The 72,089-nt window shown below is 34.3% G+C and overlaps 7 protein-coding genes across 11 annotated transcripts; 4 read left to right on the plus strand and 3 right to left on the minus strand.

Annotated features, from left to right (window-relative positions):
* Nucleotides 1-3,459: 3,459 nt before the first annotated feature.
* LOC132316270 (uncharacterized) lies at nt 3,460-4,333 on the minus strand. The gene is made up of 2 exons (XM_059814778.1): nt 4,300-4,333; nt 3,460-3,803 (listed from the first exon to the last, which is right to left on the minus strand). The coding sequence occupies exons 1-2, from the start codon at nt 4,331-4,333 to the stop codon at nt 3,460-3,462; spliced, it is 378 nt and encodes a 125-aa protein (XP_059670761.1).
* Nucleotides 4,334-7,598: 3,265 nt separating this feature from the next.
* Nucleotides 7,599-13,014, plus strand: LOC132266425 (expansin-A13). The gene is made up of 2 exons (XM_059767293.1): nt 7,599-8,339; nt 12,419-13,014. Exons 1-2 carry the CDS (start codon nt 7,813-7,815, stop codon nt 12,729-12,731), a joined length of 840 nt encoding a protein of 279 aa, XP_059623276.1. The 5' UTR covers nt 7,599-7,812; the 3' UTR covers nt 12,732-13,014.
* A 4,003-nt stretch (nt 13,015-17,017) lies between these two features.
* LOC132266424 (protein ALTERED XYLOGLUCAN 9) lies at nt 17,018-18,914 on the minus strand. The gene has a single exon (XM_059767292.1). The coding sequence runs from the start codon at nt 18,492-18,494 to the stop codon at nt 17,397-17,399; it is 1,098 nt and encodes a 365-aa protein (XP_059623275.1). The 5' UTR covers nt 18,495-18,914; the 3' UTR covers nt 17,018-17,396.
* Nucleotides 18,915-20,007: 1,093 nt separating this feature from the next.
* Nucleotides 20,008-33,376, plus strand: LOC132266426 (autophagy protein 5). 3 transcript variants are annotated; one of them, XM_059767296.1, is made up of 8 exons: nt 20,009-20,197; nt 24,711-24,835; nt 26,097-26,163; nt 27,776-27,865; nt 29,153-29,240; nt 30,001-30,144; nt 32,466-32,594; nt 32,935-33,376. In XM_059767296.1, the coding sequence occupies exons 1-8, from the start codon at nt 20,087-20,089 to the stop codon at nt 33,249-33,251; spliced, it is 1,071 nt and encodes a 356-aa protein (XP_059623279.1). In that variant the 5' UTR covers nt 20,009-20,086; the 3' UTR covers nt 33,252-33,376. The 3 variants fall into 3 exon arrangements, with proteins under 3 accessions (XP_059623280.1, XP_059623279.1, XP_059623278.1); XM_059767295.1 differs by having other exon boundaries at nt 20,010-20,197; nt 32,926-33,376; XM_059767297.1 differs by lacking the exon at nt 24,711-24,835 and having other exon boundaries at nt 20,008-20,197; nt 32,926-33,376.
* A 1,291-nt stretch (nt 33,377-34,667) lies between these two features.
* LOC132267486 (probable glutathione S-transferase) lies at nt 34,668-36,218 on the plus strand. Its single transcript, XM_059768645.1, has 2 exons — nt 34,668-34,985; nt 35,549-36,218. Exons 1-2 carry the CDS (start codon nt 34,668-34,670, stop codon nt 35,891-35,893), a joined length of 663 nt encoding a protein of 220 aa, XP_059624628.1. The 3' UTR covers nt 35,894-36,218.
* Nucleotides 36,219-45,109: 8,891 nt separating this feature from the next.
* On the plus strand, nt 45,110-50,356 carry LOC132266427 (uncharacterized). 2 transcript variants are annotated; one of them, XR_009468617.1, is made up of 2 exons: nt 45,110-47,990; nt 50,127-50,356. XR_009468617.1 is itself a non-coding variant. In XM_059767298.1 (2 exons), exons 1-2 carry the CDS (start codon nt 46,720-46,722, stop codon nt 50,254-50,256), a joined length of 348 nt encoding a protein of 115 aa, XP_059623281.1. In that variant the 5' UTR covers nt 45,424-46,719; the 3' UTR covers nt 50,257-50,356. The 2 variants fall into 2 exon arrangements, 1 of the variants encoding a protein (XP_059623281.1); XM_059767298.1 differs by having other exon boundaries at nt 45,424-46,937.
* Nucleotides 50,357-56,904: 6,548 nt separating this feature from the next.
* LOC132266428 (uncharacterized) lies at nt 56,905-62,815 on the minus strand. 2 transcript variants are annotated; one of them, XM_059767299.1, is made up of 2 exons: nt 62,450-62,815; nt 56,905-58,373 (listed from the first exon to the last, which is right to left on the minus strand). In XM_059767299.1, exons 1-2 carry the CDS (start codon nt 62,594-62,596, stop codon nt 57,162-57,164), a joined length of 1,359 nt encoding a protein of 452 aa, XP_059623282.1. In that variant the 5' UTR covers nt 62,597-62,815; the 3' UTR covers nt 56,905-57,161. The 2 variants fall into 2 exon arrangements, with proteins under 2 accessions (XP_059623282.1, XP_059623283.1); XM_059767300.1 differs by having other exon boundaries at nt 56,905-58,367; nt 62,450-62,814.
* Between the last annotated feature and the right edge of the window lie 9,274 nt (nt 62,816-72,089).

The raw sequence follows: 72,089 nt of genomic DNA on the forward strand, positions 1-72,089 counted from the left end.
TTCTAGCTTAAGTGATGAGTTCTTTCAATGCTTAAACAAGCTTGAACTAACTCATTCTTTAGTAAAGACTCCACATGTCATATGTAATGAAGTTCATAGTCTATTGCTAATAAATATATGAATGATAATGATGATATGCATGATCCTATAAAGATGAGCTTCAAATAGATTCATAAATACTTTGACATTGAATCCTAAACACTCACCATCCTATCTACCCCTTTCTTCATGCTTTGTCCATGATCGTGTAGGCTTTTAGGTAGACTCGCTTTCTTCCTTTCTTTGAGTTGCTTTCTTGCTCATTGTAGTCCAAGTTATCTTTGGATGGACTTTGCATTTGGTTCCTTGCAACTTCAAGTTCCTTTGACTCCTTTACTTTCCATAGATGTGATCTTGAGTAATAGAATACTTGTAATGGTCTTTATGATCTTCATTGAGGTTCTTCTTTAAATGTGAATCATCTACAACACTCAATGTGAACATTAGTCCATAAACACCATTAATGGTTTGTTATCATCAAAACATCTAGATTGTCATTGGATGAAATCCTTAAGGTCAACACACACCGTAATGTGTGATTTACATGTTACTTTCTATTCAGGCTGAACTACACTATAGGCTAGTGAGCGTCCTATAATGTGTATCTATATCTATATGGACTATTTTAGTTATTGCCGAACTATCTAGGATGTATTAACGTATCGAGTTTATGTATGTATTGTACTAGGATGGAACTTGCATGTGGGCCTGACCCACTCTTATTTTTCAGGTGTTCGTCAGTACCAGGCTTAGAGCTTGATCGTGATGATGCAGATACAATTACTCACTCTTCTGACTACGTAGGACTTCCTTTCATATTATAGTTTGGATGTTGGTTCGGTAATTTATTTTTATTTGGGATTATTAAGGGTCCACTAGATAGATTCTCGAGTTATACGGATTGGAAGATTAAATTTTAGAGGATTTTTATATTTAGAATTCTTTTCAGCGTATTATTTTATTTTTAATTCTTTTGTACTCTTGCTTATTTACATATTAATTGTCTGATATCTCTCGGATCTGTGCTCGAACTTGATCACCCGTGGATCTAGAATCAAGTGGTATCACAATCTAGATAATGGGTTTTGAACTTTTGATTCTTACAGATTTTGTAGTTTACAGAGAGAGAGATAGATAGAGGTTCTGACTCAAATTAGATGAGTCGTAATGGTGGAATAAAAAATTGAAATGGTGCAGATGCGGATTAGAGGCATGGCTCTGATACCACGTTGAATATAAGAGAGTGACAGAGATATGTGTTGAATATATTCTGTATAATCAAGTATAAATAAATCATGTACAAGGAGAGGTATAAATAGGTGAGAGATCACCAACGGCTATACAATAATCATGGTAACAATTTATACAAAGGCTATAATATAATCTAACTATGATAACAATCTATACAACAACTATAATCTAATTATGTTAACAGATCTCAAATTCAATTCAAGCATTTGTTACCCAAATTCAATCCAAGAATTGCCTTCGATTCGATGTTGTTAAAGTTGATTTTGATGTGATTGTTTGGGCTCCGGCCGGTGTCGAATTTGACGGCGAGAATTGGGGCGAGATAGTGGTGTTGGAGGAAACATTGAGCACTCGCCGGAGAGATCACTGGCAGGTGCGGTAGATTTAGAGACGACGAAGGCGAGGCCAAATTTGGGACTGAAACTCATCTCCGATAAGGCTAAGAAAACGAAGAATGTGAAGAAGGAAGAGATGATGGTAAAATTATTTTCAGTTTAGTTTTATAGCCTTAATTGCTTTAGAACATGAATTTTCAGCCTTGTAATTTTTTTTTTTCAATGAGAGATAAATTGAGATATATCTCTGAGATTTTGGGACAATTTTGCCTGCAGATGATGGATCTCTATTACTAGGTCGTCGATGCAGCGACAGAGGAACAAGAGGAACATTTTGTGGTTAGCCACGTTAGTGTTTTGTACTTGTGTGGATTTTTTACTTGTGTCGGTTTTAAGTCGCTAGATATATGTCGTCAAAATTATTATTTTCCTATTAATAATCATCATTATTTATTATTTTGACTTTTTTTAGATTTGACATGTGTGTTCAAGGATATTCTTGAATTGAATTATACAGAATCAAATCAATCATGAAATTGTTAGTCCCAAATTGGGTTGAACGTACATATATTGGGTTCTCCCAAATTTAGTTTGAACCCTGATCCAAAACTTTTAATGAGGCAAAAATACAAATGGAGATTCCACTCAACACGAAATCTTTGACTTGGTATATATGGAACTTACCATAAAAGTACATGCAACAAGTATAGAAAGATAATTGTAAATATTTTCTATGGTCGTTCGACTTTACTACAATTCAAATAAAGACAAATTCTTTTAAATAATTATCTTTTGTTATTGGAAATTAATCATATTTTTGAGCAACTATTTCTCCATTTCATTCAAATTAAAAGTACCAACAAATGGACTTAACTTGCATCTCAAAGTAGTCAAGCAATTGAACAAAAAAATAGAAAGAAAGTCATGCGTTTAAACCCTTGGATTTTGTTTTGAAACAATCAACCTTGTGTTTAACCCCGCGCGCCCGCGAGAGTAATGGCTATTTCAAATCGATAAAAACCTTGGGTGAACCTAAGCCACGCCACTTGGTGAAGCACGCAACAGATGATCGTCTGCTTTGACGAAGGACAACAACAAATCCCAAGCTCTACGAGCACGTTGAGCAGCTAGCCAAGCCATTCCCTGAAGGTTAGAGAAAAGATGAGTTTCTCTCAAATTGAGGTTATGATCTTCAACAAGTGTGTTGTGAATTGAAATTTTCGAATTCCTTAATAAACACACCAAACAACTTACATAGTCGCATACATGCTCACATACACCCATACTTTTTTTTTTTGGCAAATTAGGGGAGGAGACTTGAGCACCCATACAAGTTTGGCGTAGTTAAAGCTTATATTCGAAAGAAATGAAGAGAAAAACTAGGCCATACAAGTTTGGTGTAGTTGGAGCTCATATTCGAAAGAACTGAAGAGAACAACTAGGCCAATTAGCCAAATGGATAGCACACAAAAGTAGATTTTCACAAAGGATGACATTTGCAATACCAAAGTAAAATTGAAATCCAATGAATGCATATCTAGATTGCATGAATAATCAAAGTAAAATCTAATATAACAAAAGCAAAAAAAAATTAAAAAAAAAGAAATAATTTATATTAGCAAGCCATATAATGTCAAAGGGACATCAAAAACTGCCCTAGCATGTCAACATAATAAATAATCACGTACAAATAATTAATTCAAACTATGATTCAAGTTCACAACTCATACCCTTATTAACATTTGCAAATACCAAATAAAATTGAAACACTAGTTTCAATTTAAAACCATAAGTGTGTCTGTCTGTACTTCTTATAGAGCGACCGCATAATTAATTAGTAGCTATAGGAACCATAATATGGATACTGCATTGCTGGCCTTCTCATTGGGTAGTGATCATGGTGTGTACCACCATAGCATCCATGGTGTTCAGGCAATGCTCTTCTGTATTGTTGGTGGTAGGGTTGCTCTATTGATCTATAACCATATGTTGGATCATATCCGTGGTCGTAGTAACCTCGGCCCGGTGGTCGTGGCGGCGGTGAACTTTTCATCTTCACCCATACCAGTTCTGCATGGCTCCCTGTCCTCCCTAATGCATGAAGAAGAACGTTCGGATCTACCTCCCCGGAAACCCTTGCCGTCCCTTCGTTGGCATCTATGGTGACAGAATACACTCCTACAAAACAATACAAGAGGAGATCATGTACAGGTAAAGTTCGGACTATGTCCTCGGTTACTATAGCCTCTAAAAAAAATCTTGGTGAAATGGATCATCTGACATGATATATAAGTTTAGGTTTCTCGCTAGTTAATGATAAATCTTCATTAGTACTACATGAACAATATTATTTCAGACAATATTGTTATATCCATTGATACATGCATATTGTAAAAAATGCAAATTAATATTGTATAGTAGCATCTTGAATTCATGTTATTTATCCAAATCATTATATTGTTCTTTCCATCATTGAAAATGTTAATTATGTTTTAATCTCTAAATGTCACTTTATTATATGTACATTTTCTATGTATTGTGTGAAAAATTGTGAATAAAAAATATAAAAATTCCCCACAGAACATTAACAATATTGTTAACAATATTAGTCCTAACTATATTGTTATATCAATACATAGAATATTGAAAAATAATCAAGATAAGGGAGATATACCGCAAATGGAACCCAAAACTTCCATCATCTTCATCTTACATGCGTCACAACTTGCATTCACTTTCAGAACACAAGTCTGCAAAATCACAAGCAAAGGAGATTATATATATATATATATACTTTTTAATAAATACAAGTGTTTATGCCTTTATGTGTGTGTATATAACTATATATATACACACACACACACGCACACAGAATTAATCAATGAGACAGAAATATTTGTAATCAGATATTCAAACCATGTGTGAAGACTGCTCCATTGAGAACGACTTTGATGTGCCGCGGGAGAAGACTTGAAAATATATAGATTGATCTTGTGTTAATGCACTGAAATGAAAGCTGAATATATGCTTTGCTTATAAAAAGAGTTCGAAAATTATTAAGTTATAGGAGGGTTCATGTTTATAGATGAAGAGAATGGAAACAAATCACAATCATAGATTTAAAAATTTTAAATTCAACTAACAAGTAAACTAAATAAAACCCCAAATCAAATTATTTTAGATAAAAGATTCAAAATCATACCAAATACAATTCATATATTTAATATTGGGTTACCATATTTTGAAGCATATTAATTTTAAACTCCGAGCGTCCTGAATTCGAATCCATCCCGTTTAAAAGACATGGGTGTCCAAAAAAAAAATACTGGGTTACCAAAATAGTGTCTTTAATAGAGATATATATATATAGATTTTTTTTTTTTTTTTTTTTTTTTTTTTTTTTTTTTAAATCAGAGAGATGTATATAGATCACATAGTCAGCATCCCATGATTCTTTTCAAGCATGAACATTCTTATATTGCTCCATTTAGTAGGAAAGAAAGAAAATAAATTTGGATGGAAAGAAGAGAAGAAGGAATGGATGAGATATTTACGGGAAGAGATAATGTCTTTCCTTCTTTTTATTCGGTTGGAAGGAAGAGAAGAGAATAACCTCACAATTTATTAGGTGGTTATGAGATAAGGAAACATAAAATTTTAAATTATTTTTACTATTATGTCCGGGAATATTTATAATATTGTAATTCATATAGGATAGTATTGTAATTTATAACTTGTATAATTTATGATAATATTTACTATAAAATTTCTATAATAGTCTACTTTTCTTCCTCCGCCCATTTTTTGACAGATAAAAATTTGTAAAGAAGAAAGATGACACATCCCTCCTATTTTCATTTCTTTCCTTGTACCATCTTTACCGAATAAAGAAAGTATGTTTATTCCTTTCTATTTTTCTTCCACATATCTTTCTTGCTTCCTATCAAACAAAGCTAATCTTGGATAATTAGGACATTATGACTTGTGTGCTGTTTGATAAAATTGACAAATTAAGTACTTCAAGTGATAATTAAAAAATAAATATTTTTTATTTTATTATATAAATTTTAAATTAAATACTATCCAAAATTATATAAGTTTAAAATTATAATATTATTGGATAAAATGATAAAAATAATTAAAATTTTATTTTTCCTTCTCTCTTAACTAACATAAGAAATTATATAAGGTTATTATCTTCTCTTTTATTTATCGAGCAAAAAAAATGAAATACACCATCTCTTTCCTAAATCTCATCCATTCATTATTCTCTTTCCTTCATCCAATTTTTTTCTTTCCTATCGAACAGAGCATTAGTGATAAGTGATATATCTGTCACTTAAAATTTTAACTCATTTTTAAGTGGCGTCTATCATTTTAAGTGATAATTAAATTGTCAATTTGATAAGTAATTTGTTCAACATAAGTGCTGAATTGAATTATGGAACAACCTCAAGGACTCAGATCTCAATTAAGAGATTAGCATTGTTCATACAAAATTGAAATTTCATTACCAACAAATTTGAAAATTTCAAGGTGTAAGTTTTTATAATTGGACTAGACATAATGCATCAGTATCAATGTATTGTTCCTTTATCCTCTGTATGTGAGGAGTGATGTTAATAGTATGACTGATAGTTAATAAAATATGGTACGTATTTTTTTTTTTGTATAAATACTTTTTTGATTAGAAATAATAAGTAAATATGGAGTGTCCTAGAAAAGTGGAAGACTTTAGAGTATCTAATAATTTGAAATTGGTAGAATGAAGAAGATTTCATAAAGTATAATCTAGATATTTAGATGGATAGTTTTAGAAACTAAATATTATCCCATTGATTGTAATGTATTCTAATTAGACACTTAGAAAGTATCAAGTATCTAAAAGTTCAATTTCTTAACATCTACTCCTCTTTTTCTTTCTTTTTTTAATTTTTTTTTCTTTATTATTATGAATTATTATATACAATTATATACCATAGAGGTGTATATTAGTTTTCCAGATCAAATTTTACTGGTAATTTGTGTACATTGTATACATCGCAGCCTCATAATAAAAACAACTTGCAATAACGAGTGTGAGAATTTCAAAAAAGGATGAATGTAACATGCCAGAAATTAATATGAGCTAATCATTCAGACACTGTCCACGAATATTGGGCTGGGCTATTGGGCTGGGTTGTATCCAGAAGTAAATGGTGAACCACGATTGCAGAAGCATTAGTACATTTGTCTTGCTAAATTGCAATTGAGCAAACCTTCCATGCTACACACGTATAAATATAAATCTTTCTATATATAAATATAATTCTCATATAGTATAGGGATTGAACTGAGTTAAGACTTATCATGAATTTTGTAGATTGATTTCAAATTCTAGAATGCAACAAGCATTTATTAAGACAATGCAATATCAAAATTTAACAACTAACTAATTCAAAATAAAAATGTTATTCTCAAAGTCCGTTTGGTGTCACTCTAAATTGTATAATTTTTTTTGCTTAATTCTGTATTATAAACAATCAGTAATAAAAAATTTGTTTTTAAATAACTGTTTTTTATAATTATCTCAAAACAATTTCCTGATTTCTCTTAATATGTGGCGATCTACGTAGATGGATGTGACGTGTGAGGTTGTGAATAGGTACTGAACCACCTACCGATTGCACAATTCCACCATAAAAAAATATAAATGTGAGGTGCTTATATGTACTGAAACTATTTCCTAACGATACGATATTTTTCGAGATATAATTAAAAAACAAAATCGTGTAGACTTAGACTCTAAGAATATAATATCACACAAATAGTATAAGCCACGAACCAAACCGGACAATGTCATACTACTAAGATGAAGTGAGGCATTACAAATGATATAAAAGTTGGAGGTCTAAAAACGAAAACCAGAGTGACTAACGCCCAATGATTGTTTTGACAATAGGAAAACAGTAGAAAATGACAAAATACAACCGTTATTGCGCATGACAGGCTATTTCAGTAATTTCATGCATCACAAAAGTAAAAGCAATGTAGAGTAATAAACAATCAAAAATTATTCCCACTTTAAACTACACTCAAAAAAGTAGTACACACTGAACAACCATCAACGATGCTTTTGTAACTTTCTGTTTATCACCTCCTTCCCCTGTTTCCCTCTCTCTGCACGTTTCTCTTTCTCTCTCTAAAAATGTCAGCTTATCTACAAAATCTATTACTGCTCCATATATTCGCTCTCACAGTAGCATCAACTATACTGATCAATGTCAGTGGCCACTACTCTTCTTCCTCCTTCTCCTCTTCATCCTCGCCGCCGGCGTCGCAGTCAAATGCTCCGTCATCGGAGTGGAGATCGGCGCGCGCGACGTACTACGCGTCGGCGGAGCCCCGGGATGCGGTGGGCGGCGCGTGCGGGTACGGCGACCTGGTGAAGAGCGGGTACGGGTTGGCGACGGCGGGGCTGAGCAGCGTCCTGTTCGAGAGGGGCCAGATCTGCGGCGCGTGCTTCCAGGTGAGGTGCGTGGAGGACCTCCGGTGGTGCATACCGGGAACCTCTATCATCGTCACCGCCACCAACTTCTGCGTCCCCAACTACGGTTTCACTGCCGACGGCGGCGGCCGCTGTAATCCCCCTAACAGCCACTTCGTCCTCCCGATCGAAGCATTCGAGAAGATTGCGATCTGGAAGGCTGGCAATATGCCTATACAGTATCGCAGGTATACACTCTTTCTCTCTCTATATCTCTTTCTCTCTCTATATATGTGTATATGTATATAGACACACATTTGTTAATCTTAGTGTATTACTGATTTTATGCTTGTCAATCTCAGTGTCTATTTCTTCAATCTCAGTGTCTATTTCTTCAGTTTGATTGTTTTTGTCTTCTCCACTTTGTTCTTTGCTTTGGTGCTAGCGTGTACCCCACCTCCATCTCTTTTTAATTTGGTCATTTGATTCATATACTAGGTGTTTGGTGTTCTTTGTGGACAAGAATATCCCTAACTTTTTGTTAAAAGACTGAAACTATGTACAACTATTGGAATGCAAGAATCCCTAGAATTTTTTTTATTATTTTTATTTAGTTTTGAAAAAAAAAAAAAAAAAAAAGGATTGTTAGGTTTATGTTTAGGTTAAAGAGTGACCCACTGAACCGAAATTGCACGGATCTCCTCTTACACACTGACCTTCCCTGTCGGTTAACGCCTCAAATATTAATAAGTGTCAATTTCGTTCCCAAAAAAATCTACATATAGGCAAAATAGTAATTTCTCATTAACTATGAGAAATTTCAAAGAAGCTAGACTTAACGACCCTCAAATGTTATCTACTTTTTCAACTGGTCGTGTTTTTACCTAGGGTCGTAAGTTTGTGACTCTGTACTTCCTCATTTTTTTGAAGTAGAAGGTCAATGTATCATCAAATTCGAGTTTTTCTTTGTCAGATTTAAAGGAAATTACAAAGAAAAAAAGTTTTTTTTTTTTTTTTTTTTTTTTTTTTTTTTTTTTAACGGAGGGTTGCAACTCAGTGTGACTCCTTCACAGTAGAAGGTTTATGGTTCAAGTTCAAATTCTTTTTAGGTGGTTGGGTATTTTTGGAGACAATGCACCCAAAAAAAAAAAAAAAAAAAAAAAGAAGAAAAGAAAAGAAAAGGAAAGGGTACCACACACACCAAGTCCATAACCACTAGGCGTCACATGTATAGATTCTTTGATGCTAACACACGCCTCATGATGACCCATGTTGCTGATGGGCACATGAGCATGACTTTCCTTCCATTGTTCAAACTTCAAAGGGGTAGGTATACAATTAAAGCCTATGAAGTACTTTGACAGCATTAAGTAGATGGAGTCTACCAGTCCAGCTTGTTGCATATCTTAAGCTGTCAAACATTAGCATATTGTGATAGTCCAGACTTTGACTCTCTGCATTCACTAATCTAATTTCTAACAATTCTTGCCCATATTGTGATAGTCCAGACTTTGACTCTCTGCATTCACTAATCTAATTTTTAACAATTTTTGCCTTGAAAAAAAAAAAAAAAAACATTAGCATATTGCTTTTAAAGTTTACCATATCGACATCTTTCTCCATTGGATTGGAGTGCCAGACTTTGACTCTCTACATTCACTAATCTAACTTCTAACACTTCTTGCCTTGAAAAAAAAAAAAAAAACATTAGCATATTGCTTTTAAAGTTTACCATATCAACATCTTTCTCCATTGGATTTAAGTAAACACTAGGATTGAATGGTGTACATGCTACGTATCAACTTGGGGTGTGGTTGATCAAGAAATGTTCCTTTAGGAAGTGCGAATGATTTATTGAAATATTCTCTCAGTTTGAAACTTCTTCTAAACCACTTTTAACGTCAATCTCATAGACAATGCTACCTCTGTTCATGTTTGAGGACAAATGCCTTTGTCCACCACCAATGTTGACGCAATCTGAAAATATCGGGAAAAGGTTTTATTCATGTTTTAAGTTGAAAATTTATTATTAGACAATAATTAAGAAATAAAATCGAATAAGGAAAAGAACAACCCCACCATCAAATTTCGAGGCATGATATGCATTCTGATTTTCGAGGAGTCTAAAGTTTGAGAGTTGTATGAGAACTTCTTTAGGTGGATATTAGGGCCGGTTGAATTCAAATGCCGTCTTGTTAACTTGAATTTCATTCATAGGATCCAAGAGGTGGGCTGTGTTGGAACGGCAAGCGGATTTGAAGGTCTTCAAAACAATAAAATAGTTTGTTGGGATGTTTGTGATGGACTGATGACCTCCAGAGTTAAGGGGTAGTTATGGTGTTGTGGTTTAGAAAGCTATTGTGGATGTGTTTTTATGATTTTCTAAATGGGTGATACAATACATGAACATATACCCCCTTAAATGGAAGGATTCACCGACTTGTTCAGCACTGTGATTAAGAAGAATGCTTATGTGGAAGAGTATGCTGAGTGGCCCAGTAAGATAATGTTTCAATTTGCTAGAATTTAAAGGAGTTGTAAAATCAGAAACGGGAAAACAAGTTTTGAGGTTTCCAGGACTGTTGTACACGATGAAACATTAAAATGGATGCAGGTGTCAAGGAGTAATTACATGTTTTGGACTACTCAACTATTTTAATCCTTATATCTGCCTTGTCAAGCATGTTCTGAAGTTTCTTTCTGTGTCAGAAGATGAATATTCAGGATGAATGCTTGATCAGGATTTTATTGATAGTTTCTTGCCTTATTGCAACTGTAAGGTAAGTTGGATCTGTCAATAACGTCCTTTACTGTGTAGTTGCTAAAGAGGTACAGGCATTAATACTCTCCTTTTGGATGTATACTAGATTATATATCTAGGGCAGTGAAATAGCATTTTATTGCGGGATCATTGCGGCATTTCTTCTAGGGTGCCTCTTTTCCTTGAGTGGGCATTTGGAAGGCACCACCTTGTATAAGCAACATTTGTGTTCTGGTAGAATACCCCATCCTTCATGGTCTGAATCCAAGAGACCTCACCAACTAAGCTGTTGTATATTGCAGTGTGATGCCTTGTTTGGTCCTCTTTAGTTGGTTGATTTTTTCAGGCTTTTATCGATTAACTAGATATATTTTTTCCATAATGTTCTAATTCGGTGGAAGAATAGGGTAGTGGGGGAATGCCATTATCAGGACAATGCAATTAATTGTCTCGGTTATTTTCTTCTGTTTGTGCGCATTGCTGCCTTTGATTTCATAATTTTTCATCCATTCTGGATGTTATACCGAAGGCTCATGTAGTCATGTCTAGAATTTGTCAGAGGCTCACTTTTCCACTCTCCTCTATCATTATTCCAGGTCAACCCTCATTTTGTCCAGGACTCAAAATACCTTTCCAGCGTGCCTAGCGAAAAACTTACATTAAAAACAATTTCCCACTTATTTTTTCTGGTTTAACTCAATATATGAGTTCCTTGATAAGCATATCTTCTCTGCTAATATAAGCTCTGCAGGTTTCCTCAAGACTTTTCCTCTCACAATCCTCTGATTAGATAATTCATTCCATCAACTTTCAAAACTATGACCATGGCAAGTAGCTGTCGTTATAAGCTCTATTTATGAAGGAGACTATTCTCCAGTAATTAGGCATTACCCAGTGTTACTTGTGTCAATGCAAGGTGCCGGGAAAGAAAAAAAAGCATGACATTCATTGATATATCAGAGGAATCTTTCCTATCAGACAACTTTTCTAGAGGAGGGAGGGGAGGATTTTTACCGGACACTCTACTCAATATTTCTGCCAAAGGGCCAAGACCAATTTAGCCCCAAGAAGCATGACATAAGCTTTCTAAAGCCATCGTTCTCAATTAACTAATCATACCTAGTATATATTATGCCTCTATTATGCAAAAAGAGAGAACAACTTAGAGTACTATTGACATAAATTTGAGTGCAACATTTCTGGTTTGTAATTGAGGAAGAAACCAATTTATTATGATGACAGATGACTGCATCCCCAATTCACCTGTCACCTTTAGAAATGAAAGTCTTCACTTAGATGCTCCTCCTTTGCCGACCCCATTTGTATGGCATAAAGGCAAGGATGATGAAGACGATGATGATGAATTGGATGCTCCCCCTGCATTTTTTTCCTAGATATGCGGCTCCTTAATATTTTATCCAAGTTAAATGAATTTCTAGACTAGGTTTATGTTTGCTAATGATCTACTTTTATTTTGTTCTATCCAATTGGCATTTGTGAGAGTACCGCACAAGTTCCAGTAACTCTATTTTTTATCTCATTCCACTTGCTTTTGATTTTGGACAGGATCAAATGCAGAAAGGAAGGAGGCATTCGGTTTACCATTAACGGTTCAACAATATTCATGTCGGTGCTGATCAGCAATGTTGCTGGTGCTGGAGACATAGTGGCAGTGAAGGTTAAGGGTTCGAAGACAGGTTGGCTTCCAATGGGTAGGAATTGGGGCCAAAACTGGCATTTAAATGCTGATTTGAAGAATCAACCTCTCTCATTCGAGGTCACTAGCAGCGATGGTGTCACACTTACATCTTACAGTGTTGCTCCCAAAAATTGGGATTTTGGGCAAACCTTTGAAGGCAAGCAATTTGAATCTTTATAAGCAACACCAAGAAAAAAAAAATGTTGATAGAAAAACTTTTTGTCAAAAAAATATATTTTTTATTGTGTTTAGAAAGCAGGTGTATGTGTTGATGGGTATTTTTGAAGGGATGAATAGATGTTAGGTTGCAAATGATTTGGTTGAACAATTTAAAATTCAATGGGAGAGCATACTTAAATTGTTTATTGACAAGTAAACAAAGCAACTAAATTGTAGCTTTAAATGATGTTCCCATGTTACAAACCCTTTTACTAATGAAACCCAAGTTATGAGCTGTTGTTAATCTTTCTTGTTCCAACTGAGATTATATATATATATATATATATATATAGGACATGAGGGCCCAGTATTTCAATATCCAGAGATGATAAGTATCATCATTATTAATTGGGTTGATATGTTTGTTACCACCAGGCACCAGTTCCTTTTATAGTTTGTGTGGTATTTTAGTCACTATCAAAGAGGTGTAAAAAGTATTCCATTGATCATCACTATTATTAGTAATATAATAGTGATGATCAATGGAATAAGTATGTTGATATTGTCAATGCATGCATTTTTATAGTGTGTGATGTACTGAAAATTTGAATTTTATGTATTGATGATTTATGTGGTGACTATATTTCCATATACTAATTTTCTACTTATTTTCTTGTATATTATGTCCAAGAAATTATTTATGTTTGACATCCATAAACCCTCATTTTTAATCTTCTTGCTAATTTATACACTTGGTGAATTTTCGATACATTTCAAGGTACCTTAATAGTTCAGTTCCACTTCATTGACAAGAACAAATCTGAGCCTTCAACCAATTTTGTGGAGATCATTGATGAGAACTACACAAATGAATTTACACTGTTTTTTTTCGTTCTTTTTGTGAATGTAAAATTTCTGATGGTATAACCTCCACTGCTCTCAAAGGAGAGAGGTGATGGACCATTAACCTAATGGTATACACTCTCCTCTTCAAAGGGGAGGTGAACCTAATGGTATACACTCTCCTCTTCAAAGGGGAGGTGAGAGGTTCGAGTCCCTAGTAGACAATTTGTGAAGTGTGTGCATTCTCTAATCTCATATTAAACTTTATTTCATTTACTAAAACAATTGACCGAGTATGGCAAAAGAAAAAAAAAAGAAAAAAGAAAAAAAGGGATTACTTAAAAAGAATGTTTTATTATTTTCATGGAAGAAAATTTATGTTTTACTTCTGTTTAACATGAGCACACACGTTATTATTTTCATGGAAGAAAATTTATGTTTTACTTCTGTTTAACATGAGCACACACGTAATTTAAAGATGATAGATTATGTTCGGGATTCGACTCATACGGTATAGATATTGTCTTTTCAAAACACGTTTACATAGTTGCAAATATTCCCTTGTGGGGAGGCAGTTTTCCCCCCCACTGATTGGGGAGGTCACAATAGAAGTCTCACCAATATGAACCAAAAAACCACTAGATTAAGATTCTAACCTACCTGTTCACAGAACATAAAAATAGTAGTTGACTAATGTCATTAAATATAGGTAGTTGATTAATGTCATTAAATATAGGTAGTTGATTCAATCATTAGACCCAAAGCAGAGAGATACTAGATTAAGGATTTCAACTAAACTGATTAGAGAACATAAAAATAGTACTTGTAGTTAATTAATGTCATTAAATTTAGGTAGTTGATTCAATCATAGAGCCCAACGCAGAGAGTTAAGAGTAGAAAACACGACATAAAATCAGAGGAAAATTTGTCAAATTCAGTCCCCTATTACCCTGGAGACTGGAACTCTCAACGGATAGTCAACCTCCCATGTCCAGGCTACCCACCATTCATGAATATATTACTTAAATCTATAGCTTTCAAATGGTAGAACATCAAACTCATGGATTTGAATTCCACTCCTAAACGACGACGTTTTGGTGCACAGGCACGGAACCCAACGTGGACCTCATGTTGGGGCTCCAAGTGACCCGCTTTGGACTCCGTGCTGTGCACCAAAACGGCGTAGTTTTGGTGCACAAGACCCCTCGAACAAGGAGGATCATCCTAGTCCAACATCAAAATCTATGCTTAGTATTCACTATCAGAAAATAATAAATCTACTAGACTCATATATTCACTACATAAAAATATATATCAATTAGAAGAGCAAAGCTTCTAATTGATATAGAGTTATGTAGAGGGAATATAAATCAATTAGAAAAGCATAACTCGACCGATCCTGTTCACGCAAGTTATGGCAAGGATGATGATGATTAATTTTAAAAGCAAAGTTTTATTATTATTTTTCCCAGAAATCATACCAAAAATTAAAGCAAAGCTTAATATGTCTCCTTTTATATCATTTTGTGACTTCAATGCATGCATGCCTTGTTGCAGGAAAAAAAGGATGCTGCAACAAGCTAAGCATACTTCAACAGTATATGCGACCAATAAGAAAAGCTAGAAAAGGCTTGGAAATCTAAAAATTCCAGCACTTAAATGCCCCAAGAAACATAAGCCTCAAAGCTAGCACCACATCAATTTCTCTACTATGATCTCCCAAATCTTCTCCATCAACATGTATATTCATCATATTCTCTCAGAATGTTCTGTCCATTTAGCCCACAACTGATTCACCATTCGACAACCCATCAAACCAGTCAAATTTACTTATCTCCTGTCTTTGGACAATTCAGAAAATTTTGATCTTATCCAATGCATTTAATGGATAAGACGACCTTGGCTAGACTCCTCGGTTAGACTATTAGGTTTAAGAATCATTATCCCTTGCCTTTAGCTTCTTAGAGTCCTTTCATCATATTTCCATTATCCATTCCTAAAATCATCAATTCTCCAACATTTGACTAAAATAATCATTACACTTCTTATTGTCTTAACCATTGCACCTGTTTAGGTTCCCCACAGGTCGAGCAGCGGTTCATATCTGCCTATTACCTTATACTCCCCTCCAGTCCCACCATGATTATCATCCATATTTTTTTTTTCCCTAAAATCATCATATCTTAACAAGCTTTTAACTGTCCACCATACTCTGATCCCAAATCACTCAGGAAAAAGTATCTAGCTTTTCATCATAAATCAACATGAAAAGAGCTACAAACTTCTACTTATCAAAAAAAAAAGAAAAAGAAAAAAGAGCTAAAAACTTCTTTCCAATCTCCTTCCTCTCTATCGTAAATATTTAATATAACACTCAAAACCAAAACTTACCTTGTGAAACCATCAACAACTAGTGAACAATCATATACTTATATGAGATATCTAAAGAAGAGAAAGCGCTTGGTGCTGTCCCTCTGTACCATCTTCTCAGGTGAAACTTCACAGAACAGGATGGTAAATTTAAAGACATTGAAATACCCCACATCTACCTTCGTGCAGAGCCGTATAGATGCATAAGAATGAATCTTGATATAACTTTCACATATATAAATCATTAAACAGAATTAAGCTGATCTGACTTCTTCAACAGTCTATTCGTCCATTATTATCATATATTTCGTAAAGCAACGCAACACATGGTAGGTCAGGTACTGAGTTATATATCAACAAATATCTGTTCATCTTTATAGCTCAGGGCTATTGTTATATACTACTTCCGCAAATATAGTACAGAAGCGCATGTTAGAAGCATAATCTAGGTTGAACCTGCCAAACACTTAAGAGTTAACAGCTTATGGCCTATCAACCTGAAACTAGCCCTATAGCTAAACTACTTTTTTTTTTTTTTTTACATGTTTTATATATAGTTTTTTTTTTTTTTTTTCTTTAAATCTTTCTTTCTTTCTTTCCTTCTTTTATTTATTTATTTAATATCGAGTTGTCAGGTCAGTTTGAAGATGAACCTCTAACATCTGAAGGATTTGGCTTCACAAATCGATTACAAACAGGATAAATGCAATGGACAGTTTTGAACCCATTTCAAAACCGACAAAATGCTGGTTAAATCAAAATTTTGAATCAATGCAAACGAGAGGACCAAAGAATATGCATGTACCCCTTATAATAGTATCTGATAAAAATAGACATTAACAGGTAAAATAATCTTTTATGTCTCTCAAAACAAACCTATTCCTGTGGAAACCAAGTGAACAAGTAGATGTCCTTATACTCTGAAAGGGACAACATCGAATTTCTTGAAAGAAAATGAAAACAAAAGAAAGTAAATACACATGCACGCGAGCGTATATCAGAAAGGATATGACCCATTTCCACTTAACAATATGGGCTGGAATTGCTCCACAATCTCTAAATCTAGTTCTATAAAAGCAACTCTATCAACCAAATTGGCATAATTCAACAAGATATCAATTGCTTCTATGAAACTGCAAAACATGTAGCAAAATATTCATACAGAACTTTTGTATCTGTTCACATCAAAATTGGATGCGAGACATGAACTATAGAATACAAGTGTTGTGAGCATTTGATATTCATACATATGAAAAAAGAAGGAAAAATTGAAACGTGAAATGTAACCACCACAACAAAAATTTCTCTACTGAGTTAATTTGTAGCCAAAGGGAGAACCTGGAAAAAATCATGTATATGAGATGGAAGTAATCTCTGGCAAGAATCAAAAGCAATTAATTTGTTGAGAACCCCTTTGTGTCCTCAAAGAAGTTTGGTGCCTCAGAGATCCCCAAAGGAACCAACACTATTCTGTCATAGTTTCTGATGAGATTCAATAAGCAATGCATTCAGCAAAATATGAACGGCAGCTTGATAAACAGCCTCGTCATAATGCATCCCATCTATTGTACACTGTGTACCACATTTCCGACTCAGAGAGTCAATATCCAGTAATAAAAGTGGGCCACCAGATTGGCGCAAGAGCTTACTTCTATAAAGCTCTTCGTCATAAGCAACTTGTATTGCATCTGTCATCTTCTCCCTCTTCTCCTCTGTATTCAACATGGAGTTTATAAGCATCGGCAGACCGAGCCAAAACAGGTGTGGGGATTGAATGGAAACAGATCCTGTCACTGGCCCATCGGTGTTGAACTCTGGAGAAATGGGTAGCCAAGGGACCACTGAGTCCCTCAACACTCGTAAAGAATCACCAAAATCCGACGAGCTTGTCACATGTAACATATGCCATAATCCAGCCCCCATCACCAAAACATCAGGGTAATTCTTACTTTGCTTATATTGAATCATCAAATCAGTTATATTCGATACATAGGGTGCCCATTTAAAATCCAATTTCATTCCAATTTCATCAACCACAATTTGATAATCACTGTGCCGCTTAAACAAACCACCCCGAATCAAATCCATCTCTTCCGATCTCAAAACCAAACTCAACAGAGAAACCACAACCAACCGCGCCTGTGAGTCCCCGGCCACAACCACCCACGACCCGTTAAGCAGATCGGACGCATCAGACCGGCCTAATTTCTGAAACCCACATGCCATGACAGGTGCAGATCTCGACCAACTCCACAATTCTTCATGATTCGACACATTACTCAAATTCTCAACACCCCTACTTGGTTTCAATTTGACATCGTATACAATATCATGGAGTAAAGAAATGCAAGAATCGCGATTCTCTAACACTACTACTGAAGATACAGATGATACAAAACTGGAAATGGATGGGAAATAAGGGGTGAGATGAACACCTACCGCGAGAGTGATGAACAGGGCTCCGCTGAAGAAGAGCATCTTGTTGCGGCTGAGGTGCCACCCGGCCATTCCCATCGGCACGAAGAGGACAACACAGGCCGCCAATGCACCGAATTGGACGGCCCCTAACATTTCTTGATAGGTGTTCTCAGATCGCAGAAACAAACCCACATGTGAATGATTGAGAATTGTAGGGTTAGAATTAGGGTTAGGGTTAAAATTTGTACCTTGATTCGAAAGGTGTTTTCTTTCTGCAACTCATGACATCGGAAAAGGGTGTAATGAATCAGTAGCAGTGGTGAAGATCGGGTTTTTAGGGTTTGGATTTGGCGATGAGTTGGTGGTTGGAATAGGAATTTATCGCTTGTGAATGAAGAGAGTGGTCCAAGTGATGGCTATGGTACAACAACAGAATAACCTGAAATGTGTGTGTGAGAGACAGAGAGAGATGTACCTGAAATGTGTGTGAGAGAGAGGGGAGAGGGGAGAGGGGAGAGGAGAGAGATGTTTGTAAGCGCTACAGAAGAAGACGGTGATCAATCGTGAGCTCACTGTAGCGGTGCAAAAGATAATATTAACATTTTGTTGGGTGGGGAATAAAAATTACTTAGAAGAAAGTGAAAAAAGAAAAAATAATTGTTAGGGTTTAAAATGAATATTTTTTTTTTGGCATTTAAAAGAAAAGAAATTGAAATTTTAAGCATAAAATAATTTTGATGGACGTTGGAATTTTTAGATAAAGAAATATGTACTATTATACTATTTTTTTTAAAAAAAAAACTATGCATAATATTTCATTTTCGAGATGTAATCATTGATATATAAAGAATATAAATGTAGGTTGAATTATGATGGTACAAAGTTTTTAATTAAGTAATAATTTTATGCGCATTTATGAGAAATTTTTATTAAAAAGTTAAATGATTATGAAAAATTATTGTCATCCAAAGTCCAAACCGTCAAAATTTTTGTTACTAAATGAAAAGAAAAGAAAAGAAAAAAAAAATGATATATATAATATATATATATACACAGAGTAGTGATACTCACAAGACAATACATTCTTTAATTGAATATTTTTTAATTGACTATTTATACCAAATATAATTAAGTGGAGGGCTCTATTATCGTATTTATTGCATAATTAACTAATCAAAAAAGTAAATCTAACAATTTATTCCAACTATTCCGTACAAATTTTTTTTTCCCTATCTATATACACACACAGTTGTCATATCATTTTCATATATTCACTTATTTGGATATTCTTAATATTTTAATTTTTATCCAACTTCCTAGATCCAAACCTGCTGTTAACAATTTAATAATTTAAAATTGAATAAGTGACTCAAAACTTTAATTAGGTCAATCATTACATATAATATTATAATCTAGTAAAAAACAAAGTGCTTTAGTTGGGATTTATAAAAATTATGCACAAATTTGAATTAAATTCTGAATTTGGTGATTAATGATTAGTTGGCTAATTTTATAAAATTAGATGAGGAAAATAATTTTAAATTATCGTAGGTTGAATACTTTTATTTATTTTTTCATTTACCAAAAAAAAACTTTCTATTTTATTTATTTATATTTCAAAAGAAGAATTAAAAAAAAAAAAAAAAAAAGTAGCGTGAAGTGTGGGGTTAACCTTTTAAGTGACATGAACAGTCGATGCCTCCCTCTACATCTCTTTCTCTCTCTAGAATCGAAGAGGAGGAGAGATGGATAGAGGAACGGAAGCGCAGAAGTACGTTTGGGAAGGATCGATTCCGCTGCAGATTCATCTCGACGAATCCGAAGTCACCACTCTACCTCCCCCTCAACCCGCTCTGGTACTCCAAATTCATCTTCACACAATCAATCCTCTTTCTGATCTACTTTACTGTTATTATTGTTTTTGTTTCTTCGATTTGAATTTATATGGAATTGAATGTGATTTTGAACTCTATTCTCATTATTTGTTTGAATTCTTTCTATACTCAGTTGTATTTTTTCAAGTTTTCAGGTCTATTTTCAATGTAGGGTAGTCAGTTTTGAGGTCTAATCGAGATTGAAGTCGGAAAAGAATCATCTACTTATAAGATCATATTTGTTTGAGCGAAATTCTTACTCGCAACTGTAAATTTGTAATAGCCTTCAAATAGCCTTCAAAGAGTTTTAACCGAAGCTGTGGGCTCTAAAATTGAATCCATGGTGCCTCTTGATCTCAAGATAAAGCTTCAAACCTTGAATTTAGTTCACCATTCGTCACCATTGCGATAGCAGAATAGAAGAATAATTATATCAAATGATAGGATTATTTAGCTTATGTACTAGGTTAATGTGGGAAAATTGGAACTTGGAATAATGCTACTACTATATACTATTAGTTTATGCGAGGCATGATTATAAAAAGCTTGTAGAGTCAAGGCTGTTGATGTAGGACTTCAAGAGGAGGAACTTAACTGAAATTCAGGCAATCAGGGCTGGAGTTCGAGGTTTTATGGTGGAGATGCAGAATATAAAATCAAAGAGAAAGGAATTGAACTAAAATCAGCCTACATTAGTCCTATATTTCACACCTAGAGCAGGTTTCACACTCTCGTATTAGTGAATCACTTACAAGGAAATTCCATTGGACAACTGTTATTCATTCCTTGATTCAACAAATATTACACCGCATTCCTTTATAGGAATTGTACTTGCGACTCAGAATTACATGGAGGTAGTCTCTAGTCCATAAGACCAAAACTCTTAACTCATGACTTTTTGACTTTCATTATAATGGTGCTAATAGAAAAGAGTTGCAACTTTCATCGTAATGGTGATAATAGAAAAGTCTCACAACTCTTCTAATTCTTAACTAATATAAATAAAAGGAAATAAAGACCTGGGTTGGTTGCATTATAATGCCCACCAAGCTCATAAATGGCGCAATGGGAGCAAAACCCTAATAATTCGAGGTTCCAAGTGGGCCCCACATCATCTAGCAGATGCCAAATCAAGGCATAGAACCTCCTTTCCACGCCTTTTATACACCTTTAAAGGTTGTTGCTACTCATCTCCATCAGCTGTAAAAGGAAAAATATAGGGATTGTAGATGACACAGGTTGGCTTTGTTTTAAAAGTAATCGGTTGCAGGAGATTCAGACACAAAAAAAGTGTTGTTTCTTTGGGCAGCAAGTATTTTTTTACTATTAAACAAAAGGCCAATACCAACAGGACAGTGGCCTAGCGGTATTAGGTTCCTGCTTTCCAAAGGGAGGTCAGAGGTTCAAGCCTCAGTGGAGACATATTTGTGTGAGTACCAACTAAGAAAAAAAAAAAAAAGAGAAAGAAAAAAAGGCCAATAATTAGGAGAACGGGTTAAGAATCTTAAGGCTGATTGGGGATTCGTTTGGTGGCGCTGAATGAAATAGTTGAAGTTGAACTAACGCTTTGACTATAACTCGAGATTGGTAATTTAGGATAAGAAGAGAAGAAAAAGAAAAATATTGGGATCTTACCTAGAGCCTCTTATGCTTCACATCCCAAGCACACCCTTAAATTTTCATGACTCATCTCCATTGCTAGTTTTTTCTTACTCTTGTTAGGACTATTACTTAAATATAGGTAATTTTGACTCTTTTACTAATAAGATTACCTAGATCTGCTAAAGATTACATATAAAGATCAAATAAAATAACTTGACCTGAAAATAGACCCATGGACCACTGCTGTCCTTGTCAAACAAATTTGGAATTACAAAAATTCTTTTTGACTACTAAACTTTAAAAGCTTCATTTGGATAAACAAGATGGAAAAAAGAAAGAAAATATAAGATAACAAGGTTACGCCTCTTTGCATTTGGTGGTGTTTATGGCTTGAAAGAAATAGGAGGTCCTTTGAAGGAAAGGAGATTCCTATGGGGGAGTCAAAATTCTCTATTATTAGCACTCTTTTTTGTTGGGTTATTGAGAGATATTGTTAATCCATGGAAGAGATAGTTGATTTTTTGGACTCCCTGAGAGTTTAGAGGCCCTATTAGGCCTTGTGTATTTTCTGAGGGATGCGTTCCCCTTTTGAACGCTTCTTTATACAATCTTTACTTGTTAAAAAAAAAAAAAGGAAAAAAAAAGAAGGATAACAATAACTTGTATTCATGTTTGGATAAATTATGAAGGAAAAGAAGGGAAAGGATAACAACAACCTGTTTTATTATTTGGAAAAGGTAAAGAAGAGAAAAGAAAAGAAACTATTTTATTAATTTTACTATCATACCCTTTTGTTTTTTGTTTTACTTACTTCTCTCTCTACCTTTTTGTATTTATATTACAAAATAAAACACATATCCAATAACAACTGTTCACAAACTTCTGGCTGATCAACATCTTCCATGAACAACCTATATATATATATATATATATATTTAAGGTTTCCGTGATAGCATAAGGTAAATATATAGTCAGTGTCCTGTTAGTGATTTAGTAACATTCTGAACCTTATAACTTGACATTTGACTGAACTGACTAATGAATTGAGGTGTTCATCAACTTGGTTGCATGCTATGTTACATGGACTTGGGTACGTGTGTTGGGCAGGGGTATGTATCCATGCGTCAGATGTGTCAAATCTCCAAACACAAGGATACATGGACCCGGCTAAATTTTCATTTTGTTTAATTATTTTATTTTATTTTCTAGAGTAAAGTAATGTTTTATGTAACATAGTGTTCAATATTGGCATTTAACTCATTTTAAAGTAACAATAATACTAAATTAAATGATTAGATATGTTTTTTAAGTACATGTCCAACCAAAAGTGCCAGACACATTTTTCATACCCATGTCCGAGCAGTATGTGTCCGACATGGTTACTTCACTACTTTTGAAGAGTGCTCCATGTAACATAGGTTGCATGCTATTTAGGTATCTTTGTTGAGAAGATGAGTGAGATTTAATATTGCTCAGGCAAAGTATTAATTAGGAGAGAATGCCCACAAATTGAAACTGAGATTGGTGATGTGGGGATGACTAATATTGGAGTGTGGGGTATCATTGTGTACATGTGCCGCTGCCATATTCATTTGTTTTATAGCAGCGATCACCTGCGGACTCTGGGTGGGTTTGGTGAAGATAGATGCTGGTAAGGGTTAAATACTTGCATCATTTAGTTGAATATCAGGTCGTGTATTACAACAGTAGCTGTGGAAGGGAAGCCGGAGCAGTGATTGTGTGACTTAAAAAAAAAAAAAAGAAAAAAAAAAGAAGAAAGAAAATCACCAGAAAAGAAATGGAGGATGCCTAAAATGGAGTGATGTGGGACCTGGAGAAGAGAACTCTGGGAGTGATGTGCTGCACTTGTGAAAAATGAAAGGGGCTGTGAAGAAAAGAATATCGATATAATTCCCTAGGGGACTCAAATGTCTTTTATTTTTCCTTCTTAAAAATTTTAAGGATAGTTTCAGTAGTTTAAAATTTTCATTGAAGTGCCTATCCTTTCTCTCCAAATACTGCCTCCCACTTTTGGAAGGATAGCAAAAATTCAATATGAGGGGTTAAGCTAACCTCCAAATCTCTCCTTTTCCTTTGTTTTCTTTCCCCAATGGTAAACCAAACATGAAAATAGTTATCCCTCCATTTCTTTTCTTTTCCAAATGAAGTGATCTGATTGAAGATATTATATTGCAATGTTTAGGTGTTGACATGATTTTGTAAGAGGGAGTGGTGGGGTTGAGGGTTTGATTCATATCGTTAATGAGACATTGAAACGTAAAAAATGTAACCACCAGTAGTGTGAACCTAAAATAACTATATATTGAGATTCAGATTCGATTCAAAGCTTGATCACTCAAACTTAAGGCAAGCTCCATCTGATATTCCCAGATTTCCCTTTCTCTTATTTGCAGCTTTACATCAAATTGGCTTTTTGACTGAGTATACAGTTTGTAATGATATATATATATTTACATATATTCGGATGCTTTTGGTTCTGTAGAATTTAACCGTAAAGCACTACCATGCTGCATAATCTCGTGTTGTAATTATTTTAGTGTTATGCTATTTTTTACTACTTTTCCTTAGTTTATTATTTATTATTTTGCTCAATGTATGTCTTTCCACCCACGCTTGTCATATGACATCCATAAAGTATAAATAAATATCAATCGCCAAATAGGTCGAGCAGAAGAAATCTACTGATTCCCTTAATGAAGAGACAATCTCTACCCGTGTGCCCAATAAATAGAATAGATGCCATTCCATGGTGATGGCATATGCATATACATTTTTCCAGGATTTGGTCAAGCATGGCATCCTATAGAGTATTTGTTCAACATTTTAAACTCTTTTTCAGGTAATTAAATTTCGATTTCAACTTTGATTTCAGATCTTAGCTCCACGGATAGGATACTTGCCTTTGTTAGTTCCGCACATTAAGCCCTTCTTCAGCAGTTCACTTCCACCTGGGGTAGATACTGTATGGTTTGACTACAAAGGGTTGCCTTTGAAGTGGTATGATAATAATGTGTTTTGAGAAAGCATTACTGATTTTTATTGTTTTATAAGAAAATACTATTGAATTGCATTATTGATTGAGAAAATGCATCATGTCATATGTGGAAATTCCTTAGCAGTATGAGATTATTCACTTAAAGTTGAAAAAGTAGCATAATCATGTGGCGGGAACTGTGTAAAACAAATCTTGGAGAGTCTTTAGGAGCAAGAAGTGACTTTTTTTCTATTCATCTTTTGGATATGATTTTAAAATGACTATCACGTGGCTGAGATGCTCATTATTTATTTGTGTTTGTTTGGCGTAAAATTTTGCATAAATCACACCCATACACAAACCCAAATTTTGAACATAACTGCTCAGTTGGTGAATGGGCCTAGTCAGAATGAAAATTTAATATTTATTTTAATATCATGCTCATCAGTATCTGTTTTGACTTTTGCCTATTTAGCTGTTAAACAAAATGTCGTGGTTTCTTATGCTGAAAGTTATTTGCACAATTGCAAGGCGTGGTTGAGGGAGGTCAAGCTTCTTTCTAGAAGTGTATATCATTCAAGCCTAGTATCTTTTGCAAAAAAAATGCTTACTTTTATGTTGGGGTTATCTATGTTAAACAATACTTTTAGATGTCAAAGGCTTAGATTCATACTCGAGGCCTTGCTCTTTATGAAGCATGGATTAATCCTGAAGAATATTAACAAAAAATCAATAAATGAATAGGTGGGCAGAATATAAATATAAATATAAATATATATGTGTGTGTGTGTGTGTGTGTAAAAGAGAATTTAGGTAAGGACACATTTTCAAGCTAATGAGCTTCCTTTTTGCAAATTCATAAAACTACATAATGAAGTAGCCTTATGGTGCATATTAAGAAATATGTTGACTGCTGGGGGAAAAGTATGATAGCTGTCTAGCAGAAAAAACAAAAGGTAAATATATGCTAATTAGTTATTCTGACATTTCCCTCCTCATTTGAGTTAAATATTGGCTTTTTGATGTTAGCTACCATTTGAGTTGAATATTGGCTCTCTGATATTAACTACTAGGTATATTTTATTGTGCTGTGTGCCACATTCAGAAAAGTAGTGCTAAAGGATTTGTGGGTGAAAAATTATGATGGCCTGTAATAGTTTAGAGTAGTCCCTGATGCTTTTTCACACTGTTTTGTGAAGTCTCAAGACATTATATTAGTTGCACCTGTGATCTCATTTCTTGAGATGTGCCTTCATTGATTAGTATTATGCATGCTTCTTTCAGGTATATACCGACAGGAGTTCTTTTTGATCTTCTTTGTGCAGAACCTGAAAGACCATGGAACCTAACGGTATAAAGTTTCTAAATGCATCTTGGCAACTCTTTTTACTCACTAATGAATTTTTCTTTTTAAAGTTTTGACTGAACAAATAAACTGATGAGACTGCCTTTACAATTAGGAGATAAAATGTCATGTTATTACATAAAAGGTAGTTAGTTCTGAAGGTGTCCCTACAACAACTTACCTTGGTGCTGGGTATATTAACTGCCACCTAGAAACCTTTCACGTAACGGTTCAAAAATATTATATTGAAGGAATTTTCAAAAAGTAAAAAAGAAAAAAAAAAAAAAAACTATTTATGCAGATTCATTTGGCTGCAAATGTATGTATTAACTGTAGAGCAGAATGCCTTTGGCAGGATTCCAGCATATGAGTTCTTGACATACAAAGGGACAGAGCTGGGAATTAGTTGTTGGGCAGATCATTCTGGGGGTTGGGGGTGAACGGGTAAACTGGTTACCTGTTCCAAAATATCAGGGAGGTTTTTGGACAATCCTTGAAGATAAATAATCCATGCTATGTTTGTCTATCATTTACGGAACCTCAAACAATTGTCATATTTATGCACAAGTGTATGTATTGCATACTTCCATGTGTCCAAGCAGGACGTGTTTGTATTTGTGTATATGTTGTGTGGACTATGGAATTCATATGTATTAAGGCAAAACAAGGTCTGCATGTTTTTAAATTTAAAAAAGGGTAAAGTGTAAAAAAAAAAAACCTGCTATATACAGAATGTGCAAATCTTTTTCAAATTGAGCAAATAAGGACGTTTTCTCAATTTGAAGACTGAAATACTTAAAATGTCCTTAAAGTATAAATAAAAAAACACTTATACGCACAAATTTTATTAAGGGTACTTTGGGGTTTTTGTAAAAAAATAACGATTAGGAGTCAATTTGCTACAAAATTTCAAATTATTGGGATTTATATGCACATACTAAATAGCAGGGGTGTTTCTTGCACATTTTTTATGTGGCAGGAATTTTTTTTGTTGCACTTTACCCTTAAATTTATTTATTTATTTTTATTACGTATGTCAGTGTCTGAATTGTTACTTATTGAGGGTGAAGAGTCTTATCGAAGGGTCGCATAGAATTTGAATGCACAATATACTGTTTTGGAATGGAGTCATATAAAATCTTCATTCCAGTATGTCGAGAATCGTTTTCAGATAAGTATTCAATTTATTAATGGTTTCCCACAAAAATCCTAAAATATGTTCTGTAGACGTTGTGCAATACAAAGTTTTTAATTGCTATAAGCAACCGAATGGTTCTGCATGCTAATTAACGGAGTGAGTTGATTCTATCCAAATGTCCCGTATTTAAAAATAAATAAAAAATTAATCCAAACTATTTTAAAAAAATAAAATCTATGAAATTCAGCTATGTGAATGATTAGTATTAATGGTAGATTGATTACCAAAGCCATTTCGTTTTGTTATGATTACTTATTTACTTTGAAGTTGGCTAGACAGCCTTGGATGGCGTCCTGAAACCTTTTTGCTGTACATAATCTTGATAATTTGTAACCTCTCAAACGATGAAATAAGTTGGAATCTGTTATACATCTCAACATTTTCTGGTTGGAACTCAAATTTAGGATCTTCCTTCGGCAGGTACATTTTAGAGGATACCCAGGAAGTATTTTGACCCCTTGTGAGGGTGAAGACAGCGTCAAATGGAGCTTTATCAATTCATTGAAAGAGGTTAGGGTATAATTGTTTCCTTTATTTTTTGTACTTATTCCTTTTTCTTTTGGTATTAAATTGTCTTATTTATTTAGGCTGACCATATGTTAGAAAAAGTTTTCACCTTGCTTTTATCTCTTGTCCTGGAGTGTTCCATTCATAAAGATGTAGTTAACTTTGTAAGTACTTCAGCATTTGGGAGCTGGAACTCAAACATTTGAATGTGGAAGCAATTAATACTTGTTCTGGTTATATGATACTCCGTAGCATTTTTTGAATGGTCTAGTGAGTTCCCCTTAAATGTAAATTGCGTCTCTATCGGACCTTCATGATATCGCGTAGTCAGCTAGTGACCTTATCAAAGACTAATTACTCCTATCTTTGGAAAGGACTTCTTCCTACCTCTGCTTTCGAGCCCAAATGGCAGCGAGTAATACTTCCCCATTTCGTGAGTCACAACCTGTGATTGTTATTATTTATAGTAGGATCGAACCAATGCACCGTTTATGCCAGTGTCGTAGCCTTTCTGTTCGTGAGATTCTTGATTGTATTTTCTTGCTTTTTATTTTAGAAGTATTTGAACAAGCCAAAGATGCAAGATTGAAGCAGGGCAGCAAGAAGTTCTTTACCGCTCATGGACCTTTTATTTAGCACTACAAGTACAAGAAAACTGGACCTGTTTCTGAGAAGGAACACAGGGCCTTTCTTGTGTGTTGTCTCTCTGGCCATGTATTCTGTGTTCCATCTGTATATTAGAATTCATATCTATATATATATTTTTTCCCCCAAAAAAATTTGATTATTGATCCCTCACAAAGTATACTTGTATAATTGACTATTTATATGTAGATTTTTTTTTTTTTTTTTGATAATTGACTATTTATATGTAGATTTTAAATGTTTTTGTCATCATTGCTACTTATAAAAAAAAAATTCTCTTTTTTCCCCCTTTCAAATAAGTGTAATTAAGATTGATTCTATTTTTTATAAATATTATTTATTATATAATCTCCTTTGATCATATTAAAACAAAAGGTTGTACCAAAATTTTGACACTTGACGGCCAAAAAAAGGAAAAAAAAAGTAAAAGAAAAAGAAAAGAGAATGAGACTGACGCAGCTTACTGGTATGTGGTAAAGACATAAATGAGAGTTTATTGAAGTTGCCTGTGCTTTAGCCCTTATTATAATTCGTGGAACAGCTTCTACTTCGTATGTATTTCAATCTGTGGAAATGATTTAATGATTATGCTTTGTCAATTAGTTTGACTGCCTTGATCTCAACAATAGTTAGATTTATCCACAGGCGGCATATATAATCTATGGGAACTGCAAGAATGTCATGAATATGTCCCAAAATGATCAAGTGGAACTTTGGCGTGCTGTCTTGAATGGTATGCATACTAAACAATCAGGACTAGTTTCATTTTATTTTATTTTTTGCTTTTTTTCTCATCTTTCTTTTTATGAGTATTACGACACAAACATGACAAATCATTTGTTGAAGCTATCCATACTAGAAAAATAACAGCCATAATTACAATCAGTTCTACTATCAAAGCTCATTCTTCTTAACTGAAGCTGAGGCAACAAACTTTAAGATTATAATTTGAGAACTGTTAAGATTATGGTAAACTACTCAGGAGCTCCACCAAGAAGACTGATTAGACCTAATCAAACAGGTTAAATAAATTGCATGCTATAGTGCACTTCAAGGTAGATTTGTGAATCTGTTGTGGATCCTGGTGTCAGTCTGGCCATTCGGTATAATTTTACCTTGAAAAGGTTTTATAGCAGTCGTGGGACTAATGTTGGAATGCAAACTCTCTCTCTCTGTGGCTGGGGTTTACAAGTTAAATATGGTCGAAGCTGGTTATGAAGAAAGCTAAATATTGTTTTCTTACAATGGAAAGACAATAAATGGAAACACAAATGTGTGATATGGTTTATGGCCATTTATGCTCTAGTTTCATGCATATAAACATATGTAAATGTGTGACCTTACATCAGAAATATGTCTATGCAGCACTGCTGAACCATTTTATATTTTATAACAAGGTTCTGGAACAGCAGAAGGGACCTGATAATAAGGTTCTTGGTACATCGTTTTTTATTTGATCACTTAACAAATTCCAACACAAAATTTTGTGGCAGGGAACTTGGAAGCCTACCTCCGGGTTTCATCTAAGCTCAAACTTGGAACGGGTGGAGAGGAGCTTTTAGCGAAACTGAATTCACTCACTTTAAAAAGCGGACAAAGCACAGTTGAGACAGATACTACTGGACCAGTCAAAACAGGTGAGAGAAGTCCACATAATTTTAAGATACACATTGTATGACCTTTGAATTAGTTAACAATTTATTCATTAGCATTGAACTTTTTATGGTTTTTCCTTTAGAAATAAATAATTCAAAGTAATTTTAACTAGGAAAAAAAAAATCAAAGTAATTTGGAGGAGTGAGGATAGTAAGGAGGGTTGCATTATTATGCAAATTTATTAATGTTATTGATCCGTGCTGTCTGTTCATAATTCATTGGCAAACAACCTTTGTTCTTTTTAGCTCATTTTGGTGGGAGATGCCGTGTTACTGGACAACATAATGAGAAATTCTAAAGAAGAAATTATAATTGATGAACATAATACAGAAATGATAAATAGGATCAATAATTACGAAATAGAGGATGCACTTAAAAAAGATGGGTAATAATAAATTGGTAGGGCTGATAACATACCAATAGAAGATTGGAGAAGTCCAGAAAAAGTATGAATAGAATTTGCTAACAGATTTATTTTATCAAAAAATAAAAGAAGAACAATGCTTAATGAATGGAGAAAAAATATGATCATACTAATTTACAAAAATAAAGGTGATATACAAAATTGTGGTAGTTATAGAGCAATTAAATTAATGAGTTATAAAATGAAATTGTGGGAAAGAATTATAAAACAAAGATTAAGGAATGAAACCAGTGTCGGAAAACCAATTTGGATTTGTGCCTGGTAAATTCTGTGGAGGCCATTTATTAATTAGGCAATTGATAGAAGAATGTAGAAGGAAACAAACCGATTCACACATAGATTTCATAGACTTAGAGAATGCATATGATAGGGTTTCGAGGGATATAATTTCATGTGCTTTATAAAGAAAACAAGTCCCTTTAAGTATATAATTATCATTAAGCATATGTATAAGAATACAAAGACTGCTGTCCGTACCATATGTGGGGAAACTAAAAATTTATCTATAAAAGTTGGACTGCACCAAGAATCAGTGCTTCGTCCATACCTATTTTACCCTAGTCTTAGATGATATATCGAAAGATATACAAGAAGACATCCCATGGTGCATGTTGTTTGTTGATGGCATAGTGTCCTTGGATGCTTCTAAGGAAGTCTTGGAAACAAAATTCGGAACTTGGAGAAATGCATTAGAAACGAAAGGGATTAGAAGTCTAGAGAAAGAATAACTAGGAACATATGGAATTTAAATGCATTAAAGGCTTGGAAAGTAATATTATTCTAATAGCAATTCAAGACCAAAAGGTTACTTGAAGTAATCATTTTCGATACTTAGGGTCAAAAAGAAAAGGAATATAGATGATGATATTACTAGCAGGATTGGGAGTGAGATGAACAAAATAGAGACATGCTAGTGGTATCCTATGTGATGAAAAAAATACTAGCCAAGTAGAAAGGGAAATTTTATAGGATGGTCATTAGGCACAGCTATGTTATATGAAACGGTGTTGGGTTTTAAAAAAAGAAACAAGAACAAAACACTTATTAAACTGAAATGAGAATGTTGGAGTAGATAATAGGAGTGACAGTTTTACACTGTGGGTGAGAGATTATGAGTGGTGTCTATTAGTGATAAAAAATGATAAAGTAGGCTTAGGTATGGTATGGAGACAGAGAACGTAAACCGTAGATGCACCTGTAAAAAAGGAAGATTAGTTTGCATATAAAATAAGAGACACCAAGACCAGCCCAAATTAATGTGGGATGAAGTAATTAAAAATGATTCTAAAAACTTAAGTAAATGAGGAGACGAGGCCGACCAAAACTAATGGGGGATGAAGTAAATTAAAAAGACTTTAAGAAATGGAATTTAAGAGGTGACTTGGCGTGTAATATAGTAGAATGGAAAAAGAGATTTCATATGACCATCTCCATTTGTTTGGGAAAAAGGCAAGGATGATGATGATGATTCCATGTGTCGCTGGGATCGAAAGCAGAGAGACATTTTATTTGTGAAATTATATTCATAGAGGCGCATGATCTATGGGTGTGGTAAGATTCCTGATGCTTCGATTCATGATTTGTGCAATATGAAACCATATTAACTGGATTGGCTTGGCTGGATGAGCAAATATAGTACAAGTATATATATATATATATATATCTCCCAGTTCCGGTATGTTGTCTATTATATTTATTTAAAATTTCTCGGTAAAAAATTCATGTCAATTATCTTTGATTGGGAAACTTAGAACAGCGACCATACCCTTATCTTGGTTTCAATTGTTTTTCTTTATGTTTCTTTTTCTTAATTATTTGTTGAATTTGTAATTTTGGTTGTATTGATGTCTGTTTTCATATGGTTTAAGCATTGGTCAGGTAGAATTCCAGTTCGATTGTATGTTTGGAGTGTCAATGGAGACTTTGATGATTTAGAAGACGCACCTTCTATTGATACTTGGGACAAAATCTCTTATATAAACCGACCTGTTGAGATTCATGGAGAAGGTAACCTGCATCTTGCAGTTTTCATATTATTTTTTACCCCCTCTTTGAAGGAATCTCTTGCTAGAAGTGCATGCATGTGGTGATTTTAGTTGTTGCCTTTCAATATTATTAATAGATTAAATCCATTAGATTATGATGTGGAAAAAGATGATCTTCATTTGGATGGAGTTTCTCTTATTTATTTTTTAAAAAATGAAAATGAAAAAAGGAAAGAAAAAGAGTAAAGAGAAAATGTGTATCGTGTGCTACTTATGAAAAAAGAAACAGAAAAATGTGAATCATGAGCCATTTGCCTGTTTTTTGACTTGGGAATTACATTTTCATGTATTAGGTTCTGCAGGTAAATGCTACACTTTACGCGATGCAGTGAAAACTCTTCTGCCTGAGCTTTTCGACAGCAAACCCTTGAACATCGATGAAATATCGAGAACAGAAGTTGAGGATGAACAGAAATCGCCTTCAGAAGAAGGGGAAACATTGTGTGAACAATTGGAGTCGTGCCCATCGGATAATGCTGAGATCAAACTCGTCCGCATTCAAGGGATTGAGCCAAAATTGGAGATCCCTTTTACCTGGGTGGTGAACAACTTGATGAACCCTGAGCATTTTCTCCACGTTTGTGTTTACGTCAAAGTTACTGAACCAATTACTATGTGACACGTACAGTTTCATGTCTTGCACCATATCATTTCAGTGACTTAGTTTTTCAGGCACTAGAAAATCTCTCATTCATGTATAGAATTGTACAGCAAATTAAAATTTGTCAATAATTCATTTTCTTATCTCTTTGCGCTGAATGCATTCCACTTTCATAATGTAGAATCAAGTATTAAGGGTACAGTTGTTATTCAAATTCAGGAAAAAAAGAAGGAAAAAAGAGTACATTTATATCAAAGGAAAGTAAATCAGCTCTCTATTAACCATGAAAAGACCAAAATGTTGTAGCTTGATTAGCTTAAAGTGATACAAGGATGGTTCAGTTTAAGAAGTCCTTTGACATGATCAAGAGAGGCTCAACAACTAATTCTTGAGTTGATGGACGGTGATTATCTCTACTAATAGCTGATTTGCGCTAATGAACCACTAGACAGTAAAAACACTAAATTAAATTTTCACTTGGATTTTTCTTTCGATAAGCAAGCCCAATGGGATCTGATGTGGGACAAAAGTCCCCTATGTTCTTTCTCTTTTGAACTCGCAATGCTCTCATTATGATTGGAGACTCGAAACACTTCCGGCTGGCTAAATCAAGGACTAAACCACTGTTGAAATTTATCAGTCACCAGTTTCGACTGGCCAAATCAAGAACTGAACCACTGTTGGGATCCGTACATGGATCAACTCAATCTTCAGTTACCATCAAAGACTGGACCACTGTTGGGACCCGTGCATGGATCAACTCAATCACCAATTACCACCAATTATAACTCTTAATCCCAAAACTCAAGCTATTGGGTATTGTTCTCATATAAGTCCAAGACTCTTTGCATCCGGATTTGACATGGATGTTAAGTCACAGTACTGTAAGTGAAGCAAGAACCATGTCCTATTCTTGTTCCAAAATTTTAAGTTGAATTACTATCACTATGCTAGTAAGTATTTTGATTTAAGTTCTTGTCTTCTTAAGTTTTGGAATAGATTAACCCGCCGGTTTGAGGTATAATGCGTTTTATGTCCATTATAGGTCCTATTTGAAATGAACAAAATCCTTATACAATAGTCAACTTGAACCAAACTTAACACCAGTTTAATTGGTTTTAATCCAATTATCTATTCCTTGATTTTGACCTAAAAACCAAGAATTTGTCAAAATTAATTGCACAAGGCCTAGAAAAAACCAATGCCAACAACTTGCCGCCCCAAGATCCATACTTGTAATTGCATAATGCCAAGCATATCAGATTTTTATTGAGTGACAATACCTATGCTTCTTCTTTGGAGGAGTAACCAAAGAAACCATTGGAATTCCAAATCATGCTATAATATTTTCTTCTATATAAACAACTACCTCTTACACATGTTGCAACATCTACATACATCAATTCAAAAGGATATAGATTGTGTTTTACAAAGATGCCAACAAAAGAAGTAGTTCTCTTGGATTTCTGGGCTAGCCCTTTTGCCACTAGGGTTAGAATTGCATTGGCTGAGAAAGGCGTCGCATTCGAAGGTCAAGAGGAGGACTTGTTTGGAGGGAAGAGTGAGCTGCTGCTCAATTCAAACCCTATCTACCAAAAGGTTCCGGTGTTATTGCATGACGGGAAACCTGTCGTTGAGTCCACCAACATTGTTGCCTATGTTGATGAGGCCTGGCCTTCACCGCCATTGCTGCCACCTTGTGCATATGGGCGAGCTCAGGCCCGGTTTTGGGCTGACTTCATTGACAAGAAGGTTGAATTCTAGTTTTCAATTTTGTATACAACCATTTTGAGTTAGTCTTACTAGAGTAACCATGCATGCATTTTGGTTGAATAAAAATATGTGTGCGTACCAACAGGCCAGTAACTTAGTGGTATCAAACCCTTAGTTAGTGGTGCAAACCTGAGTGTGTGTGAGTATTAATTAAGAAAGAAAGAAAAAAAAAAAAAAAAAAAAATACAAAGTATGTGTGCGTAAATACACACATATGGCTTGTACTAATGTCCTAAGGCTAGAAATTCTAGGCACCAATACAACAAATGCAATTGTCAACACACATATGGTTTATACTAATGTCCTAAGGCTAGAAGTTCTAGGCACCAATACAACAAATGCAATTGTCAACATCATCATTAACTATAAGAAGTTGCATGCATCCATCCTTACACATGTATGTGTGCCATGCATTCGTGATAGGTGATGCTTTTATGATTATACCGTGTTATTGGTATCAACTGTGTCATCAGTCAATTATATCATTTTTATTTTAGTGAATCCTATCACTATATGTCAGTGTTCACGTCATCAATATGCAGGTATTTGACGCGGGTAGGAATATTTGGATGGGCAAAGGAGAGGAACTAGAGGTGGCAAAGAAGGACTTCATAGAGATTCTGAAGCAGCTAGAGGGAGCTTTGGGAGAAAAGGACTACTTTGGTGGTGATAGCTTTGGTTTTGTGGACATCATATTAATTCCCATGACCAGTTGGTTCTATGCCTATGAGAAATTTGGGGGTTTCAAGGTTGAGGACCAATGTCACAAATTCTCAGCTTGGATGAAGAAATGCATGGAGAGGGAAAGTGTTGCCAAATATCTTCCATGCCCTCAAAAGGTTTATGAGATAGTGATCATGTTGAGGAAGATGAATGGCATTGAGTAGTGGATGTGCAAGTTTTTGGCTTGTGGTTGAATCTGTTTCTTTTTTTCTTTTTTTTTCTTAAGTTCTTCTTTTTGGTCTTCTTGTGGGTCATGGGGTTTCTTGATTCTCACTAGAGGAGAAAAATAAAAGGATAATAATCATTTTCCTTGATCTTTCTAAACTAGTTTGATGTTTGTGCTAGAGTAGTAAAAACAAAAGAAAGTGGAAAAATGAGTAAAAGCTGTTAAGTGATGGTCATTTGATTGTTTGCTTTCAGTTGTAGTGATATTTGATGTATGACACACATCAAGTATGTTATATTGACCACAACAAAGCAAATCATAAATGTTATTCTCACCCATCCATCTTACACCAGTATATATTTACATAAAGTAACACCTATTATTGTACAATAGAACTTGTGATTTTACAATCGAACTTGTGACTAGTCAAGGACACCAATGAAATAGTAGTTTTTCTTCCCAAACAAAATTAGGTGCTTATTATGGAAAATATACAGTGAATATTCATTGAAATAGGTTCTACATAGAAAGTATATTAGATATTTAATAATTTTCATGTGGTCTCGAACGAGTGAGTGATGTTGGTCACAATAAATGATAATTCATGTTATGAAAATAATGTAAAAGCAAATATTGTACCATTCTACCAAGGAATAATTTGTAATAATTCGTAAATTTAGATCGGCTAATTGTTCTTGGATAGCACCTACTCCAATGGAGATCGCTCGATTTTGAAATGTATCGAAGCCTTGGGTAGTAAAAATAAAAAGTAGGATGTTGTATTTCTAGGATTAGGTTTCATATTCAAATGAACTTTGTAATAATAAGAAAGTGAGTTTTTTAGCTATAGTATAGGCCTAGCAAAAGAAAATTTGGGATAGGATCCTATCGGATCTCTCCCCTACAAAATTGGAGGTAAAAGTTTCATTTCATCTGATTCAAATAGGTACGCCAAATAAAGATAAAGAACGGAGTTCTCGCTTTCAAATTCTAAAAAACCTTACAAAACAAAAGATTTACTGTCTACTCAAATTATCAGTATAGACCAAACAAGATTTGATTGATTCTTTCAAATGAAATGCCGTAATTGACGTATGATCATTTATTATAACAAACTACCTCACGGACACTGAATGATACCTATCAAAAGGATTTTTTTTTTTTCCGTAAGTCAAATCATGTTCTAAAACAAGTTCACACTACAATGAATCCTGACCAGGACTAGTCTAAGATTTGAAAACGCTATGCATACATATATTCATTTATTATATATATCTATGAGCCAATACATAATGGCGGTTGGTGCAGCAACTTTGTAGCATATATGTCTTCTAGCATTTGTCAACAAGGACAACCTAATGTTTTGTAACATCTTCAAAGTGCACGTGGACATGTTGCCTATTTAATTGACCCATACTAAATGAAAATGTCAGCATAGACCCCTTAGGTTTCATATGCCACACAAGTATGAAAGTGACCACCCCCACAGACTAGTCCAAAATGTTTCATGTCTATGATATAACATAATTACCCTTTGTTCTCTATGTAGAAGCCACCCACATGACATGATCTATAGTGATTTTGTAATCCAAGAGAATGCATTCATCCTAACCTAATAATAATATCGTGTGTGTGTGTGTGTGTGTGTGTGTGAGAGAGAGAGAGAGAGAGAGAGAGAGGTGGGTGGGTATATACCTTGACTAGAATAGTGGTGACAATTACTAGCTACCATGTCTACTACAGTTAGTGAGAAATGCCTACACTATGTTTGGCCAAATTGAAGTGTCAACATAGCCCCTTCACTGTTTCTTTTGATAAGTACTTCTATTGGGCAGTGACAGGTGAATGACCCACATAGTCCAAGACCTTGATATTCTTAGGTGAAACACCTAGCTTTGTTCTCTATAAATAGGCCATCCACATGATCCAAAACGTTTTCTATCCTGAAAAATTGTAGGTGTCGGATTTAATGTTGTAACGTCAACGTGTTATATAGCTGAATGGTCACGATCACTCATACATGTAACACAACCACGTGTTTGTGATCGTGACCATCCATTACAGTACAACACGTGTTGTACTACAGAGATTCTGGACTTAAAAAATATATTTACCCTAACCCAATGTGAGAGTGAGAGTGAGAGATTGAGATATGACTAAAGCCCTAGAGGTAGCAAATCAAGAACTATCATCCTGGATGGTTTAGATCATTCACACGTGTGATACAATCACACGTATGAGTGATCATGACCGTCCGTTACAGTACAACACGTGTACTGTACTGTAGATGATCTGAGCTCACATAATGCATTCATCCTAACTCAATGTGACTAAAGAGCACAAGAGATGGCCAAGCAATTACTACCATCTAGAATTATACAATACCAAATGGTCACTATCAGTCATGCGTGTGACACAATCTCACGTTTAAGTGTTCATAGCTGTCAGCATAACACGCTTGTGCGGATGATTTGAACTCACATAATGCATGCACCCTAACCCAATGTGTGTGAGAGGTGTGTGAGAGAGAGAGCTAGAGAGAGGCATGACTAGAGCACTAAGAGATGGACAAGCACTTACTACCATGTCTAATGCCTACACTCTCAACTCAGTTCGGAACAACCATAGGTCTCTTCATCGAATTGATGCCAAAAAACAAATAGATGAAGTAATCCAGAAACCAATGGTTCTATTATAAAACAGAATCTTGCTATAATTTATGAAAATAGAGATATAGTTTCTAATGACAGATAACAACTCAGTGATCAGAAAAAGAAAAAAAAAAAGTCATGACTATATATTAGAATTCTCCTTAGGATAGTACTAGTACTCAAAACACATTTGGAAAAAAGAAATTGACAAGAGGCACTTCACTGGTGAGCAAAATAGGACCCTTGGATGTATGTAGAGATCAAAAAACACAGGAACTAAGAGACTTTCCATGAAACCAAGCTGTTGACATGGCGTTCGAAGATGCTTGAGCCGTAGCAATCACCTATCACAAATGAAGAAACTTCTCCTGTCTTGACATTGTAAACAAGGTAATTTTGAAATGGTATTACACCACGGAAGATCACCAGCTCTCCCTTTTTTAAGGAGGTAACAGGAATAAAACGAAGATCCAGAGGTAATTCATAATATTCATCCTTCTTAAGACATATAACATTCCGGTAATCAAATAACAGCTCGATCAAACCTGTATGACCACTCAAGTCAATGATAAAACACCTAGTCCACTCCCCTGTATTCAATTCCGTCAAAGCCCAAAGCTCCCAAACAAATTCAGCAGAATGAGCCACAAAAGCTAGAAAGCTTTTCCACACTACATAATTAAATCTAGTTGACATTTGGAAGTAATTTAGAGGGATAAGCTAAGAAAATTAGTTCTTAGCAGGTACTGTTTACAGGTGAAGATAGTGTCAACTTCAACAACATCTAAAGTGACTTAAACTGTGTAAACTAAACTCTAGTAATATTAAGTTCTTCCACATGAATACATTCATATTGGAAAAAGCCAGAAAGTGAATTACCAATCCATCATCCAAACAGATATGCTTTTATACGGAAACTGACAGATTAATCACACATATCATAAATAGCAAATTGCGCATTTAAAAAATATATATGTATTAGAGCCCAAACACACCTTGGAAATCGACCTTTTCCATTTCTTTCTATTGTAAAGTGGAGGTATGCCCCTACCATAACCCCTTCATTGATATATCTTTTTACTACAAAAGCCGATTAGAAAAAGATATATATATATACACACACACACACACACACACACTCAAAAGCATGATAAGAATATTTAAACTGTGAGGTGGTTTGAGTTGGGGGATTTAAGAGTAATTGACGTGTGAGTTCTAGAGTGTACTTGAGTTGTGGCCTGTTGGAGTGCGTTTGAGAGATAAGTTTACCATCCTCTCTACAAGAAAAAACAATAATACAAATGAAATACTGAATTGTGACACTATAATTCAGAAAAGATACCATTTATTTTGCATCAACCAGAAATTTTACAAACATCCATACAAAGACGCATCATTGTAACTCAGAGCCTCTTGCTTCAGAACATAATAAACAATCAACAAAAATATTCAACATAAAATTTCACTCAAAATGGAATCTATGATAATTATTAGATGAATCAAGTATAAGAAGAGGGAAAGAAGAAAGTTGCCTCTTTTAGCTTAGGAGGAGGGTTCGCGTGGCCATTAGTAGTAGCAGCAGCTAAGCCAGAGCCATTGCGACTCGGGCCGGCACGCTCAGCAATTCGAGCTGATCTTCTCGGTGCAGTTTTCCAATTATCCATTGACGACGATCACAAAGGCACGCTCACAACAACACTCTCCAGGGAAGCAGCCAGAAATATATTCACAATATAATATACATACATATAAGTCAATTTTTATATATATATATATATATAGAGAGAGAGAGAGTGATTTTTTAGGACGAAATTAATTTACAGAATATAAGGATTAAGAAAATAATTTTAGAAAATAATTAAAATATATATATATAATTCTATGAGTAATGAGAAAAATACGTATGAAAAACCCTTGGACTTGTAATTTTACCTTTTCGGTTTGAGTGATTAATGTTTAGCAAGTGTGAAAAGGTAAATGAATGCAAGGGTCCCATTGATTTTTACAGAGAGAGATATCTGCTTTTCATCAATGAAGCTTCCCGACAATAAATTGGCACTCCACTCCAGCAAAGCTATCCCCCACCCCCCCTCTCACACGCGCGCGCGCGCGGGGATTATAGGGAGTCCATTGTTCATGGGCTTTTATATCGTGTGAGAGTAGGGATGACAACGGGAGTAGGTTTGGACGGGTGCATTCTCTTCTATTTTCACAATCGTTTAAAAATTCCGCTTTTGTTTTTGTCCAAAACTGCAAAAAGGGGAGAACTTTTCACCCAATCTCCATAACCGTTTAACATTTTTACTCCTGCGGATACCCGTTCTGCCCCGTTTAAAACCAAATTTTATTTATTGTTGAAATAGACTTGTTCTTGTTTTTTTTCTTCTTTTTCAATTCTTTATCATTGCAAATTTCCTTTTAATAATATATAGTGGAAAATTTATATACTAATGAAATAAGGATACTTAAGTAATTTGCTTTTCTAAACGATGCGGGGCGACCTCCCCCCACCCCCGCACCAAACTCGTACGAGTTTTTATTATATCAAACCATCTCCACCCAAATAAACAAAACGGTCTTTCAAAACTGCCAAAAATGATGCAGAGTGGGGCGGGTAACAGCCGGGGCGGGTCAAATTGCCATCCCTATGTGAGGGGGACTCGAGGAAGCCTAACTTTATGTTATGAATTGAATGGGCTATACTCTATAGGCATCTTTATGTACTTCAAATGCCTAACAAAATGAGTTAAACATTTTCTAAAAAAAAAAACATTTTCTAAATGTCGTTTTTATGTACTCTAAAGATGAAAGATCTCTTTAAAACCCTTATAAATAAATGGGTATTTTATAAAAATTGAGTCCTAACTCATAAGTTAGTCTAATTAGAATTGGTTTTAAGAAATTAAATATAATATTTCTTATATTTAATTGAGTGCTGCACCATCGGTTGTATAGTTATCAATGTGCAAGTTATCAACAAGAAGTAGCATATTTCTCTCTCAATTGTAATCAACAAAAATGCTAGGTGATTTTTCTCATATTTCCAATGTACTTTCTTCCTAATATTCAACAAAAATTGCTTGACAATTTGGCTACTTTTTTACTTCTATATGATGGCTTAACTTGTTTATTTTCGATATAAATATACTCTCACGATTCTATTCTCAGTTAGGCATATTTCAATTTTCTATTCTCAGTGGGACTCATTTCAACTTTCGTTTTTTTTTTTAACAATCAAGAATGTACTATACTAACATAGTTTAACTATATATGTTGAGAATTAATTTTAAGTGAGATTTTTGCCGACATTGCGACAGGTGACTGAGAGAGTGCCACCCCTCTTCTCTTTGAGCATTTTGTATTTTAAGTTTTAAAAACTAAAAAACTTATTTTAGGTTATAAGTCCGGACTTATTTAATTTGCCACTCAGAAAACTATTTTAAAAAATTTCAAAATGATGAGGTGGCAAATGTAATGTGGACATATACTTGAAAACTCAAATGCTACACCAGATTACTACGTAATGATGGCACAATAGAAAGTTTAAAATATGATACTGTATACACAGTAACACATACATCACATATGTATCATGCATTTATGTATATTAAATACAATACTAATAACATTGAAAACTTATCAAGGCAAATAAGATTGGGATTTGTTTGATGAACAGGGACAACAACAAGGGTTTGCTTTTTAATTTTTTAAATTTAAAATATTAAGATAGATTATTAATTATTATTATTATTATTTTCTTTGGATCTGTAGATTCACGTGACTTTGTCACTTTGGACTTGGAGTATGAAGCTAGTTAATATGATTGGCATTCAGACCCGAAGTGAAACATTTGGAGGGCACACTTTCGGATAGAGTGTCTCGTTGAGTTGTATTTTGATAATTAAATAAACTAAAATAGAGTTTTACCAATTTAAAAATGCCAAATTTAAGATCTTGTCACTGCTTTGAACATGTGTTCAAAGCTATTTCTTTGTTCCATGTGAGAGTATATTTCATTGTCTTCATTTGATGGTTTACCCAAAATGAACTAATAACAAACATTATTATTATTATTATTATTATTATTATTATTATATCATCATGGTACCATATGCATTTCTCCCATAAGGATATCAAAGCATCCTTAGCTAAAGTCATTCAAAAAAGTGATTATTTCATTTGTAATTTCATTCTTCATTTCTTCTTGTACATCGTATGACCAATTACAAATAAGATCGGAGAAGTCAAAATTGACTATTATAAACGTCACTTTTTTTTTTTAGTTAGTACTCACACACACGTCTCTTCTGAAACTTGAATCCCTAATCTCTCTTTAGAAGGTAAGAGACTGATACTACTAGATCACTGATCCGTTAGTTCTCACTTGTTTTTAGAATTCGTTGTGTTGATGTGAAATTCTAAAACTTAACTTTTACAAATAATGTATAAACGATACATTTTTAGGACAATACTTGTCTACTCACCGATGAGTAAGAACTTCATACTTACCATCGATATGGCGCAACAACAAAGTGACAAGTGTCTCTACAATGTAATAATAACAATAATAATAAAAGATTTAAGAAATTATTTGGGTTAAATCCAGTAGGATCCAAATCAAACCCATATCTAATTATCTCTTTCACATGCTACTTTATTGCCTTAATCTCTAAGCCTTAAAGAATCACAACTAGAAGTATCTTGCTCAAATCAAATCCATGAAATGAATCAGATTAGGATTTTCGATTGTGGGTGATAAGATTTCATGTGTAAACTAATATATATAAATTGATTTTGTTCTTTTGAAGAGTGGCTTGTGTTGTTTAGCCCTCCGTTGCCTTCTTGTTGAGAAAATAAAAAATAAAAAATAAATAAATTTTTTTTTTTTTGTGTAAAAGTAGATGCTTGCACTTGTTAATGGGTGTCTTGTCCCACATATGAAAATAAATATGAATCTATGATTGTCTTATAATTAATTAACCAAAAAGATTTCTTAAAAAAACAAATTTTATTTTTTTACTAAATCATGACTAAATATTTTCTTTTATTTATTTGAATAATGTTAATAAGCCTATTTTAATGCAAATACTCTAGCAGCGAGTGGCTAGGTTTACAGTTGAACTCTTAAGTCTCACCATCATCAAAAAAATTAATCCAATTCCTTCTACATAATTTTTTTGGGTTTGATTCGGATTTTATAAGAAAGAAAAATAATCAAATTAGGATTTGATTCAGATTTTATTGGGCTTGACCCAAATAACTTTTCAAATCTTTTATTTTTATTTTTTATTGGAGGGACACTTGTCCCTTTATTGTCCTGCCACATAGGTGGTAAGTATGAAGTCTTACTCACCGGTGAGTAGGTAAGTATTTGTCATATTTTTATGGACAATACTTGTCTACTCACTAGTGAGTAGGTTTATCCTACTGACCGATTACATGTTCTAATAATAAGTAGACACCTCAGCTTTAATGACAAAATAAAAAATTAATAAGAAAATAGAATAAAGCCAGATCGACCTGCTTCAATTGGGTAGCATGTATTCAAACCTTATGTATTTCTTTTCTCACTCTTTCACCCCATTCCCAAATTCACGCGGTCCTCTCTCCACTATTCTTCTTCCTCTCACCTCTCATGAACATCATTAATCAATAGACGAGCACTTTTGCAAAATCTCTCGGGCTTCGTATCACTCAATAGGCAAGGGTGGGTTGTGGTGTTACTTTCCCAACTTCTTCTCAAGACTTTGTAAGAAGTTGAACTTCTGATCGTATTTGATCACTATTATCATGATCGTATTTGATCACTATTATGAATTGGTTGTATATAAGCTATGTACCGTTGAATATGGTAATATATGTTTGGAGATCAAGAATGTAATTGATGTAATAGCAAACAGAGTTTCTTAAGTTTATGCTACAACTCTGTTAGTAAAAAAAATTGGTTGATTAATTTCCGGGAAAAAAAAATTATGATTGATTTGTTTATTTACTAAGAAAAAATATTTTATATATCACATTCGATGTTATAAATAACATAAATTATATAATCCAATTGAGGTACATCTACAAACCCATTGAAGATGCAGTAGGAAGAGAATTAACAATATGAGGCCTATTGATTGATGATATCCTGTGAGAGGAAGAAGAAGGAGAAACTGGGAGGGGGTGAAAGAGAGAGAAAAAAAAATAGGGTTTGAATGCAGGCGACCAGTTACCCAATTGAAACGGGTCAATCCCACTTTATTCTCTTTTTTTTATTACTTTTTTGAATTTGTCATTAAAGTTGATGTGTCCATTTATTATTGGAACACATAATCAGTCAGTAGAATTAATCTGCTCACTAATGAGTAGGCAAGTATTGTTCTATTTTTATTTAATAAACTATTTTTGATTTTTTTTTTCCCCAAAAAAACCAAGTTATCAACCAGTGCCTTGAGACATTGTTCCTATTGTTGCAGCCTAAACCTAAACAAAATTAAAAAATCCCTTCACCCAAAACTACGTCGTTTTGGCAAAGGAAAAATCACATACCCAATTCGAGTTTTAGAGTCAGCCCGCAACCCATGTGAGTTCGCTTAATTAGTTAATTAGGGTCAGGCCGCTGGGGCACATTTGTCTCGATGAAAAGAGCTTCACAGGTATACTCCTACATTTTTTTAAATTTTTTTTTTACATATAAAAGATCTATATTTATAATATCACATAATTAAAGTCTTATAATTTCCAATAGAAATAAAGTTAACCAAATTAATGACCGTGGATGCGAACTTTCACGGTTCACTACAGATTGTAATCCAAAATAATCTTTCACTGTTTGAGCCAAATTACCATGTTACCCCATCTCATTAATTCACCCAAACAAAGCCTATAATTTTTTTTTTAGGGCAATTGTGTTCATGCCCAGCCAACCTTTCCTTTTCTCTCTCTAGAATCCACCCCATTTTCTCCCTCCGTACAACAACGATGTATAACCCAGAAGAAGATCACAGATTCTTCTGAAAGAGTAATCTAAAACACACAACCTAGTTCATAGAATATTGAAATCTCTAAACCCATTGAGGAAGACACCTCTCTCTCTCCATGGGTTCTGATTCTCTCTCAATCTTGACCTCAAATAATAATAAGCCGACACCAATCAAAACGCACGAAGAAGAAGATCCACCAAATCAAATCACAGCTCTTCTCTCCTTCAACACGACACCTCCTCAACCTCTCCCTCCAAATCCACCACCACCGCCGCCGTCATCATCATCTCTTTCATCCTCACCACTTCCGTTGCTATCTCCGCCGCCGTCTCCTTCGCCTTCATCTTATTCTCTGACTAAATCTGAATCTCAATCCCACCCCAATCAAACCTCTGAATCAATTGAAAATTTTGCTCGTCCTCTCACCAAACTCAACCACCCAGTTGTTCTCCTGATTTCATTCGATGGGTTTCGATTTAGGTACCAATTCAAGACCCCGACGCCCAACATCCATCACCTGATCAGTAACGGGACCGAAGCTCAAACGGGTTTGATTCCGGTGTTCCCAACCGTAACATTCCCAAGCCATTACTCAATTGTGACCGGATTGTACCCTGCTTTTCATGGAATCATCATCAACCATTTTGTTGATCCGCACACTGGTGCGACCTTCACTATGAGCAGTCACGAGCCCAACTGGTGGTTAGGCGAACCTTTGTGGGAAACGGTGGTCAATCACTCTTTCTTTTCTCTAAAACCTAATTTTTAGGGGCGAACCAACAGCCAATGCCAATGCTACATCCACTATCGAAGCGATCGCCACCTCCACAGCCGCCGCCGCAACCTCCACAGCCGCCGCAACTTCCACAGTCGCCGCAACCACCACAGATACAGTAGCCGTTGGTGTTGAGATGGTGTTGTAGAGATTGACGACGGAACTGACGTTGACGTTGACGATATCCTTTGATCAACAATTGTCACAGCAGGAGGGGCATTGAAATCTCGACAATCTGGACATCATCAATGTCGATTGGGACAACACCAACGGCTCCATTCTCGATCTCAATAACATCAACGGCCTACATCTGTGGAGATTGCGGCCGGTTGTTGTAGTTGTGGAGGTGGCTGTCGGTAAACAGTGATCCACAGTCGTCACAGGAAAGAGATCAAGCTGTTGGGATCCTCAAGGTGATTTGAGAGCAGAAATGATCAATTTGAAAGGGACCAAAAGTCCTATGCAGGTTGCTGTAGCGTTGGAAGAAATGCCTCTTGCCGGAATGTATTCAGTTTCCTTTTACGACTTTCAAGCCAAATACCATGAATTGGGTCAAGAAGCTGAATACGGTGTTAATTCTGTTGGAGGCATCAAAAGCTTTTGTCTTGGGGAAGAAAACAGTCTCATATTTAGCACCTATGGTTCAAGGTTTTTAATTTACATTCTTTAATTTAATATAATTTAATTTAATTTAATTTTGCTTTATTTTATTTTATTTTGCTTATTTATTCATCAATGTATTAGTATTAAATTATTTTACTTAATTATTTTGCTTTTGATGCGATTTCAAGTTTTGATGTGGAGAAAACGTATCTGCTTATGCTATTTTTTTCTATGATTGTTGTCTGGATAGTTGCCCAGTGTCCCCTTAAAGATAATTTTAGCACTATTTTCTAAGATTTATGGCATGTTTCAACTCCTTTATTCAACTGTTTTCTCATCAGTTTAAGATTTTCCTTCTAATTGTTCAGGTGAATTAACGCCGTTTTAAGCATAAAGTGTTAATTCATTCATTCGTATGTGATAGGTTGTTCATTACTTGTTTATCTTAGCTTTTGTTAAAAAAAGGATATAGATATAGATATAGATATAGATAGAGGTTCTTGTCCGACAGCGGATCCAGGTAGGGTGGGTTTAGGCAGCTCCGCCTAACATGTTAAGCTTTTGGTGGGATGTAAAGTGCTCCTGGGAAAGTAGTGATAAAAAAGTTTCATCAGAGATTCAGGTGAAGTTCATTTGCATTACAAAATGCCGCAATATTTAAAAATTATATATGATGATGTGGAAAGTTCTTTGCTTTCTTTCCTTCCTAGTTGCACTCAAAATAGTGTATGGAGGAGTGATTGTACTTCTTGGATTATGAGTGAAATGAATATTTTATCAAGCATTACATAGTTAAAAATTAGCTTATCGGTTCGCACTTCACGATACTTTGGATCGTGTTCACAACGTGTTTCATGTTGCGGAAATTCCTGCGAGATGAGGATCGGTATCAACATATCGATGTGGGGGAGACTGAGTTATAGCCGGATGCAACCTATTTGGAGCCACCGTGTCGTATTGTCAACTGTCGGGATCAAATCATTCGTAACAAGGTTATCCCTTTAGTTCGTGTGCAGTGGAGTCATCACAATGAGGCAGAGTCCACTTGGGAACAGAAGGATGTTATTCGCTCGCAGTTTTCTGAATTATGGGAAAAAGGTAAGAGCGAATTTCGAGGGCGGAATTTCTTTTGTTAGGGGGAAGAATGTAATACCCCTAATTTTAAAAGGACAGTCCTGGAATTTTATTTAATTATTTTAAATGCTTTTCAATTATTTAATTGGTTATTTGTTTGTTTTAATTGACTTGAGTGTTAATTGGATTTTGTTTTCTTTAGTTGACTTAATTGTTTTCATTATTTGATTTAATTGTTTAATTGGGTGTTTAAATTTCATTTCTTTGCTTATTTGTTTTATTTTATTTTAATTCAGTTAATTGTGTATTTTTCTTTAATTAATTGTTTTAATTTATGTTTTTTTTCATTAACTGTCAAATGGTATTTTTCTTTTGGCAAGCATGTATAAAAATTAAAATCATTAACCAAGTTAGATAGTTTCATGGGCCGGCTAGGATTGGAATTAGGGCTTAGTCTCTAGTTATACATGGATTAGGGTTATCATTATTCACCTATAAATATATAAGTATACATCTGTCAAGGGTTTTGTAAACCCTATTCACCATATTCATGTACGTAAGATACAGAGAGGAAGTCTAGGGTTTTGCCTTAAGTTACGATTAAACCAAGGAAGGATTGAAGGGGTTGTACGTGTGTGGAATCAAGGAAAAATAGAGGGATTGATCGGTAAAGGATTTGCCTGAAAATCTAGAAACGACAGTTAGAGATTTTAATCCAAAGTCTCAAAGGCAAGTTTGTGTTCTTCTCTTTCCCTTTAATCCGTGTTCTGTGCATGCCTAGCTAGACTCCAGGGGTTTAACTAATGATATAATGGAGTAGTCATGCATGTTTAATTGGATTAAACCAGAGAGTTTCATGATTTTATATGCTTCCTCATGATTTCTTTATTTATGTGATCTTTATGCATGAACTGTGGTTTAACTTGAATCTTTGCCTACTAAAACACTTAAAATAATTCAGTATGGACGTATGTGACTTAGGTTAAAGATTAGGGGCCTTAACAATGAAGTTTTAGGGTTTACAGAGGCTGAAAGGACGAAGAAGAAGACCCCAGCACTAACTCAGCCGACTGAGTTAGCAACTCAGCCTGCTCAGTTGTAACTTAGCTTGCTCAGTTTGGAACTTAGCTTGCTCAGTTGGACCGCGACCTGGACTTTTGGTTTTAACTACCCAGAATGATTTTAAACCTATTTTAATTAATCTAAATGGGTTGAATGGACTTTGAAAGGTTCTAGAATGCATAAGATACTTCATATGCTTAAAGGAATGAGACAATACAGATTGATAAATAATTTTTATGAATTATTTAAGGGATGGGTAGTAGTTATTTAATTGCTTAAATCGTTGAATTAAATGACTTTATTCATGGTTTGGAGTTGTATACAATTTATCTGAGATGTAGGGTAAATACTTGGAATGTGAGTTAACTAAATGCTATTTAAATTGATGTAGTTGCTTGAATAAATGCAAATGGTTTTATGTATGATTTATATCATACTCGGTATGGATTAATTGGTGTACTATCTTATTTGTGCATCATTTATTATGGATTGTATAGTTTAATCATATTCCAGTGTTATAAAATAAATATGTGAATTTATATATTCTATTATGCTTACTTGGAAGTAATTGATGTTTACATGTTTGATCTGTATTATCAATTATTGGACTATGCGGAGTAGTATTAACTAAGCCTGTTAAATTACAAAGTATTATCATGTTTAGTATGGAATAAGTGATGTTTATATTTAATATTTTAATTATAAATTGTTGGATGTATGGATTAGTTGATAATTATGTTCATAATCTGTGTTATCAACTACTGGATGTATGGATTGTATGCACCGGTATGGGACGATGACATATTAGGGACGGATTAGTTTCAAAATACTAAATCCTACCTATACGGAATAAGGGAATGGATTATAAAATAAATCCTACTTATATTTATAAATTGTATGCACTGGTATGGGACGGTGTCATATTAGGTTTGGATTAGCTTAAATTGCTAAGTCCTACTTGATAGTGTGGATATACTTATGTACAGACTATTAGATATTGTTGAGCTATCTCGGATGTATCTGTGTATCGGATTTCTGTATGGATTGTAGTAGGATAGGACTTGCATGTGGGCTTGACTCACTCTTTTTATTTTTCAGGCGTTCGTCAGTTCCAAGGTTAGAGCTTGAACGTGCAGAGCAGATACAGACACTCATTCCTCCGAATACATTGGAATACTCTCTATGTTTAGTTTTATGTTTCGGTTCAGTTGCTTCAGTTTCAGTTTAGGTTTTTAATAAGGGGTCCACTGGATGAATTTCCCGAATTGTAACCTTGGAGGATTTGGTTCATCGGATTTTAATAATTATTATTAAGGATTTTTATCTTAGTTCCTTTCAGCTCATTACTTTATTCCATATTGCATTTTGTATTCCGTGTTCTTTAAAGTCTTAATTGTCTGATATCCTTCGGATTTGAGCCTGGGCCTGATCAACCCGTGTCTCGGATCCGAGGAGTATCACAGTTTCTTTTTAATGATACATGCATCAAAAGTTCGATTGATTAAAAATTGAATGTGTAATTAAGAAACATTTGGAGGGCATACTTTCGGATAAAGTGTCTTGTTGAGTTGTCTTTTAATAATTAAATAAACTAAAATAGAGTTCTACCAATTTAAAAATGACAAATTTAAGATTACGTCACTGCTTTGAACGTGTGTTCAAAGGTATTTCTTTGTTCCATGTCAGAGAGTATATATCATTGTGTTCATTTGATGTTTACCCAAAATGAACTAATAACAAACATTATTATTATTATTATTATTATAACATCATTATGGTACCATATGCATTTCTCCCATAAGGACGTGAAAGCATCCTTAGTCCATCTCAAATGCTAAAAGTTATTTTCGGATGTCAAATTTATATTTTGACAGGTGCTCCAGTGTCAAAATGTTACATTTTAGCCATTCTGCTCCAATGGTGTATTTCATACAAAACGTTATTTTTTTTACACAACCACCATTTTTTTTTAACTACCATTCCTACCATTTATATTTGCATCAGTAATATTAATATTAGACACATTCTAAGTCAATTTATAGACATTAGAAGGAAACTAAAATTAAACCTAATTAAAAAGAAGCAAAAATCTAAAATATCTGGTCAAAAAAGGACCAAAAAAAAAAAAAAGAAATAAAAGAGAAATAAAACAAAATGATAGATATATTTTTTAGATGAAGATGTGTTAAATATGTGTTACACTCTGCAGTGTCCTTTTGAGATGAAGATGATGTAGCAACATACACAATCAAACAAGGAGACACTTAACGTTCCATTTGATTGCTGATTTACTGATTACTAATGCTCAAGAATAAAGAAAAAAAGAAAAAAGTAGCCCACCAATCATTTGATGAATCAGAAATTTAGAATATTCTAATATCTTGGTATTAAATTAATGCTCCATTTGATAATTGTGATCGCTGAAAAGGAGAAACAGAAGAAAAGAAGACATAGCTAAAACTTTAAAAATTTGTGTGATTTCAACCAAGTAGATTCCAGAGATTGAAACAACAAAAATACATAAAACATGTTTTGGAACTAGTAAAGCAATCCCCTTGACTGAATTGAAGCCTTTGAAGGAGACGGTGGAACCGTGGAGGCCTAATTAGAAACTTTCATCAGAATTCAGAAAGTTTCATTCTTATCTACAAACCCTTTTCCCTTTATATCGACTTAAGTTTTAAACATAAACATAAAAAATAAAAAATAAATAAAAAAAAAAAAATGAAGAAGAAGAAGAAGAAAAGAATCGGGGAGTTTAAGAGAACTACTAATCCAGACTAATCAGAGGATAGAACTTAACAAACAATTTAAAACCAAAAAAAAAAAAAAAAAAAAGAAATCAATAAATTGAGTTTTAAGATGATATAATGGCAAAAGTTTCCTATTACCCGTGTTCATAAGAGTGTCTGATAAATCTCATTTGATATAAATATAATCCCCTCAAAAAAAAAATTAAGAAGAAGAAGAAATTAATATATATTCATATATGAGGCAACATGAACAGAAGAAGAGGACAAAAGAACACCCAAACTTGTCGTCCTGAAATTACTATTTTCTCAAATCAAAAGATCACATAATGTAGACCCAATTCCTCCATTTAATTGCAGAGACAAAATTGGCAACAAAATTACCGATCTGAGAAGATATATATATACATATATGAGGATGAGAGGGGAAGAGAAAATACAAATCTGAGAAGAGAGAATTTACAGATCGTTTAAGTGTCGATCGCCGTCGATAATTGCCGATCGTTGCAGATGAGAGGGAGAGAGAGACGACAGGGCAACTCAAAGGAATAGATGGAATGCAACGAAAGGTAGAGGAGAGGCTTATAAGATTGTGGGAGAGAGAGAGAGAGAGAGATGAAACTGCATCGTACTTTTTCATTTTTTCCTCCAATTTTTTGTCTTTTAGGCGTGTCCATACTTCCTAAGATAGGGTTATGTGTCTTAATGCTACTAATCAAATATTATATAAATGAAAGGAAATGATCAATGAGTACCCTCCAAAACAAAATGTCTCCCCCTCCATGTTCTCTACTGATCCACAAAAGTCCTAAAATGGTACACACACCTAATTGGCACAATTAAAGAACAATGTAGAAGCCTATAGTGTTGTTACAAAGTTTAGGGTTTGTATGAAAAAGGATAGGGTGTTACCATGAATAGGATCAAAATATAGAAAGCTCTGTATATGTGTGTGTGTATGTGTTATCACCATCCTGAATTCCTGAGTGAAATTATTAGATATTGGATCTCCTACCATAATTGACAACTGCTTGAAGTGTCTAACTTGAAGTATATATTGTTAATTATGAATAAAATTCAATCTACTAAATCAATAATTTAGGGGTTTTATAGAGAATCATGGACCCGATATCCAGTAGTTGGAGCCAATTATACAATTTAGATTTCATAAAACTATCATACTGAAGCTATGCAATTCAATTTTCTTTGCTTGTTTAGATCTTTAGATTACCAATTTACCCTTCTTTTACTTCTGATGAATGATGATAGTCATGCATGTGCTTCACATTTGGTGCTTTTCTAATGATAAGAAAACTGCAGGTATTTGTTCCAAAAATTAGTAAATTAACTAGATATATATGTGCTTACAAAGTGTTGAATTAACGGTGATTTGGTATTTAATGCTTTGAGCTTATGGGCCGAGTGTCAGCCCATTTTGCGGATATTGTGTAAATATGACATATTCATACTCAATATAAGGTGCAATTTTGGATCCAAGGTACAAAATGGTGCTCATTGAGTTTTGCTTTCCCAAAATATATTTCGAGATGGAAGCATCAAGAAACATTGAATTAGTGCCTAAGGCGTTATATGATCTATTTAAAGAATATGTGGATGCCTATACTTCTAGCAACTTAGAGCAAGGAGTGAATCAAACAGTTGCAACTATTGATTGTGAGGTGAGTCACACTTCTAAGTTCAAAAGTAAAGGCAGGCTTGAATTTGATATTTTTGTTAGAAGAAATAAGAGTGTAGACCTTCAAATTTTGAACTAGACATGCTCTTAGAAGAAGGTGTCTTCATTTGTCATGATGACATAGATTTCTATTTTTAGCACCGGAGGTAGAACGATAGATCCATATCGTGCATCATTATCTACAAAAACGATGGAAACATTGATTTGTGCTGGCGACTTCTATTCATGAACTAAAGGAAGTATTAAATGTAAGTTTCTTAAATTTGACTTTAAATTGAATTTTTTTTAGAGAACAACAGAGGACATAAAGTAGATACAATTGCCTTGTCATCCCACAAATCAATATGATTTCTTTTGGTAAGTAATTTTTTTCCTTTCATTTGTATAGATTATTAACATACTTAACAATATCCTGATTCTTAATCTTAATGTGTAGGTTGAAGTTGTTCTGATGAAGGAGATACAATTGAGTTGGATGTGGGATTTACTTTGGCTGATGCTCTGTTGTAATCATGGTAGTGTATTTTTTGGCCTATGGAATACTAATTAATTAATTTTGTCTTTCACTATCAGAGAAGAGGATTGGAATTACCTGCTATCTGTCACCTCTGGTCTAGATGATAATAATAATTTATTTTGCCTCTGAGAAATTTGGAGGTTTCAAGGTGGATGACCAATGTCCCAAATTCTCAACTTGCATGAAGAAATGCATGGAGAGAAAGTGTTGCCAAATATCTTCCATACCCGCAAAAGGTTTATGAGATAGTGATCATGTTGAAGAAGATGAATGGCATTGAGTACTGGATGTGCAAGTTTTTGGCTTGTGGTTGAATCTTGTTTTTTTCTCACTTAAATTCTTTTTTGGTCTTCTTTTGGGGTCCTTGATTCTCACTAGAGGAGAAAAATAAAGGGTAATAATTTACCTTGATCTTCCTAACTAGTTTGATGTTTGTGCTAGAGTAAAATAAAAGGAAGTGGAAAATGAGTAAAAGCTTTAAACTGATGCTCATTTGATTGTTTGCTTTCAGTTGTAGTGATCTGTGATGTATGACACGCCCATCAAATATGTTATTTGACCACAACAAAGCAATATTGTGTAATATGGATAGGTGAGAACAACATTTGTGATATTATATATATACATTTGTGATATTATATATATATATATATATATTACTCTCTGTCTCAAAATAATTGGATAGTTCTCAAAATATCCAATTATTTTGGGATGGAGGGAGTATAAGATATAAATATTATATTCTGAGTAATACTTTAAGTTAAAGTGATACATCTATTATTTTACGGTATAACTTGTCAATAGTCAAGGACACCAACGAAATAGTATTTTTTCTTCCCAAACAAAATTAGGTGCTTATTATTTTTTATTATGAAGGAAAACAGATAGGGAATCTTCATTGAAAATAATGTGAAAGCAAATATCGTATCATTCTATCAAGAAATAATTTATAATAATTCGTAAATTTAGATCGACTAATTGTTCCCGGATAGCACCTCCTCCGGTAGAGATCTCTAGATTTCTAAATGTATAAAATCTTTGGGTAGTAAAATGTATAATAAAATCGTTGGGTAAAAAAAAATAATAATAATAAAAAAAATAAAAATAAAAATAAAAAAAGTGAAAAAAGTGGGATGTTGTATTTTCGGGATTAGATTTCGTATTCCAACAAACCCCATAATTGTAAGAAAGTGGATTTTTTTAGCTATAGGCCTAGCAAAAGAAAAATATTAAAAGTTTATCATTTATTGTAACAAACTTCCTCACGGACACTGAAATACCTCACAAAATTTTTTTTTTTTCCCGTAAATCAAATCACGTACTAAAACAAGTTCACACTACAAGGAATCCTGACCGGGACTTGTCTAAGGTTTGAAAACGCTATGCATACATGATACATATATTCATTTATGATATATATGTATATAGAGAGAGCATATAATATAATGGCGGTTGGTGCAGCAACTTTGTAGCATATATGTCTCCTATCCTTTGTCAACAAGGACAACCTAATGTTTTGTAACATCTTCAAAGAGCATGTGGACGTGTTGCCTGTTAAATTGACCCATACTAAATGAAAATGTTAGCATAGACCCCTTAGGTTTCCTATGCCACACAAGTAGTCCTTGGTTAGTGACTATAACCAACACACACACACACACTAGTCCAAAATGTTTCATGTCTATGATATAACACAATCACACTTTGTTCTCTATGTAGAAGCCACCCACATGACATGATCTATAATGATTTTGTGATCCAAGAAAATGCATTCATCCTAACCTAATAATAATATCATGTGTGTGAGTGTGTGTGTGAGAGAGAGAGGTGGGTGGGTGAGGGTCACCAAGGATATATACCTTGACAACACAATAGTGGTGACAATTACTAGCTACCATGTCTACTACAATCAGTGAGAAATGCCTACACTATGTTTGGCCAAATTGAAGTGTCAACATAGCCCCTTCACTGTTTCATTTGATAAGTACTCGTCTTGGGCAGTGACAGCCATTTATGTGAATGACCCACATAGCCCTTTGATTTCTTAGGTAACACACCTAGCCTTGTTCTCTACGAAGAGGCCATCCACATGGTCCAAAACTTTTTCTATTCTGAAAAATTGTAGGCACCCAATTTAGTGCTGTAACATCAACGTATTATGTAGCTGAATGGTCACGATTACTAATACATGTGACATGACCATGTGTTAGTGATTGTCGCCAACCATTACAGTACAACATGCATTGTACTACAAATGATTTGGACTTAAAAAATGCATTTACCCTAACCCAAATGTAAGAGTGAGAGATTGAGATATGACAATCCCTAGAAGTAGCAAAGCAATAACTACCCTCTTGGATTGTAGATCACTCATACGTGTGATCACTCATACATGTAAGTGATCATGGCCGTCCGCTACAATGCAATACATGTAATGTACCATATATGATCTGAACCCGCATAATGTATTCACCCTAACTCTGTGTGTGAAAGAGAGAGACATGACAAATGAGCACAGGAGATGGCCAAACAAGTACTACCATCTAGTACATGTACTGTACAATGCTGAATGGTCACGATTACTCATGCATGTGTAACACAATCACATGTTTAAGTGTTTATGGCAGTCCGTGTTATATTGCAGATCTTAACTCACATAATACATGCACCCTAACCCAATGTGTGTGTGTGCGTGTGTGAGAGAGAGAGAGAGAGAGAGACATGACTAGAGCACTAAGAGATGAACAAGCAATTACTACCATGTCTAATAGAGTGAGTTAGTATTCACAGTATAGCTCTAATATAATTTATGTTAAATTAATGTAATGCGTACAAGTCTCTCACTCTAAACTCAGTTCGGAACAACCATAGGCGTCTTCATCGAATTGACGCCAAAAAAGCAAATAGATGAAGTAATCCAGAAACCAATGGTTCTATTATAAAACAGAATCTTGCTATGATTTATGAAAATAGAGATATAGTTTCTAATGACAGAACAACTCAGTGATCAGAAAAAGAAAAAATAAGTAGTCATGACTATATATTAGAATACTCCTTAGGACAGTACTAGTACTCAAAACACATTTGGAAAAAAGAAATTGACAAGAGGCACTTCACCGGTGAGCAAAATAGGACCCTTGGATGTATGTGGAGATCAAAAAACAAAGGAACTAAGAGACTTTCCATGAAACCAAGCTGTTGACATGGCGTTCGAAGATGCTTGAGCCGTAGCAATCACCTATCACAAATGAAGAAACATCTCCTGTCTTGACGTTGTAAACAAGGTAATTTTCAAATGGTATTACACCACGGAAGATCACCAGCTCTCCTTTTTTTAAGGAGGTAACAGGAATAAAACGAAGATCCAGAGGTAATTCATAATATTCATCCTTAAGACATACAGCATTCCGGTAATCAAATAACGGCTCGATCAAACCTATATGACCACTCAAGTCAATGATAAAACACCTGGTCCACTCCCCTGTATTCAATTCCGTCAAAGCCCAAAGCTCCCAAACAAATTCAGCAGAATGAGCCACAAAAGCTAGAAAGCTTTTCCACACTATATAATTAAATCTAGTTGACATTTCGAAGAAATTTGTTCTAATTGCCTCACGGAAGACATTTGGAACAGTATACTGGTGAAATATTTCAGCATCAGCATCCAAAGCCAAAAGATGAGGCTCTACGGGGCTAGTATAATAAATATACCCTCCGGTAGAAAACGACTTAGTATACGCAAAAAAATCCGGCACATGTTTAGTCTCAATCGATCTCCAAGCACTATCGGTACCCACAGTAAATATTAACCAGTTAAGAAAATCACTCTGGACATTTTCAATGACAGGAAGGTGTGCTTTGTATCTCCCGGTAGAGCGAGCATAAGTAAACTGAGGAGAACCAAACATACGATACATAGTAGATACTGGAGGGAGGGTCAGTAGTTGCTTCGTAATAGGATTTCCAACATAGAGGTTTTTGCGATCATCACAGGACAAGAAAAGTAAACCATCACAACTACAAAGCACGCGCCTAGGAAACCCGCCACAAAACTCAGATCTTAACCGTCTTATCTGAGTATTACAATTGTGTATCGCCACAAACCATGCATTTGCACTTTTGCAACTTCGGATTATGAGGCTATCATCAGTTAATTTTTGAAGGTGTGAGTTTATGAAACCAGGGGCATTGATCACATTATACCACTCTCGGCAAACATACCTCATCACGTTGTAAAGAACCTCAGCAGGTAAGCAAAGCAGGATGTTGAATATGATCTCTTCCGGAAAAAATGGTGGGGTGCTGCTTTTCATCTTTCTTCTACTTGAACAAGCAACAACCCTTAAATTATTGGAGTCATGATCAACTCCAGCCATCTGCATCTTTGGAAAGGACTTTTTTTTACAAAAAATAAAAATAAAATGCGACTTTTAATAGAAACTAAAACAACAAATTTATAATATGAAATCCACAAGAAACAGAGTTTAAATAATAAATAAATAAAAACCTACAAAGGAGAACTATACTATTTTAAAAACAGCACACCTAAGAAATTTGTAGTAGAAGAAAAAACAAAGAACAAATATTTAAAAGGATATGCCTCTCCAATAATAATAATATGCGCACACACACTCACAGGTACTGTTTAAAGGTGAAGACAGTGTCAACTTCAACAACATCATCCTTATTTAAGAGGGATAAGCTAGCAAAATTAGTTCTTAGCAGGTACTGTTTAAAGGTGAAGACAGTGTCAACTTCAACATCTTAGTGGCTCAAACTGTGTAAACTAAACTCTAGTAATATTACCAAAGTGCTTCCACAAGGATACATTCATATTGCAGAAAGCCAGAAAGTGAATTTACCCCTCCATCATTCAAACAGATATGTTTTTTTACAGAAACTGACAGGTTAATCACATATATCATAAATAGCAAATTGCGCATTTAAAAACTTACTGTGTATTTATTCAATTTCTTTTTCTATTTTACATGATTCTCCTTTCTCACCCCACTCTCTATACACATGCGCGCACATGTATATACTTCTCACTCGTTGAGTTAAAAGCATTTCAATTGTTACCATTGCACTTCTCATATTATTTGTTCCACTTTAATTTTAATTATTTATTTATTTTTAAGGAAGAGGTGGTATACATAGCATTAATGTAGGCAGACTACACACTCTAATTTTCACTAATTGTACAGAGAATCCAACTACCTATCACTCATCTATTTTACACAGATGATTTGGTCATGGTTACTAAGGCTGATGTGGATTCAGCAAATTGCATCAAAAACTCTGGATTAGTTTTATCAGATATCTAGTCTTGCTGTTAACCAAGAAAAAAGCTTTCTGTATTTTTCCAAGGCAATTAAGAGGAGGGGAAGCCTTGCTAGAATTCTTAACTACAAAAATGGGCCTAGGTATCACACCTAGGGAAGGCCTCACACCCTCATATCTTGTGAATCACTCACAAAGAAAATTCAAAGACTTTTTATTCATTCACGGACTACATAATCAAAGTTACATACTATCCTTTTTATAACAACTTATGACCCTTAGATTACCCCATAATTGAGGTAATCAATAGTTGACTCTGGCATAATAAAAGTAACAAATAACTTGATTGATGCACTTTGATTATAACTGATGCAATTTACCATAATATGCAATTTGACCCAATCCCCCCAATTATGCAAGACTGCAAGTGGACCCCACTTCACCTAACATGTGCCAAATCAAGGCTTGAGCTCTAGAATCATCTTTCCCAAGCCTTTTATAAATTTTAAATGCTGCTGCCACTGTCCTCTACTTGCTGCCACTGTTCTCTACCAGACTGCCTGTTCATAGTCAGAAACTCAAGATTGCTGATTTCAATCCTCTTCTTGATAAATTTAATGCTAAGATTACAAGTTGGAATAACATGACCCTATCTCTTTCTGGCAGAATAGAAATCTGCATAACTGTTCTCAACTCCTTTCTATACTATTGATGTTCTGCTACAGTTCTCCCTGCATCGGTAATCCATATTATTGAGATGGGGAGACAAGGATGTCAATAAGAAGAAGCATCTTTTTAAATGATCCACTGTTTCATCACCTAAGTCTGAAGGTGGTTTAGGCCAAAGGAAAGTTACATAAATTGCAAAAACTACTCAGTGTTTATTGGCATGGTACTACCTGCAGAGTAAAGATAGGCTTAGGATTAAATGGTGCAAGCTGAAGTATGCTCCTAATTTCTGCTGCAAGTTACTCTCAGTTCTGGAAATGGTTAGAAGGTACTAGAGGAATATATTTTGTTGTGCGCCTCCTTTAAAATTGGAGATTTTGTTGTTCTCCTCCCAATGTTTCTTCTTTTAACATGTTCATCAACTGGTGTGTTAGAGTTTTTGGATAAGATTTTAGAAGGGATTATATGTTTAGAATGTTAATCACAACGGCTATTTGGGGTATTTTGAGAGCTAGAAAAAGCACACTTTCATCAAGACCATATCGCTTATCCAGCTGCAAAAGATGCTACTTGGGAGGTCTTGGACCAGGCAAATACTACTGGTTTCTGAATGTAATGACTTGTAATTTGATAATTCTATATGCTTTCCTAGCTCTGATTTTCTGTTCTTATTGGAAATGGACCTTTTCCATTTCTTTTTATTGTAAAGTGAGGGTATGCCAAGAATGCTGAGATCAGAGGCTGAGTAGAGCTCCAATCTAGCACAAGGGATTCTCTATAGAGGAGATTGAGAGAGAGAAGGCAGATTTGTTTAACACCCTATGGTAGCTCGAGTCCTAGAAGACCATTCTTTATGGTTATGGTGGTTGTGGTGTATATGTATTCCAACCTCCTTTTAATGTAGAGAGTTCATTCCTATTTATACTACTTTCATTTGGGTAAGGACCCTTGGTCATGAGAGTTAACTCTCTCTTTATCCAATGGTCAGTTTACCTAGGTAAGAACCCTTGGTTACGAGGGTAGCTCCCTCTTTATCTAATGGTCATTCTACCTAGTCTCTGACAGATTGGACATCTGGCAGGCAGCCCGAGGCACATCGCTGCCCCTTTTCGAGGTGGTGGATGGCCTGTATTAAATACAGGTCTTATCAGTTAGTCAACATATATTTAATGTATTATGTCGTCTCTACTACTCGATCTCTCTCCCTTGTGTAGACCTCGAGGTGTGGTGAATCCTTGGAACTCAGCCACCTAACCACTAATTCTCAGATTCCCACGAAGTAAAAGGAGATAGGGAAATTGCTTGGGACTTGCCTTCTTTGGTCCCAAGCTTCCGTACTTCCTATAAGCCTCGAGCTCCCATGCAAGGGGAGCTCGAAATGAACAGTTAAGTTTGCAACTTCCTCTGCAGAGGAAAGCTTCAGAGAAGATGGCGAGACCCATCCGACTGGACCGGGGTACCCCCACAGGAGAGGTAAGGGTGGTGACCCCTTCCTCTTGTGAATTCAGCATCGCGATTTCAGACCTAGTAGCTCAAGGCTACTGGTTCTCCAGAGAAATGCCAAGCAGGTCCTGATATGGTCCAATCAGCACTGACCGGGTGTATTTTCAGTAATAAATAGTGCCACATGGAGTATGACGTGGCACAATCACCTACACTTAGTAACTAAAGTGATTTAGAACTCAGAACAGTTAAAAGAGTTTTTCACAAGAAACAATATGCACACTGATTGTAGCCTATCATCCCAAGTTTCTCCCAACATTCACACACTTGGCCTGCACCAGCATGCCCATGATCGTTTTTGCCTTAATGACCAAGCAGTCATCCTTATATGAGGTTCCACCCACATTTCACATCAGGTGACAAACTATTTTGACTTTTATGGAAACTCATAGAATTGCAGATTTGAAAAAGTTTGCAAGTAGGTAACTAAAGAATATCAGTGAGGAAACAAAGAAGAATGTTACAATTGACTGCAGATTTAGTGAAAATATAAAGCAAAATCTAAAAGATCTGATTCACAACAGAATTTTAAAATAAAAACTAATATATTAAAGAATAAAAAACTATATAGAAACTTGTTAAGAGGACAGCAAAGAACTTTGCAATGGAAAACATATATATGAAAACAGATGATAAGATTGGATGAATTCAAAAGGAAATACATTTTAAATATTTAAATACCATCACTTATATATATATATATGTATACACACATATATAAAAAAAATAATTAAAAAAAAATTAAAAAAACCAACATGATAACAGTATGCACAAAATCAGATGTGAGGGGTAGATGGTGAAAAAGTGTGAACAAATGCGTTTGTGCACAGCACCACTGCTGATTTTCATACAAAGACACATCATTGTAACAAAAAAAACCTCTTGCTTAAGAACATAATAAACTATCAACAAATATATACAGCATAAAATTTCACTCAATAATGGATTCTATGATAATTATTAGATGCGTCGTCATGTATAAAGAAGAGGGAAAGAAGAAAGTTGCCTCTTTTAGCTTAGGAGGAGGGTTCGCGTGGCCATCAGTAGTAGTAGTTAAGCCAGAGCCATTGCGACTCGTGCCGGCACGCTCAGCAATACGTGCTGATCTTCTCGGTGCAGTTTTCCAATTATCCATTAACGATGACAACGGCATGCTCACAACAACCCTCACCTCTGATGCTAATGTATAGAGGAGGAGTGGAGGTAGACAGGCTAGGGATTTTGTAGAGAGAGAAAGAGGACGAGGAGTGAGGTAGAGAGGCTTTGCTTCGTTTGGAATCGATTATTTGAGGATTTGAAAAAGGAATCTGCCTCCGCCCCCTTCTTAGTCAATGGGGCAGCAGGTTCGACAGAATTGGAATAGGAATAGGAATTGGAATTGGAATTGGAATTGGAATTATAATGAAATTCTATTTATATATTTGAAACAAATTGAATTTAAAATGAGATTTTAAATAAAAATAATATAATACTATTTTGCTTTTATATAAATAATAAATAAAATATTTATTTTATTACAAAATATACTCCAAAATTACAACAAGAAAGTGTCAACTTCAACATCTTAGTGACTCACAACCTGTGTAAACTAAACTCCAAGTAATATTACCAAAGTGCTTCCACGAGGATACATTCATATTGCAGAAAGCCAGAAAGTGAATTACCACTCCATCATCCAAACAGATATGCTTTTTTACAGAAACTTGACAGATTAATCACACATATCATAAATAGCAAATTGTGCATTTAAAAAAATAAATAAAAAATAAAAAAATAGAGCCCTAACGCAGCTTGAGAGAAACCTTGAAAATCACAATGAGCAAAGTACCCATTTTGACTTCAAAATCATTGTAGCGGACAAAGCCTCTTGCTTCAGAACATAATAAACAATCAACAAAAATATTCAGCATAAAATTACACTCAATAATCGAATCTATGATAATTATTAGATGAATCATGTATAAGAAGAAGAGGGAAAGAAGAAAGTTGCCTCTTTTAGCTTAGGAGGAGGGTTTGCGTGGCCATCAGTAGTAGTAGTAGTAGTTAAGCCAGAGCCATTGCGACTCGTGCCGGCACGCTCAGCAATTCGAGCTGATCTTCTCGGTGCAGTTTTCCAATTATCCATTAACGACGATGACAAAGGCATGCTCGCAACAACCCTCACCTCTGATGCTACTGAATGTATGGAGGAGGAGTGGAGGTAGAGAAGGTTAGGGATTTTGTAGAGAGAGAAAGAGGGACTATAAATTTGATTATAGGGTTGAAATTCGGAAGAGGGAAAGTAAAAATTTTGAATAATTTTGCGATAAAATTTTAGTAGATCTGAACTTGGGAATTGACAGGACCAAAATCCTCTGAGTCACCTGTTGTTATGACCGGTTTCATTGTAGCGAAACTATAGCCACAGTAAAAAGTAAAAGATAAAAATCTGTACTTATGGAAATATAAATTATATACATAATATATATGAATTATACGCATAATACCTGCATATCTCAAAAGCTAATTTGAAAATTTTAAAAACCCGCCCTTTATTGTATCTTATTCACCCAAAGTCCAAAATAGAAATAGATTTTCATTTGTTACCAAAAACAAGAGAGAGGTCTCATATCTTTCCTAAAATTTGTTCTTCTTTTTTTCTTTACTTCCATAGATAATTGTTTCCAAAGAAACAGAGCAACTGGTATATGTTGTGAATTCTCCAGTTAGGGATGGCAATGGGGCGGGGTGGGGCAGGGATCTCATTCCCCATCCCCATCCCCATCCCCGGTCAAATTTTTTACCCCCATCCCCGCCCCGATACCCGTTTAAATTTTAACCCCCTCCCCCGTCCCCACCCCACCCCGCCATATTAGCCCCCGTCCTCGCCCCACATAACTTTTTTAAAATTACAATTCACCTTCAACAAAATCAACACAAGTATAATATTTTTCAACCTAATAATTTAATAAAACTTCAGCACAATTATAACAATTTAAAATATATCATTTCAACTTGATTAAACTTATAGCAAAACCACATATAACATTTTTTGGAATAGTCTGAAAATTTTCAACATGATCAATTAAAACAAATAACCTTCTTCCAACAACGACTATGTTGCGAGGGAATAGATCTAGGGTTTCAGAAGTGAATATTATATATATATATATATATATATATGAAATTTAGTAACATTTTATAACATGTAAGGGTAGTTTTGTAAAAATACACTATAAACGGGCGGGGAGGGGCAGGGTTACCCTCCCCCGGCCCCGTCCCGACCCTGTCGGAGTTTCAAATACAATTCCCATCCCCTCCCCATTTATATAAATGGGTCCCCAAACCCGCCATAACAGGGGCGGGTTGGGACGGGGACCCGCCGAGTATGGGGATTTTGCTATCCCTATCTCCGGTACATAAATGGCTGGAAAAGAAAAGTTATAAGAAGGGAGAGGGAGAAGAGAAATACTGCGAAAGTGTTCGGCGTAAATTATTTGGGTTTACAAAGATAAAGACTTTATAAAATAAAAAAATAAAAAAAAAAAAAAAAGATAAAGACCTACCTATTTTAAATATTGTAAGTTAAAGTTGTTTCCAATATATTAGGTTTGTTTTTTTTTTTTTTGAGTTTGTTAATGTATTTATAAGTTTATTCCTGATATGAATTACTATTAAAGGTTATATATATTGTATTGTATCTAAACCCTAATTAATGTTGGAGACAAATATTGCATTTATTGTTCTTATGATTATTTGGGTTTGTATTTTGAATTAAAAAATTAAAAAAAATGGTTCATTTTTATTTAATTCTGAAAATTAATTAATGTTGGAAATAAATAGTGCATTTATCATTGTACTTTATGATTGTATTTTGAAGAAAAAATTCCAGTCCTTTTTAATGATTTCCAAACCATAATTAATGTTGGAAACAAATATTGAATTTATTGTTTTCATGATTAATTGGGTTCATATTTTGAAGAATAATTATTAAACATTTTTTATGACATGTGAATCCTAATTAATGTTGAAAAGGGATTTATATTTTTAAGTATCAGTATATAGTTGATAATTAATAAATAGATGAGAAATTGTTCAAATTTAATTGCGGACTTTGTTATACAGAATGGACCATATGTTTTTGTTTGATATTGTTTATAATGGTAATTGAGAATTATGAGTAGTCGTAATAATTAATAACTTAACATAGTTTTAATATTCAAGAAAATACTAGCCCAAAAAAAGATTTGAAGTTTATGCCTCAGTTGGAAAAAGTAAAATAAAAAATTAAACTGTCACATTATTGTACGGAATTAAATATATTCATTGACTTTAATTTTTTCTATAGTCTTATCCTAACGTTATAGAAAATGGATTGGCTTTGGTTTGAATTTGATTTGCAATTGAGGGCCTTAGATTCTTGATTCATTGTGTGTTGTTCAATAATCTTAATAGGTCACAAAACTTTATTCATAGATTTGCTGAGATGAATGCAATTTATAGTTGTGGTAAAGGCAAAAGACAAAATTGGGGAGCAACAAAAGCACTGACAAAATCCCCAATAGCCTCAAGTGTAAAGATACATGTAAATAAAAATTTAAGAGGTTGAAATCAACAATGGAGCTAAAGAGTCACAATAAGATGAACTCAACGAAAGGAACAGTTCAGGTTGAGGTACTTTTCTCCCCTTACCGTTTTTCATGTAGTTTCATAAGTAATACCATTTGTTTATTAAATTATGCAAACATAATAAATCTCATTATTATGTTGCAGAATTTCACTGAAGGCCTTGTATTCGGATAGGCAGGTGGCAGTCAAAGTTGAACAATCCCCTACCGCCCTGTTCGCTAATGTCAGTATTGTAGTAACTATAAGAATTTTCATATGTGACACCACCACCGCGTGTAATGCAAAATAGATGGTTTTCGAAACCGTCTTATAATCCCTCTATTAAAGGCGGTGAACTTAATACTCCATTAACTAAGCACGCAAGTGTGTTATTAAGGTAGAACATGCATTTAACAACTACTCCATATGTAAATTGGATTGCATTTTGTCCCTTCATCATATTCAAAGACACTAAATGTAAACAATTACCAATCGACTGGCACGCCAACGTCCCATATGCCAATTTCGGGGATGGGCCGACCAATTCAACAACGACTCTTTAATTCTTGACAGTCATTCCAATATGTATTTGACTTTAATTTTATGATATTGTTCATTTACATCTGCATACTTGTAGCCTTTTAGAATTTGCGCAAGTTGTTTTATATGGTATGTATTCCCTCCGTCCCAGTTTAGTTGTCACTTTTGGGGAGTTGGAATTTTTAAGGGGACATATGGGACATGCATTGTCTCCTTGGAAAGTTACTAATTTTCCCTTTTAAATTTTGAATATTGAAGTTTAAAATTTTAAACTGAAATGACATAAATGGAAAGATGTAAAATATATTGTTTGAAAAAGGAAAGTGACAATAATTTTGGGACAGACTAAAAAGGAAAGTATGACATCTTTTTTGGGACAGAGGGAGTATATTTTAGTATATTTGGAAATGTAATAGTTGACGGACTATTGAAATTAGATATTTTCTTTCGATGATCAAATGCAGGTGATTGACCTATTTAAAATGAGGCAATGCATTGACGTATTAACACAATACATTTGGCATATAATACCGTTTATTGCTCCTGATTTTAATGATTCCTTTTAAGTCAACTCATCAATTCAAGTAAAATTGTTTTACAACATAACTTTTTTAACTTAAACAGGCTGATACAAATTTATTTGTAGAAACCATCCAAACCTATAATTTCATAGTTGCATGCCTAAGTTATACATAACATCCTAATAAATTCGTATCAAACAGAATAGTTGCATCCACACTACAAAAATAATTCAAGTGTTATCTAAATACGACTTAACAAATAATTGAAGTGTTATCTAAACGTTGTTCTAATTTTTCTGGAACTTGTATCTTTTTGCAAATATATTTGTACAAATCATCACAACCTTTACTTAAATAGTTTTATTCAAAAGTTATAAATAACATCCCAATATATTCGTACTAATTATAGCAATTACATACACTACTTCAAAAATAATTCAAATACATTTATAAAAATCATCCCAACCTTTATTTAAATAGTTTCATTCATAAGTTATAAATAACATCCCAATATATTTGTACCAAACATAGCATTTGTATACACTACTTCAAAATCAATTCAAGTATATTTGTACAAATCAGCCCAACCTTTACTTAAATAGTTTCATTTATAAGTTATAAATAACATCCCAATATATTCGTACCGAATATAGCAGTTATATACATTACATCAAAAATAATTCAAATACATTTGTATAAATCAGCCCAACCTTTGCTTAAATAGTTTCATTTATAAGTTATAAATAACATCCCAATATATTTATACCAAACATAGCAGTTGCATACACTACTTCAAAAATAATTCAAATAAATTTGTACAAATCATCACAACCACTACTTAAATAGTTTCATTCATAAGTTATAAATAGCATCCCAATATATTTATACCGAACATAGCAGTTGCATACACTACTTCAAAAATAATTTAAATACATTTATATAAATTAGCACAACCTTTGCTTAAATAGTTTCATTCATAAGTTATAAATAATATCCCAATATATTCGTACCGAACATAGTAATTGCATACACTACTTCAAAAATAATTCAAATACATTTGTACAAATTATCTTAACCTTTTGTATTAAAAAATCTCAGTCTTTGTTTTGGATGTGTGCATACTTTAATTGTAATAAGGTTTTAAAAATGTGTCTGCTGGTAATCTAGAAATCCAAATATATATATACATATATATATATATATATATATATATATATATATATATATACTTTTTTCTCAATGAGCGAGGGTTGAGAAGGAAAACATCAATTTTAGCTTCGACCATCATTTATAGAGAAAATTACCATCTTCTTATTGCTCCACTATTGTAAATTGTGATTCCTCAATGTGCAAAAAAGGCATAAAACTTCTTTTCTGGCAAACTACGATTAAAGAGAACAAAACATATGCTATGTCCAACCCAAAATCCTGAGAACAAATTTCCAATGACGAAAAAGCAAAGAATTTACTTGTAACAATAATTAATATTTAAGAGCCGTTAAATGGTTTACATATTTGAACCCACTCATCATAGTGGGATTTTGAAAGGGTAATCAAGAATTGGTTTTATCTATGAAACAGGAACTGCCGAATAAATTCACAATCTCATTAGTTATACATCTATATTTATACCTTACAAATTTAAAATACAGGGAAAAAGTGACACATTCTTTCCGTTACCAAATGTTGTTCATATATTAGCTGGTGTTCCCGGACTCTGGTGAAACGCTAGAAGAAGACCAACCATTCTTTATCGCCATTGCCTTTCGTGAACTCTTATATCTAGAAAACAAGTAAAGAATTAACAAGTTCCTCTTTTGAGGCTCTTTCAAGGTGCTCATTTACTAGCTATCAATATCACTCCTTGAAACGCAAGTGGAAGAACAGTCAGAGTCTATATTAAGTGTCTCCTCATAGGGTGGAATGCTTACCGAAGTACTGTTTATATCTGCATTCATCGAGTTCTCAGGGAGTGAGCTTAGATCACGCTCTGAATTTACACGATTTTATTTGGTTCTCCTCTTTAAATTATTACTATATCTTTACACATCTTGTAATTTGTCCACAAACATAAATAACACCAAGTGCAATGCAATATGTGCAAAAATAAAATGATATTATTAGAATTATATGATGATATATTAATAATAGTCATCATAAATTATGGAAATAGAGGGGGATTATGTATACTGAGGCAAAGTATCAAATAGGTGGTGAATTGAAAACAACAACAGATATGGAATTCCATTTTTTTAAACAAACCCATGCTAGGAGAATCGATTTTGGAGTAATCTCACCTGGAAGAAAGATGATCAAATGATCACTTCATAACTTATTCTTCAGAATTCTCGAATGGCAGTAATTGCTGCCACATTTTAAAATCTCAATTTCAACCATCTCCTAAATTCATGCTTGAAAGATTCCCCGCCCAAAATTCTTGCAAAAATCTAAGCTTCTTCCATTAATAAACTTTCAACCGTTTTCCCAAAAAAACAAAAAATTTCAGCCATCGTATACTAAATAATTGTCTAAGGAAAACCATGACAAAGTCTTCATCTTTCTTAATATATGTTATCTTCTTCAAGTAATTGGCACAAAGTTTATGTTTGGCTGTAATACCCTTAATTTTAAAAAGATAGTCCAAGGATAGTCCTGGTATTTTGGTTAATTATTTAATTGCATTTTTTGTAATTTAAATTGTTTATTTGTTTGATATTTGACTTAATTGTGAATTATTTGAATTATGTTATTTAAATGACTTGTTTTATTTAATTGTATTTTTTTTTTCTTTTAATGCGTTAATTGGTTTACATTAGGGATTGGTTAACGTTTAATTTAGGGTTTTGTTTTAGAAGTCACGTATTGGTAGCCGATGTAGATTATAAATTAGGTTTTCTATGGGCCGACTAGGATTCAGTGTAGGGTTTGAATTGAACTTAGGTATTATGTAAACCTATAAATATACGTGTTAAGGTTCTGCCTAGGATTTTAGAACCCTATTCACGACTGTGGAAGCAGAGAGAGAACAGAGGAGGGATTATAATAGTTTGCCGGAGTATTTAGGAAGACAACGGTGCAAGGTTTCAGACTGAGACCTAAAGGCAAGTTCTAATCCTAACTCTCTTCCTTTGACTTGTGTTCTTTGCATGTCTAATACAACTCCAGGAAAACAATAAGGATTGAAATTAAACTAAATTTTAATGTCTTTGTTGTTTTAAAACTAATTGTATTCGTAAGTTGTGTACTGCTCGTTTTAAATGTTTTCTTGTGTAACACATAACTGAATTCATGTAAATTGATGTAAATAGGTTTTAATTAGTCTAAAACACGTGGAAAAACACTAGAATTAATCTGGATTACAGAGTTGAATGTTTTAAACGGTGAGTGTTCATGAATGTGTAATTGCTCGTTCTAAGTTCTTGTTACAATATTCATGTTTCGATGGATGTCGGTGAACAAATAAAGAATTTTATTGCCACTTGATCACACTAGAATTTAGTTTAAATACCTAGGTACCTTAGGAGTGGAGGACAGTTCGTCAGAAAATCGTCGGACCTAAAAGAGAGGAAGGAACAGAAGGAGAACCGGCTTTCGTTGGAGGGGAGCAGGCTACCCTAAGCGAAGAGTAGGCTCCCTCATGGAGGGAGCTGGCTCTAGGGGCCATGGAGGCGGCTCTCCCTTGTGGGGAGCCGGCTCCAAGCTTGTGAGAGGTGGCACCCTCTTTGAGGGAGAAGGCTCTCTCATTTTGTTTTTATTTTTCGTTGTTTCTGCGACCTGTTTGGCTGTGGTACTTGGATTTTGGGGTTTTCAGATTCAGGTAGAAGCTGTATTGGAGTGTTTAAATTAAAAAACCACTTTTTAGTTTTTTCAAAAGGTTACACCTTTTCCCGAACCATCATAACCCATAGTTGCACCCACTCGAAAAGGCACATTGCAACCTATTGGAATGGATGTGTCTATTGGTGAACAGACACCATGTGAACCATTGCAACCTATTGGAATACATGTGTCTAGTGGTGAACAGACACCATGTGAACCATTGCAACCTATTGCAATGGTTGTGTCCAATAATGAAGAGATACACCCAATCCGAAAAGGCATTTTTGTTTCTATAAATACCCCCCTTTGGATCATTTGCAAGTTGTTCAATTTTCATTTTCTTCTATCTCCCTCTATAGACTTGAACCTAACCCAAGTAGGTTCAAACCATAGGTTAAGTGGTCCGAACCACTTCGACCTTAATCCAATTTCATCGAGCCATATTAAGATTGGTCCGAACCATTTGATTCGGATTACATCCAATTTAGCATTTATATAGTATAGATGCATTTTTGAGTCAGAGAGAGTATTACACGGAGAAGGTTCGCCGTATCTACGAGTTTGTAGTGCTGCTACTGGTGGATGTAGACCGTTGTATCCTGGGAGATAGACGCCACTGAGTCAGTTAGCACCATAGCGGGGCAAATCTGTCTTAAGGTAATTTTGGGAGCTCTGGGCTTTGACAGAATTGAATATAGGGGAGTGGACCAGGTGTTTTATCATCGACTTGAGTGGTCATATAGGTTTGATCGAGCCGTTATTTGATTACCGGAATGTTATATGTCTTAAGGAGGATGAATATTATGAATTACCTCTGGATCTTCATTTTATTCTTGTTACCTCCTTAAAAAAAGAAGAGCTGGTGATCTTCCATGGTGTAATACCATTTCAAAATTACCTTGTTTACAACGTCAAGACAGGAGAAGTTTCTTCATTTGTGATAGGTGATTGCTACGGGTCAAGCATCTTCGAACGCCATGTCAACAGCTTGGTTTCATGGAAAGTCTCTTAGTTCCTGTGTTTTTTGATCTCCACATACATCCAAGGATCCTATTTTGCTCACCAGTGAAGTGCCTCTTGTCAATTTCTTTTTTTCCAAATGTGTTTTGAGTACTAGTACTGTCCTAAGGAGTATTCTAATATATAGTCATGACTATTTTTTTTCTTTTTCTTTTTCAG

The sequence above is a fragment of the Cornus florida genome, unplaced genomic scaffold (assembly GCF_030987335.1).
Source record: "Cornus florida cultivar Cherokee Brave unplaced genomic scaffold, ASM3098733v1 CherokeeBrave_3.0.0_Hap2_Chr07, whole genome shotgun sequence".
Taxonomy (NCBI): Eukaryota; Viridiplantae; Streptophyta; class Magnoliopsida; order Cornales; family Cornaceae; genus Cornus; species Cornus florida.

Coding starts and splice junctions, on each gene's coding strand:
- LOC132316270 (XM_059814778.1), bottom strand. CDS start 4,333: ATGAAGATGATGGAAGTTTTGGGTTCCATTTGCG. Junction 3,804..4,299: donor AGTTTTGGGTTCCATTTGCG/GTATATCTCCCT, acceptor ATTGTTTTGTAG/GAGTGTATTCTGTCACCATA.
- LOC132266425 (XM_059767293.1), top strand. CDS start 7,813: ATGTCAGCTTATCTACAAAATCTATTACTGCTCCATATATTCGCTCTC. Junction 8,340..12,418: donor ATGCCTATACAGTATCGCAG/GTATACACTCTT, acceptor GATTTTGGACAG/GATCAAATGCAGAAAGGAAG.
- LOC132266424 (XM_059767292.1), bottom strand. CDS start 18,494: ATGTTAGGGGCCGTCCAATTCGGTGCATTGGCGGCCTGTGTTGTCCTC.
- LOC132266426 (XM_059767295.1), top strand. CDS start 20,087: ATGGATAGAGGAACGGAAGCGCAGAAGTACGTTTGGGAAGGATCGATT. Junction 20,198..24,710: donor CTCCCCCTCAACCCGCTCTG/GTACTCCAAATT, acceptor CTTTGATTTCAG/ATCTTAGCTCCACGGATAGG. Junction 29,241..30,000: donor TTGGCGTGCTGTCTTGAATG/GTATGCATACTA, acceptor ATTTTGTGGCAG/GGAACTTGGAAGCCTACCTC.
- LOC132267486 (XM_059768645.1), top strand. CDS start 34,668: ATGCCAACAAAAGAAGTAGTTCTCTTGGATTTCTGGGCTAGCCCTTTT. Junction 34,986..35,548: donor CTGACTTCATTGACAAGAAG/GTTGAATTCTAG, acceptor ATCAATATGCAG/GTATTTGACGCGGGTAGGAA.
- LOC132266427 (XM_059767298.1), top strand. CDS start 46,720: ATGATCAATTTGAAAGGGACCAAAAGTCCTATGCAGGTTGCTGTAGCG. Junction 46,938..50,126: donor TTTAGCACCTATGGTTCAAG/GTTTTTAATTTA, acceptor TTTATTTTTCAG/GCGTTCGTCAGTTCCAAGGT.
- LOC132266428 (XM_059767299.1), bottom strand. CDS start 62,596: ATGCCGTTGTCATCGTTAATGGATAATTGGAAAACTGCACCGAGAAGA. Junction 58,374..62,449: donor CTCCTCCTAAGCTAAAAGAG/GCAACTTTCTTC, acceptor TCCTTTCCAAAG/ATGCAGATGGCTGGAGTTGA.